Source organism: Schistocerca serialis, chromosome 5, assembly GCF_023864345.2.
Source record: "Schistocerca serialis cubense isolate TAMUIC-IGC-003099 chromosome 5, iqSchSeri2.2, whole genome shotgun sequence".
NCBI lineage: Eukaryota > Metazoa > Arthropoda > Insecta > Orthoptera > Acrididae > Schistocerca > Schistocerca serialis.
The window spans coordinates 222,257,212-222,329,300 of record NC_064642.1 but is presented as its reverse complement, the minus strand read 5'-3'; positions in this window follow the sequence as shown (position 1 = coordinate 222,329,300).

Below are 72,089 nucleotides of genomic sequence, written 5' to 3'. Positions count from 1 at the left end.
AACCCACTGCCATTTGCTCTTCGGAACTCTATGAGATGTGCTGAACCCCAGTGACGCCGTGCGTAGTTTAAATGAGTATACTGTCGTGAGAATAGACAGTTGTTACGACGTAACACCTAAAACTGTTGCCTTCGGCTGAAATAATGCCTGCCCGAGTTTGACTGTGTGTTTAAGAACAGTTACACGGCGTTCTTTCTTACCTTCATAACCTTTAACATTGCCAATTTTACCCTGATCTCAGGCATACATTACTGAAAGAATTCCGCCTCGGTGGCTTTATCTTAGAATTACAAGCAGGATTCCTCCTTCTTTACTTCCTCCCGCCTCCCACACCCTCTTCCAGAAGGAGGCCCTATCACAAATGCTTACAAATCTGCCGCCACAAGAAAAAAATGTTACTGTACTTCTTCATCATTCACAGAATTTGCAACAAGACAAGCGCGATCATTATCTCCCTGTGCATTCACTCAGGGATCTACTATAGAATCACTGATGGCAGTTCCACTCCGCTCGACACAAAAATCAGTGTCACATGTGAACCTTGTGCATCTGGCTGAGGTTTCATGGCCTCAAAACAGCAACCATTACCATCCAGTGGCGTAGAAACTCCATCATCTAAATCAGTGTCATCCACGTTGCTGCTCACACGCCCATTTTCTTCAATATATCCCTCACTTACTTTGTTCTTCAGCACAGCAGCTACTTGAGACTCATCGTTTTTACAAGATAATGGAGCTGGTACTATTGCATTATTCTTTCAACTTTAACAGTTTCAACACTTCGCACAACAATTAAGTACACATTACCAACTTCGTTCTTCCAACTTCCTGCTTCCTTGCGAGTAATATGCCGTTGTAACATTCTAATAATCAAGAAATCCTCCTGCCGGTCACCTAATTTTCTTTTACCCCTTACAGGGTCGGCGGGTTTAACTTGGTCAGCAGAAGTTTGACGTGCCGCTGGAGCAGGTAAAATAGACACAGACGTGTTTCTTCCCACAGTCCTCTCAAGCTTCTTTTTATTTGGTATAGCTGCTCGATCTGCTTCATACCCTGTACTTGCTTAGCTATATTGGAGTTGCTCAGCTACTTCAGCTGTTAATATTTCCAATGTTTCTTCCATGATTGCCCCTTATGGTACAGAAAACAACATAGCTGATCCTCTAACAGTTGCTTAAAACTCAACTAACAATAAGGTAAGAAACAAAGATGCAGACATTTAAGTACAAGTGCGCTACTAGCACACACTTATTGTAACATAGCTTTCCCCTGAATTACTTCTCGTAGACGTGATTATCACATCTCTAAATTCAATTAATGATATTTCTTGTCCAAAAGAAATGCATTGCGTATTCCAAACGGTTCCAATTAACACACATACTCAGAATATTATCTGCGCTCACTTCCTTCACCTTGTACGTACAGATACAACTAGATATCTGGAAAAATACTTATTGTTTCACAGTGTTTCTTTCGGTCAAGAAAATAAATAAATAACTAGAAATTTAAAAATTAAACACTGTGGACGCCATACTGCATCTCAAAGAAACTACAACCTTGTAGTAGTAGAACTTTCTTCTTCAGGGATGGCTGCGACCGTGGTTCCTCTGTTATCGAAAAACAGGTGTGCTTCCTCTACGAGTGATCGACAGTTCTGACACCAAATGTACAGGCAATGGTTGAGACCTGTACTGTTGTAGATTGCAGAGGTGCAATGTGGATTGGGATGATTCCCATTGGACACCCAAAAGGCGGCAGTGAAACTTTATCGTACAACTCTACTGATAAAAGCTACTCAGTTGTCTTGAGTATCAGGCTGCTTCCAACAACGAAGTAGGGCTGTGGTGCACGATGCAAGCAACGCACTGTTACCAACACTTGGCAAGTTGTTTCATGCGAGTGAAATCACAGGGTCACTGGCAATGCTGTCCTCTACAACCGCGGCTGCTAGCAACTCTGTAAAGTGAGCGACCAGGGAATTCCTTACTGTACCATGGATTGTATGCGAGGGACCACCAGCTCTGCATGAAGAGCAAGTTGTAGAGAGTCACGTTGCAGCCTGACCCCAGCAGAATGGATGACACTATTGACGTCTGTTCTTCTAGGGAAGATGATGATCTCCTCCCTGGATCCTTTGTTAGGCTACCAGACGCAGCTCCAAGTTCCTCCCCTCCCCCTCCACCCCGTCCTCTCGAATCAGCCTTGTCTCAGCTAGTCGCAGGTATGTCAATGGCAGCTATGTCCACTAGGTGGAGGTTGCTGCACAATTAAGGACTATGAGCAGCTGGACAAGCAGCGAATAGACTGACCTGGATCTAACCAGCAGGTGAGGTGGTTACAAACTGTGAAGAGACCTCCACAGAAGCAGACAGAGGCAGGATCAGTATTTACATAGAACTCTTCCATATGCTTTGCTACTGTGAGGATCCAATGACATTACTTGGTCTGCTTTTCTTGTCTGGTCATCTCCTCCGCTTGTCCTCGTTGTAGGTGAAAAGTGTCTCTACTCTGATTCAAGGATTGTCGTTTGTGAATTTTGCAGAATAAAGGTTCTGAATAGTTACTCTTGCATCGGAATTATCCTTTCTTACTCCATTCTGCGTAGTCATCACAGTGATGGCATCAGTCTCTGCATATAATGTCATTCTGCTGCATTGGTGCTTTGGACACCCAGCTTTTATCGTGTGCAGCATTTGACTCTGCATCGCGGCCACTTCACATGCAACATCAGCAGTTCTTCCCTGTTAGCATTTCGCTCACCTGTTACGCACTGACCAGTTTTGCTAGCGTCTTGAGGTGCCACAGGAAGATTTCATAATTTTCTTCACTATAAAAAGCCCATTATCCCACGGAGCTTCAATATTCGAATACAAATGTAATGTATCACTGCAATTCGTTTCCTGCTGTAGTCAGTTAATTGTTGTTACTTTTTGCCTTTAATAAGCAACACAGGTGAAAAGACTGGAAAACTCTGGAAACCTTTATGAGGTGGATAAATATCTGATGAGCTGATAGAAAAAGAAATTGCAGTTCATAAGGCAGAGACAGAATTTAAAAGGGCTATGGAAGACTTAAAATCAATTAACCTAGGAGGTACAGCTAATATTCCATCGAAATTTCTAAAATAATTGAGGGAAATGGTACCAAACGACTATTCAAGTTGGTGTGTAGAATCTATAATACTGCCAACATAGCATCAGGCTTTCAGAAAAACATCACCCACACAATCCCGAATATACCAAGGAGAGAATTATTGAACAATCAGCTTAACAGTTCAGGCATCTAAGATTCTGACAAGAATAGAATGCAGAGGAATGGAATATAAAATTGAGGTTCCGCTAGATAACGATCAGTTTGGTTTTAGGAAGATTAAGTGTACCAGATAGTAAGTTCCGACGTAGCGCTTGACACTGGGAAAAAAGACTGAAGAAAAATCAAAACACGTTTATAGCAGTTGTCGACCCGAAGAAAACCTGCAAATTACTTGAAATTCTGAGAAAAATAAGTAAGCTATGGAGGAACGTGTAAAAGTTGAGAGTGAACTGTAGCGAAAGACGTGTATATTCAGTATCCAAGTGGGAAACAATAAGATTGGAAGACTGTGCACAGATTACAAAGGTCATAGGACAGGAATTTCAGTCTGCTGTAGTTCAGTCTACACGTTGAGATGACGGATATAAAAGGAAGAATCACACGTGGGATTAAAATTCCAGGTGACAGGGTATCGATGATAATACTTGCTAATAACGTTGGTATCCTCACTGGAAGTGAAGAATAATTACAGGATTTGTTGAAGGCAATGAACAGTGTAACGTGTACAAGATAGGGACTGATATTAAACCAGAGGAAGACGAAAGTAATGAGTAGCAGCAGAAATGAAAATGCTTCCATGGATGCAGAGTAAGCCTTGATGGACGGATCAAGGAGGACATGAAAAGCAGACTAGCACAGGCAGAAAGGACATCCCTGGCCAAGAGAAGTATGCTAGCATTAAAAGTAGGTCATCATTTGAGTAAGAAATTTCTGAGACTGTGCGTTTGGAGCACGGCGTTGTATGTCAGTGGAACGTGGACTGTGGGAAAACCGGAACAAAAGAGAACAGGAGCATCTGAGATGTGTGCTACAGAAATTGAAAATTGAATGGATTGATGAAGTAGGGAATGAGGAAGTTCTCCGAAGAATCGGCGAGGAAAGGGACACATGGAAAACACTGACAAGAAGAAGGGACATAATGAAATGACATCTGTTAAGACATTAAGGAGTAATTTCCATAGTACTAGTGTGAGCTGTAGAGCGTGAAAACTGTAGATGAAGGCAACGACTGGAACACATACAAGAAGTTATCGACGACGTAGGAAGAAATTTCTACTCTGAGGTGGCAAAGGAGGGGAATTAGTGGTGAGCCGCATCTAACCAGTAAGGACACTAATTACACTCCTTCACAAACACACACAAATTGCTTGGATGCTAATAAAGTTCAGTAATAATACAATAATATTTACTTTTTGTCCTGCAAGACACTCTGACAGTAATGGGATTGATATGTTGACCCTATTTTCGGTTTCGAGAGATAGCCCGTTGGCCAATATTTTGTGTAGTTCACTCTTAACCTTTTACTTGTGGGGGGGGGGGGGGGGGGCTGATGGGCGAGGCAAAAGGACGACTGACTGTGGGTACGATGTTACAAATGGTGAGCCATAACATCATTCTGCTTGGCTTCACCAATCCAGCCAACTGCCTAAATGAACAGAAGGTAGCCTCAGAATAGAGGCAGGAAGCGTCGTTCGTGACGACATTACCTACTACCAGCAGCCTGTTGCATGAACTGCATTCGACAGCCGCCAGCAGGGTCTGTTCTACATCTCGGATAAGACTTCTCGGCAAACAAACCGAGTGCACACTGGCATTCTTTCCCGTCATGGCTCCCATTTTCCTTAGGGGCTGCATTATCTGCCTTACGTTGGAGTTCTCGGCGATCAATAAAGCCACCCTCTGTTTTCCAAGGCAGCTCGCACTCGCTCAGATGTGTTATCAACGTAGGGCATCGCCTCGTATTCACCTCTAAAATATACGGGGGCATCCGTGCATCCAGTTTCCGTTTTCAGCTTCCGCCCAGATATATGTGATACCTATAACAGTCCGCCGCTTACCCTCGAGTGAGGACAAGCGATTCAGACGATTTGCTCATGACGACGCAGGGAAATCGGAGTTTCCAGTGGATTCACCGGCAGTAGAGAAGTTGTAAGTTTCGCCACTGGTGCCACGACCTCGCCGCAGCTTAGTTCAGCAGCCTGAAGCATGGCGACCGTTATCAACATAGCTTTTAGCTGTTCCCGACCCAACGGAGTCCTTGACCCATGTCACATAGTGTAAAAATCTACAGGGTAATGTGAAAAGCTTGCAAGGATAGGTCGTGCTGAGAACAATTGTTATGAAGAAAATCTCGTACGTTGCGCCGTTTCCGAGATAAATGAGCACTGAAGTTATCAAATCAGGCCATTGCGCTTGCAAATTCAAGCGGCTCAGCGGGTACAATCAGTGTCGGTTGTTCTCACATCTTAGATGATAGCGCACGACACTGCGCAACCTTTGAACCGGGTTCGAACCTTACTTAAGTCCCATGTCCAATATTTGTATGGCTCTCTATTTCGGTTTTAGGAAACCAAACGAAGAGGACGTTTGGCGACACCGCCTCTGGCGGACGGCTTGAATTTACACGCGCTTCGGCCTGATTGGCTAACTTGAATGCTAATTAACTCGGAAACGGCTCAACGAATAATTTTTTTTTTCTCATCAGTTCTTTCTCGGCGCAACCTAGCCTACTGTATAGACTTACGTAATACGTCGAGCAGAAATGATTGGCATCGTAGGTAGAACAAACACCGACCGGCGCTGACTAACTGAATGCATACTTGGCCCCAAACAATGTGTAGTTTCAATTCCCATCTACATGAATCTCTGTACACGAGAATCATATCTGGGGATTTTATCGCAACTTGAAGTGACGCCAGTCTTTCCGTAAACCATACTTTATTCTATTTTTGTTGTCTTAAGGAATTTGAAGTTGTTCAGGAAACTATCAGCGAGAAAATGCACTTTGATCAGCCACACTTTTTATTCAGGTAACATTTTGTTTTTACGTAACAGCTTCACGCCTAAGTTTACGGTCTATATCATTATATTATACACAAGAAATTTATGTTGCACTCTCAAAACGAACTGAAAATCGTAATCAATTACACAGAACCACCACTGCAAACAAATAGCGACGTACAGCTTTTATGTTCTCTGTAGGTAAAAGATTAGGAAGTATTCTAGATTTTGCCCAGTACTGTTTCCTATGGACACATGCAATGACAAATCGTAAGCTACACTAAAGAGCCAAAGAAACTGGTACACTCGCCTAACATCGCGCAGGGACATTGCGAACACGCTGAAGTGCCGCAACACGACGTGGCATGGACTCGACTAATGTGTGAAGTAATGCTGAAGGGAGCTGACACAATAAATCCGTAAGAGTGCGAGAGGATGGAGATTTCTTCTGAGCAGCACGTTGCAAGTCCTCCCAGATATCTTGAATAGTGTTCGTGTCTGGGGAGTTGAAAGTATTGAAACTCGGAAGAGTGTTCCTGGAGCCAGTTATGGACGTCTGGGGTGTCGCATTGTCCTGCTGGAATATCCCAAGTCCGTCGGAATGCACAATGGACAGGAATAGATGCAGGTGATCAGACAAGATGCTTACGTACGTGGCACCTGTGGGAGTCTTAACTAGACGTTCCAGGGGTCCAACATCACTCCAACTGTACACGCCCCACATAATTACAGAGCCTCCACCAGCAGGAACAGTCCCCTGCTGACATGCCGTGTCCATGGATTCATATGGTTGTCTCCATAACCGTAAACGTCCATCCACACGATACAATTTGAAACGAGACTAGTCGGACCAGGCAACATGTTTCCAGTCACCAACAGTGCAATGCCGACGTTGACGGGCCCAAGCGAGACGTAGAGCTTTGCGTCGTGCAGTCATCAAGTGTACACCAGTGGGCCTTCGGCTCCGAAAGCCCATATCGATGATGTTTCGTGGAATGGTTCGCACACTTACAATTGTTGACGGCCCAGCATTGGAATCTGCACCAATTTGTGAAAGGGTTGCACTTCCGTCACGCTGAACGATTCTCTTCCGTCGTCGTTGGTCCCTTTCTTGCAGCTTCTTTTTCCGCCGCGACGACGTCGGAGATTTTATGTTTTATTCGATTCCTGTTATTCATGGTATACTCGTGAAGTGGTCGTACGAGAAAATCCCCACTACATCGCTACTTCGGAGATGCTGTGCCCCATCGCTCGTGCGCCGACTGTAACATCACGTTAAAACGCACTTAAATCTTGATAACCTGCCACTGTAGCAGCTGCAACCGATCTAACAACTGGCTTACATAGGCAACGCCGTATTCTGCCTGTTTACATGGCTCTGTGTGTAAATACGCATAGGCATACCAGTTTCTTTGGCTGTTCAGTATATAAGAGAGGAATGATGAATAATAATATGACAATTTTACAAGCTCGTAACTCATGGCCTCCGGTTTTCTGTTTTCACAGCAAAATTAGCGTATAAGTGGGAAAATAGCATGCCTTTGTTCCTGACCACGTCTTTTCTCTCTCTATCTCTTTCTCTCTCTCTCTCTCTCTCTCTCTCTGTGTGTGTGTGTGTGTGTGTGTGTGTGTGTGCGTGCGTGTGTGTGTGTGTTCTCGCGCGCGCTGTCGGTACACATGACCTCGCGTGTCGACGTACATGACGTCCGTAATGTTATTCTAAATACCGTATCATGTTTACAGGATCTCCTGTGTGGGGAACGTCAATCTAGGCAATATGAAACGCCGTTCACCGCTCATAAAACGAGTAATCAGTTGTGTTTTACCCGTGCCACTGACAGTATGTACTAACAGCTGTGAACAGGGGATAGGGGTGTGTACGATACCAGAAAAGAGACGTGACGAACTTTAATTTTACTGTTACCGATCTGAACGTAGATGCTTTAAAAGTAATATTTCGAGAAGTAATAGATGTATAGAACACTTAAACCACTAAAACGTTACGTCGTTCTGTAACTAGAACGTGGAACGATGCATCAGCTAAACTAGAGCAATTTTCCAGTTAGCAAAGGGCCTATAACACATTACGCTTTGCCTAGAGGAAAGAACGAGAATCACATCTCAGCTGATTCAAAGAGAGGGGAGCAGCGTGGGAGGGCCTTCCAGCAGCACAAATATTTTTCTCGTCAGCCTACGAACGGGGTTTTAAATACAAATAGCTGAAAAGTATAATTAAAATGGTGAAGCATTTACGCACAGTATTATAATTATTAAAACTGCGAATTTCATTGGTGGTATTAAAGATTTTCCTTTTTTAATTTCAAAGTAGTAAGAAAATAAATTTGACGAGTGATAGACCTTCAAAAGTGCAGCGATAGGATAACGTGAGGCAATGGTATGTTATTTGTAGGTAGGCAGGTGGTTAGTGTTTCACGTCCCGTCGAGAACGAGGTCATTAGAGACGGAGCCCAAGCTCGGATTAGGGAAGGATTGGGAAGGAAATCGGCCGTGCCCTTTCAAAGGAACCATCCCGGCATTTGCCTGAAACGATTTAGGGAAATCACGGAAAACCTAAATCGGGATGGTTGGAGACGGGATTTAACCGTCGTCCTCCCGATTGCAAGTCCAGTGTGCTAACCACTGCGCCACCTCACTCGGTGTTATTTGTTCTCTGGGCTCATAAGATATGAGAAGAAACAGATGCGTCTAAAACGTAACATTGTGGAGGAGAAGGACAGATGGGAATTTATGGCTGTAGACAAAAATGTGGTAATTTGGCCTTTTCTCAACTATTTAAGTCAATAAAAATTTAAATTCTGAGTTCCCTTTCAAGTGAGGGCATATACGCAACGTAAGGTTTTCATTTATAACAAAAACTTAATTAAACTGGCTGCAGTCCATTCCGCGAGTCTGGTCCCAGACTTCAGTTGTGCTACGCACTATGTGCCATTTACAGACTAATAAGTCAAAACTTGTTATATAAGCACTGTTGACGATACAAATTCACAATAACAACAGCCATCAGCCCTATTTCCCACTGTTGCCAACCTACTTTTGGAATACGCTCATAAAAATAAAGTGTTGGTGGTATCAGCTACATCTCTCAATCAATTTACTGAGAACTGCCTTTTGGCGAATCTCAAAAATCTATGAAGACACTTTCAAAAAACGGTTCAAATGGCTCCGAGCACTATGGGACTTAACATCTGAGTTCATCAGTCCCCCAGAACTTAGAACTACTTAAATCTAACCTAAGGACATCATACACATCCATGCCCGAGGCAGGATTCGAACCTGCGACCGTAGCAGTCACGCGATTCCGGACTAACGCGCCTAGAACCGCTCGGCCACCGCGGCCGGCGAAGACACTTTCATCTCCCACCAGTTTAGTAGGTGTGAGGTTACTAAAATTAGTGTAAATATGTACTTCTTAGTAGAATTAAGCTGCTTGATGCCTTACACTATTTTAGTTAATATTAGTTTTAACTGAAAAGAATTCTTCCTTTGCATATAACATTAGTCGTAATGTGTGTTAATGTTGTAGCACGTTGTCTGAGACAACTATTCTTACAACAATCTGTACTGCCACTTATTTTTTTCGAAATTCAAAATGACTGCAAAATGATATCTGAAAGCCTCTTGCTAATTGTAAAAGGTAAAAGTGGTCTAAAATTTTGCGAGTCTGTAACATTTCGGAAGTTACGACTTGTTATTCATTAACATTAATTTAACCGATCCGGTTATGTTACAGGTGTAAAACATTATCTTTTCCTGTCTAACTTTAGTTGAATTAACGTTACTACCGAACACCGTCGTTTAATTGAATTTTAGTATTGCATCGTAACTTCATTCGTTAATACGTGAGAGAGATTTGCAGTAGTCTAAAGAACAAATCCACGTGGAACCTATTGTCCCAATAGAAATTTGTTACCGATTCAAAATTCATGATAGCGTAATAAGAGGTTATAAGTTTAACTGGTTTCTGAATATCCTAAAATACAGTTTCACAAATACTTTTCAATACAGGGTGACAGTTATTCAACTATACGCAAAATAAACGTATCATAGAAACTAGGGCGTGTACACACTTTATTCAACATGGAAACGTCGCTAAAGATACCCGGATTTACGTTATGACATGTCCGATTTGCCTGTCATCACGGGCGATTATGTGGCGCAAACGAATAGCGTATTTCTGCGTGACCCGCTGAAGTGTCGGAACATCGATGCTGTCGATGGCTGTTTTTAGACCATTATGGTTTTGGGGTTATTGCCTTATACCTAGTCTTTAGTATAGCCCAACGAAAAGGAGTCGCATGTGTTGAGATTCGGAGAATATGGCGGTCAATTGAGGTCCATGACAGTGACCTCTGCGTACCCCAGAGCCAGAATGCAGTCCCGAAAGTGTTCCTCCAGGACATCACAGACTCTCCTGCTTTGATGGGGTCGAGATCCGTCTTGCATGAAACACATCTCGTCAAAATCAGGTCACTTTGGATAATGGGGTTTAAATCTTCTTAAAAAATCTTGACGTACCGTTCGGTATTTTAGGAATAACGCACAAATTATTCCGTGACTGGATATTGCACATCCGCTGAGGATGAAGAGACTTCTCGATAGCCAAATGCGGATTCTCAGTCCCTCATGCTACAATTTCGCTTATTGACGAACCCATGCAAATAAAAGTGGGCTTCGTTGCTAAACGAAACCATGCATGCGCATACTAGTTCCCATCATGACCCGCGGCCAACCATGCAGTTTGAACGTCCTGACGCAAACCGTTCAGAAATTATGACGATTACATTCCATATAATTCAATAATTGTCAGCTTATATCTATATATCTTGAACCAACAAAAAATAAGCAGTGTTGTGCTCTTCTTTTAAGCATTTCTTTAGTGTAAAAGAAATAGAACTTATATAATTAGCATCATATCGGTTCAGGTCACAGAGACCGCTGCTGGGTGTCTCGATCGACTTTGTTTCGGCAGTCAATAATCAATTTTGGAATCGTTTCACAATGATCATGTTAAGTAATGCTGGACGTACCCTCATACGGCTAGAGGTAGGAAGACGTAATGCACTCAGGAAAACTGTGAACACGATCGTTTTTGGGTGCATTATGCCCTGATTTCGTATTTAGGGATGAAAATCTACGACCGCATCGAATAGTAGAGGTGGAGAATGTTCGGCGAACTGACTGACCTGCCCGTCCTCCCGACTTGTTTCCCATCAAACAGGTGTGGCATGCGTTGCTCAGACTTGTTACAGCACACGCACAAGCACTTATGACTATCCAGCAGTTACCAACCGTACTGATGTGGGAACGGAACGCCCTACCATAAGAACCCATCATGAGAGCGCGTTGCAGAAGATGCATCGCCGTTCGTGGTGATCACTAGGGGCTGGGATTCTAGGATCTTATGAAATGGATTTCAGCCCTTTACTTTCTTGGAATACCTCCTTTAGATTTAATCGAACTATTTTAGACTTTTTGAAAGTTAATAACATTGATATTAATATCAAAATTTTATTATAATTTTGGCTAATCTATTCCATTTCTGTGAGGGAATAAACAGTTAATTATTCCTTATATTGTCAATCGAAAAAATGCACTAACAGTTGAAATGTTTACCCGTGACCAACAATTATTTTCCCTTTTCATGATATGTTGATGAAATTCGTGACTTAACAGTAAAAATTAACAAAGACTTTTATATTATATTTTGGTGTTGCACCACTCAACATATCTGAAGTTGGTAAGATAAAACATTTTCTGTTGTCAATCACTTCATTTTTTTCTAGGTTGAGGAAGGTGAGTGGCGCACATTTTAATGACGTAATTTTCACATTGGCCCCACTGCATTCCACTGTCGAATTTCTCCCCCTAAATAACGGCACACACTTTCTTCATTCCCTCATACACGATTAGCACGAAGAACATTCCTGATTTTAGTGATGCATGCTCTACTCGCTGAACCAGGTATTTCTTTAAAATAGCTCTGCACCTCGGAGGCCATGTCTACAGTATTTTTGAATGATAGGCATTTGGACTCTAGGCGTTGAAATGCAACAGGTAGATGTCGGAAGTAAGCTCTTAAAATTGTCAAGGATGCAAACATTCCTCTTATTCTTCGGGCCATTTTGGCTTTTCTCAATAAAAGCTGATTCATTAGAATCGTTGTAAGTAGGCTGTTTAGGTTTTTATGTTGGTAACGTCACGTAGCGCTCTGTATGAAAATCACTGGCTGTGCTGCGTGCAGTCTGTGGCTGGTTGGCATTGTTGGAACATTCGCCACTGTAGTGTTGTGCAGTTGGATGTGAACAGCGTGTAGCGTTGCGCAGTTGGAGGTGAGGCGCCAGCAGTGGTGGACGTGGGGAGAGGATGGCAGAATTTTGAGAGCGGTCGATTTGGACGTGCGTCCATCAGAAAGAGTAAATTGGTAATACTGTATACTATGAACTGATATATATATATGATGACTTTTGAATATTATTAAGGTAAATACATTGTTTGTTCTCTATCAAAATCGTTCCTTTCCTAACTATGCCTATCAATAGTTAGTGCCTTCAGTAGTTAGAATCCTTTACTTAGCTAGCAGTTTGGCGCTCGCTGTATTGCAGTAGTTCGTTTAACGAAGATTTTTGTGTATAGGTTATTGTTAGTCACGGACATTCTTTTGTAGGGATTAATGAAAGTCAGATTGCGTTGCGCTAAAAATATTGTGTGTCAGTTTAGTGATGATCAGAATAAGTAAAGAGAGAAATGTTTGAGTACGTTAAGTTTTGCTCAGCTGTTTGAAAATCAAATAACATAAGGGGTTTACCAGTACAGTAATTCATTAATTTTTCAAAGGAGAGGTTTCACCCTTTGTGTCTAAAAGAAACATCACTTACGCCAATAGCAAAGTAAAAGTTTTATAATCAATAGTTCGGAGAATGCTGAGTAAACGCCTGCAAAATTACCCATATCAGACGCAGTAGCTAGAAACCCTCAGCCGCGCGGGGTAGCCACGCGGTCAAGGCGTCTTGCCACGGTTCGCGTCGTTCCCCCCGTCAGAGTTTCGAGTCTCCCTCGGGCGTGGGTGTGTGTGTTGTCCTTAGTGTAACTTAGTTTAAGTTATATCAGGTCGTGTTTAAGCCTAGGACCGATGGCCGCAGCAGTTTGGTCCCATAGGAACTTATCAGAAATATCCAAAAGTTTCCAAACCTTTTCACATGGCGAGAAACGTTTGCAGGACCAGTTTTGCAGTGACATGCAGCACAAATGGTAGAGGACAATTTCCCCCCACGTTGATTTTCAGTTGTGAGACTACCATCAGCTGAATGGTGCAGTATACCAGCATAACATGCGAATATGGTGTGGGAGCGGGGGGGGGGGGGGGGGGGGGCAGGGAATCCCAACAGTGTTGCAGTGTTGTCGAACATGTCCGTGGAGCCGAAAAGTTTAGTGTGTTTTGTGCTTTGTCAAGGTACGTCGATTATCAGCACTCCTTCTTGCAGAGGACAGTCTTACTTGGGTATTCTGCAGCAATGGCTCATTCTGCAATGGCAAAATGACTGGTAATTTTATTTTTCATCGCGGGAGTGATCCACCACACATCCACTACGTTATTCCTAAAATGCTAAAAGACATCTTTCTTGATCAGTCTCCAGACTGGTTTGATGCAGACCGCCACGAATTCCTCTACTGTGCCAACTTCTGTGTCTCCGAGTAGCATTTGTAACTTACGTCGTCAATTTTTTGCTGGATGTATTCCAATGTCTGTCTTCCTGTATAAATTTTACCCTCTACAGCTCCATCTACCACTACGGAAGTTACTCCCTAATGTTTTAAAAGATGTCCAATCATCCAATCTCTTCTTCTTATCAATGTTTACCATAAGTTCCTTTCTCCGCCTTTCTGCGGAGTATCTCCTCTTTCCTTATCTTATGAGTTCACCTAATTTCCAACATTCGTCTCTCGCACGACATCTCAAATGTGCTGGCCACACGCTCATCCATATCCAAATCCTGTGACGCTTATAGGCTGAGGATGACACGACGGTCGGTCAGTACCGGGTGGTCCTTCGAGACCTTTTCGGACAGAGAGAAAGAAAGACAAGCAACATTGTGAAATAAGCTTTCTTATTTTCAGAGCAGTCCACAAATTTATGTATTGCGTCTTTTCTTAAAAAGTGCAAAAGCATTTTATTGATTTTTCCTCGATATTAATTCTAAAAATCAGTTAGGAAACCACGTTTTTCTGGAAAAGTCGTTTTTAGCCCATACTTTTCCTGTGAGAGTCCTGTTTATCCGCTTTGTCCAGTAAGTACGATTTAGCCGCTTTTATACACTGTAACGTTGAAATTTTGAAATTCGGTCGCTGGCGATAACACAACCTATTAAGAATAATGTACAGCACTTTTTAATGTCCAGGGTACGATCAAAAATATCGATGGCTTAAGTGTAATAACAGTCTTTGAGTGAAAGTCGTTTCTGTTGGTCCCACTTCGTATTTTGTTCAGTTACCTCCTGTACTACGTAGTCGTTCTTTGTATGTTTGGTACAAGTTACATCGAGTTATGTTGCTTGGTAGTGACACATATCATGTGAAAGTTACTTTTGCCCTTAAGTTTTGCACACCAGCGCAGAATGTTGCAGTATCCTCAATTCTGCACTTAGATTTAGCAACGCAGTCTGCAACATCTGTTTGTTCCCTGTGGATAACGTACGATATGACCGAAGCTAGAAACAGTCTCTTGTCACTTGGCTAAAGGAAACGTTTACTAGCATTGATCGGAGAATATCAAAAACCATATATATCATTGTAAGAGAAGAGGAATCGAGCAAATATTCGCATGAGCTGGAAGCTGAGCAGCGACCAGCTGATTAGGTGTCACGAGGTACACCCTAACACACATAAATATTTCGTTTCCGAAACACTCCTAAGAAAATGATCAGCTGTTTTTTGGTTACAGTGGTCATGTATCGGTTAATGCTGAATTTTATTCAACAATTTGTTCATCACAATGCAACTATGAAATCAGGAAAACAAGCGAAACTGTGACATGGTTTTTCGTCATAATAGTGCCAGGTGTGATACAAAATGTCAAACAACAGATCGTTGTGTGCATTAAAACAACGAATTAATGTCTCAGTGCCCGTTTTCAAATGCTTTATCGCCTAATGGTTTCCTATAGGTCACTTATGCCCAACAGACAATTCGAGGACAGTGATCTTCGTCACCTCAAGAAACTACGGGTTCCTTCAAAATCATAATTTTCTGGTACCAACATCTGATTGAACAGAGTGTTTCCAGAACTTTTTGGATCCCATGCAAAAGTGTATTAAGCTTAAAAAGGAAACAATGAGAAATAATAAAGTGCTCTGTACAGAATGTTTTATTTCTTTTAATTGTCTATTTAAAAACTCCAAAGGTAGTCCTCACATTAGATATACCACGTCAGTCCAAAATGTTTCGATACTGGATTAACACAAAATTGAGAAAATTTAAAATAATGGTTTTAATGGTTCAGGTGTTGTAAATAGTCTCCCCTTACCTGAATACAAAGTACAGAACGTTCTTACAAGCCTGTAAAACTGTCAAAGATGTCCTTCTTTGGCATATTCAACTTGGCCGTCACATTAGTTTCAATGCTAGTTATATCACCAAAGTGTTGACCCTCTATGTGAATTTCTGCACCTCCCCTTATAATGGTAGGTTCATACTGATAACACCAAGTCTCGCCATCGGTAATGAGTTTTTCAGAAAAGAAAAGTCCACGTTTTTCATTTCAAACAATACGCAACAGGCGTCCACACGTCATGGTTTCCGTTCGGGAGTAAAGGAGTACGGGACAAATTTTGCCCACACATTGCTCTTTCTCAAAACATTCTGGAAAATGTCTTGAACATTTAATTTAGAGGTACTGTTCCATCGCGATATGTGGCACAGCAATGTTGAAGCACTATTGCGCGCCTGCCCGCTACTTAACTGTTTCCTCACAATGACGGGCCGAATGCATATCTACTGCATACATATGTTAGTTCGGCTTGTAACTTTCCCCTTCCTAATCGACGTACTGGATTGTGATATAACTGACCGTGATCGATTGTGCGTAATGAAATTTTAAAATGAGTAAGGCTATCGTTACGGGAGGAAAATAGTACCGCTCAGTTGGAGGAAGAGTGTAACAGACCCTTCTGAAGGATGAATCTATCGTAAACCTAACCTAAATACTGAAGATAATTTGAAATGAGTGGCCCACGAATCCTACAGTGGGAAAAAGGGACGTAATATTTAACACAAAAGATATTGATAATACAAAGAAAATAATGATTAGCTAAAAAGGGAGTAATTAAACGGTCGCCAGCCCGTTAGGGCAATGAATCTCCAGAATCTTTAATTAAGGTAATAGCAAAGACATTCAAGCACGTAATCACTGGCTTGGCAACAGAAAGCACAACAGTTCACGAGAAAATAAATGAATCAGATAGCTGTAAGTTTGTAGTTACTTATTCCAAAATACTAAGTTTTGAAACTAAAGTTAAATGGAGCTACTGGTTAAATAAATGACTGGCTTAACTTGAACTTTGTTATGTAAAAAACCTCAGTGCAGCGTAACGCAAAATTTAGAAAATTGCAAACAATTTACTTTGGATTATTGAAAGATTGAATTGAATTCAGTTCAACCAAAAGAGCAACTGATTACACTTTTAATATAACAGCAATAAGATACATACCAAGCAAGCAGAAATCACTCGATAAGCTAAATACAGAATAATTTAGATATGCACCCTTAATTTATGCTGTATCTTTAGTTATTAGTTTTGCCAGTGAAACTGTACGTTTCTTTAAGTGAATGAAGTTAGTACTCCAAATTGCAAGTTAGTTAAGCCTGTGTTACGCAATACAAGAATGAACAGTTACTGAGGCAGAAAATTTAGCCTGAAAGTGGTCATCAGCAAACATACAAAACTGGCAATAAATAGTTAGTCTTCATATTCTTACGACATTCGGTGACTGCATGGAAAGGAAAGGGACCCTTCATGGTAATGCCTGATGATAAATACAACCTAATTGCCCTACGAGTTTTAACTATTGCAAGATATTATTCAACTTAGTGATACATTGTGAAAGAAATGTCAGTCGGTAATGCCTTCGTAAGTTTACAATTTTTCACTTATAGTCCTACGATGTTGTAGCTGTGCAGACGACGTAGAATGTAGCCGACGATAATGCTTAGCTGCCGCTCGAGCTGCTGCTACTGCTGCTGCAGGATGAGAACACTGAGTCGCCTCCAGAGCCATGGATAATTATGGGATAGGCAATAGAATGGCAGCTTCCTCCGCCTGTCCACTTCTGCTGTTCTCTCAATACTCGCAGATTAACGAATTAGGTGCACCTATACTGGCGCGATCATAGCTGCACCCCGCGTCTGCGGGAGAGCCCAACAAACACTTTCGCACTCCATCATGATTCAAGCTGCTCTGCCTCCTCTCTGCTAGCAACGTGACACTCTCCACACGCAAAGACAGAAAATGGCATATCTACTGCCGTTTCGTCTATTACCGAACAATTTACAATATTTTCATTAGATTTACGGTCAATTATATATAGAAGGAAATAAATATACTAATACATTGATTACGTTATTAAATATAGTCTGTGTAATAAAGCTTACGTTCGCCTTCGTGGTCTCGCGGTAGCGTTCTCGCTTCCCGAGCACGGGGTCCCGGGTTCGATTCCCGGCGGGGCCAGTGATTTTTCCTGCCTCGAGATGACTGGGTGTTGTGTCGTCTTCATCATCATCATTTATGCCCATTACGGTCGGAGGAAGGCAACGGCAAACCACCTCCATTAGGACCTTGCCTAGTAAGGCGGTGCGGGTCTCCCGCATCGTTCCCCTACGCTCTGTAAAGAAGCATGGGACTTCATTTCATTCACAATAAAGCTTACAGATTCAAAATCAAAAGTACAGTACAAGTTATCAACGGAAATTAAACGGTGTACAATTTTGAATGGTGCAGTAGGTATTTTACCCGCATTTTCGGTGTTAATAAGTTCCGACAGCAGTTATTGCGTTAACATTGGATATACACTAGGAATGAAATCAGTGTCACAGTATTTTGAACAGACGGTGTATGCAGGTGAACACGTAGGCACAATATACGGTAAGATGGTGAGGTCCACCAAACAAGCCGAACGGTTTATACGAGTAGCTTACGAGGTAAGAGCCAAATGAATATGCCTCATAAATAGACGTCTTAAGAAGTGCAAACCAAGTACGTTCTTGTCAGTATACAGGGCGTTACAGAACGACACCGACAAACTTTGAGATTTTATAGAGTACGTTTTCAGTAACGAACTAAGGACAGGAAAGCGTGTATGGAAACTTAATCCAACCTCACTGTAGAGCGTGGGAGATGTAGGCGACGGCGCCTGCTGCTACACCACCCCTTCGGCAGCAAGCGTCACGTTGTGTACTGACGAACTGCAAGTTGAGGGTCTCGCAATGGACCTGACATCATACTGGGCCTTAAATAGCACCGATCGCGTCCACGCACTTTACAACGATACTGCAGAGACCGGTCATAGCAGTGCTGGCGGAGGAGAGGGACAAACATACGTTCCGGAAACACAGCGCTTTTTCGCTGTTTGTCCATTGCTGTTATAACGCACCATTTAGAACTTCACTTGGACTAAGTATCGAGATAAGCAATTCAGTCTTGTTGAGGCGAGACGGAAGGAGCACACAGTTTTACGCGCCTGCAGGTAAGGATATCCATATGGGGATCGGCTGCACCATTCCACGTTTGCCGTTATTCATCAGCGTCTGGGTGAAACGGGTGCTTTAAAAGGGTATCAAAAAGGGGGAGGTCATGTGCGAAGCATATGCACGCTATGATTTGAAGAGGACGCGATAGAGAGATTCAGCGCAGACCCAATCACAAGCACTGGCACTGCGACTCACGCAGTGCAAAGCAACCACATAGCAGTTGGAGAGTGATGCGTGTGGAGGGAAAGCGTCCATTCCATGTTTCGATGATTTTGTATCGCGTATGGCCAGTGGTTTTCCAAGCGTTGCGTCATGTGGCCATACTACGATGCGTACATTTTGTTCACAGGTGAGGCGTCCTTCAACCTAGAGGTTGTGTTGAATACAGTTGTCATATTTGGGCGGAAGAGAACACCCAAGCCATCCATGAAATAGCTTATCAAGAAATGTATACTAAAATTTATGGGCTGGCGTAGCACATAGTTACTTGATTGGCGCCTACATGCTTCTCCCTCAACTCATACGCTATAGCTATGCACCGATCGTTCGAGAAGTGCTGCCGGAATTAATGGAGGAGCTGTCATTTGAATTCCGTCTCGTTCCAGTACGATGTGGCTTTCACACACTTCCGTCTAGCTGCCACAACCCGGATCGGACAGATGATTTAGAGATTGCTGGATTGTTCGAGGTAGCCCTGTAACTTGGCCCACTTGGTCGCCTCACCTCAAAATGGTTCAAATGGGTCTGAGCACTATGGGACTTAACTTCAGAGGTCATCAATCCCCTAGAAGTTAGAACTACTTAAACCCGACTAACCTAAGGAGACCACACACATCCATGCCCGAGGATTCGAACCTGCGACTGTAGCGGTCGCGCGGTTCCAGACTGAAGTGCCTAGAACCGCTCGGCCACTCCGGTAGCACCTGACCTTAACTGATTGGACTTTACTTTGCGGGGTCATGTGAAGAATGTGGTGTATCAAACCTTGGTGAAGGTAGCGGAAGAGTTGCAAGGGTACAAGCAACGTTTGAAGATGTTCACATCATTCCCGATGTCTCTGAGCGTGCGCAGATATCAGACATGATGCAAGCTGGAAGCAGGCATTTAGAACAGATTCTCTAATTTTAGTTGATTTACCTTATAGCAGCAAAATAAACAGTAATGTTCACTCCTTGCAAAGTGTTTTCTTTTGTCTGCCATAGTGAATATGCTTCTGTTTCCACGTCTTTTCTTTGCACTCATATTTCCTTTCCTATAAATTAAATAAATGCCTTGAATCCTATAAAAAAAAGCCCTTATTCTTTGAACACAGCTGATCGCCGCAAGATCCAGTGAACTAGACAGCGATAGCGGACGTGTAGGCAGAGGTTTGTCCCTGTACTTTAGGCGGTATCTTTCTGTAGCATCCTGTCAACCAGTAAACATTGGAATTTTTAGAAGGATCTAGGAGAAGAATAAAATTCGGATGGAACCTCATGTCCAAAACTGTCATCCACGCAAGCAAGAGAGCATCACATCCATAGGAGCAAGGCCTTCTACGCCGCGCCTAGCTCCATCTTTTCCATTGGCGATCGCGACCATCAGTCGCGACCTCTGAATAACAAACAACGCATTTCTATTGCAAAACATACAGCCTGCGGTCCGTCAGCGTAAGAGATTGCGTTTGTGCAAAAGGGGTGGCCTATCTGCAGGCGCCTTCGCCTGTAACTTCGAAGCTCTGTAGTGTGGTTGGATGATGTTTCCTTACACTAGTTCCTATCCACATTTATTTCCTCGTTTTCTTCCTCAGGACACGTTCAACAATCCCTGGAAACTAGTCGGTATCGTTTTGTAACATCAGTCGTTCGCGTCCTGAAGATAGGTTTTCGGTTAAGTTCGGAAGAAGGCCTGTCCGTTGTGTGCACTCCTGCTGTGTTTGCCCTCTGTCTGCAGCGAGCTGTGCGGAATCGATGTCTGCGGCAGTGGCGCCGAACGCGAAATGTTGACACAAGCGACATCGCCTCTGCCTCTGCGGCAATCGGAGACGCGTCTCACACGACAACTGCAGGCCATGAAGCCAACACTCGCCTAGCAGGTAGCTATAGGACTCATTAATTCACACCGTGACACATGAATTACTTGAAGAGTTTGGTCTCAAAACATCCACGTTAATGCCAAACAGCCGAGAGTATTTTAGAATAAGTAACGAAACTTCGGGAAAGAATGTTCCAGATTATACGAGATATTGAATGAGCAATTTGCCTGCAAAGCATTTTTCAGTTATTTTCTTTCTTATTTAAGTCATTAACCTTTCAACAGTTTTGTTAATTGTCCTCAATCTTTCTCCGTCTTATGCTGATCTCCATGCTCTATATGATCATTACAAAGAACAAAGAAATGACACGAGTGAATGTGTACGACAATAGAAGCAGTAACATTCCAGCGAATATAGGTGTTCGGTTGCGAATCACCACTAATTTCCGTATGTAATTCTGTAGCAATTAGTAAACTGTATTTTAAATGTGTACTCCTCCGTCATGTATCCATCTACTTTGGCTCAAATTTCGCCCTTGACCTACCTTAACAGGAAATACAATACTACTTCTGCACAGTGCATGTTATCATTCACTGTGCACTCGTACTTCTATAATGAGATGTTCCTCGTAACATCATTTGATTTGGATGCATTAATGCATTCGTCCCTTCGGTAAGATGCAAATTCTTTCAGAGATGCTCGAATAATTTCGTGACAGTACTCCACTACTAGCTGCTGAACTTCTTGAATCGTATCAACGGGAGTGCTGTACTCTTTACTTTTGACGTGACAATGACTGAGAAGTCCACATTATTATGGTCAGATGATTCTGGAGGCTAAAGAAAAGGTCCTGTTCGACCTATCCACATTGGACCTTATCGGAGTGTTGGATATCGTCTTACATCAACAGCAAAATATAGCAGCTCCGTCCATGTGTACGCTGTATTCCTCAAACACAACTGAGCCCAATTACGTGGGGACTTTAGAAATTTATATTTTGAGCTTCTCAAAACGAAATTTCGTACTAGGCGTACCCTGTAACGACACTCTCATCTTCATAGTTGCAATCGGTTAACTCCCACAAATACTCAGGTAGTACCATTTGTACGGGTATGAAATGGAACGATCTGTTTCAGCCTTAGTCGTAGGTAAAACAGGGGAAGACTTCGATTCATTCGTACAATGCCAGGAAAATGCAGTTAGTCCACAAACAAAATTGCTTGCGCAACCGTATGAAAGTGCACTAACAGAGGATACTGAAATTTTACAAAGAAGGGCAGCGCGAATAATCAGACTTGTTTGTCCTATGAGAGCACATCACGGAGGTGTAGAAAAAACTGAACCAATAGACGCTTGAAGATAGACGCAAACCTTCCCATTAAAGCCTACTTAGTAAGCTCCACCAACCAATTAATAAGACACGAATCTAGGAACAGACTACAGCCCAACGCGTCGCTCCCATATGAAACGCATGGTTGTACTAGTTATAGAACACCCAGATGTATTCAACCAGTCTTTGTTAAACTGGAAGAAGCCGTAATAGTAGATACAGTTAAAAGTACCATCCAACATCACTTCACAGTGGTTTGCAAATGATGGATGTCGATTTTGAAATAGAAAATTTTATAGTTGAGATTTGTCTTACGTAGGATTTGTTTTAATTCAATGACGTCTCTAAATACAATTTGGCTATTATGAGGCTGACAGCTCGTTTACGGCCTCGTCGTTGCTGAACGTTTCTGCTTCTGATATCGAATACTTTAGGCCATGTCAGTTTTCTGACGCATTCTGTATAATCCGTTTACCATATTATAGCATTTGTAAAATGTAAACTTTCGCGGACCTAAATGTTTCACTTATTAAAATACCCGAGATGTTAAGTAATGAGGGATGGATATCTGTGAGTAACCCAACTCCATATGCGGAATATGTCTTCTATGATTGCCTAATTCGCACTCTGATCGCAGCTAACTGACGTAAAATTTCGTTAGTGCGTGCTCTTGAGCAGTAGCGTGACGTCACATGTTTTCAGGGCTGGAGTAAAATTTGCTATAATCGTTTGTTATCATTCGCTGTTGCTGTAGCTACCTGAATCATATCTGCGTTCGAGCGCTCCGTTGAGATAGGAATTTATGCAATTTGTGTAGCAGTAACGCTGCTAGCCAGTTGTCGCAGGTCATCTGATGACCACATAAACGCCGTCGACAGCTGAATGCCGCCGCTTCAGCATTTCATACCCATCGTGCCTCGTTGGTACGACCACTTTTCAGCAACTAGCGGTGATACCGAATCCACAGCACCAGTTTAGCGTTTCAGCAGAGGTACTATGCTACACCTATAGCGTTTCTACCTCCTATACACCTCTCCCTCCCTCTCCCTCCCTCCCTCCTTCCCTCTCTCTCTCTCTCTCTCTCTTTCTGTGTGTGTGTGTGTGTGTGTGTGTGTGTGTCTGTGGTCACAAACCGACTGAAAACGTTGATAGGTTGTTTGAGAGTAGGCTATGCTGAAGAATAATTGTTAAGAAACCATTCGGTAGATTGTTCCATTTCCGAGTTAATTAGCACTGATGTTGGTCACGTCCTGACAGAGACGGTGTCACTTTCGTTTGATTTCCTAAAACACCGACACAAAAATTGGATATGTGATGTTAGTCGTGAACGTATTATGTATAAATACCAATATTAGTGACTGACTATATGCAGATGACATTCGATAAGAAAAATAAATACTGGAGAGACGTTACTTAACTGTGGGAGACTTTTCAAACTAGGTTTCAAAAAAAGGCGATTATTGTCAGAAAGAAACAGAATGAATAATACCCACTCATGATAAATACAGAGCATTTGTATTGAAACGTGAAACAACCCTGGAATGGCATAAGAGCACGTTACAGAACTATCTCTGCTGCAGTAACTTTTTTTAATTTTTGTTTCTAATCAGTCTGGAAGAAACATAAGAGCTCTTTACGGCAGTATACTACACTTCATGTGTTAAGAAGGTGACACTGACGCACATATCGTCGTTTCAGTACTCGGGGAGCTGGCCGGGGTGGCCGAGGGGTTCAAGGCGCTACAGTTTGGAACCACGCGACCACTACGGTCGCTGGTTAGAATCCTGCCTCGGGCATGGATGTGTGTGATATTCTTAGGTTAGTTCGGTTTAAGTAGTTCTAAGTTCTAGGAGACTGATGACCTCAGAAGTTAAGTCCCATAGTGCTCAGAGCCATTTTAGTACTCGGGGTGAAATTGAATGCTGTACCGGCATGGGGTTAATGTGGTGCTGCGGGTTCTGCCTCATGTGGCGCTGTGGTCTTGGTTGCACAACACTCATAAACATAACTTGAACACACTAGATATGCTCATTAGCATTTCGTTGTTCACGATGACATTTCTGTGGTGATGCTGTGCAGTATAGGAGGGATTCTGCAATTGCCTCTTTTTTTTTAATCTCATTTTGCTCTATATTGTTTGATGAATCTGTTCGTGGCGGACGTCCGATGACAGCCGTTCAGGTTCTTTGTTGATCTCGTTCACTTAGTTTTTTATTACAGAGGGTAGCTAACACTCTGACCGAGCACGCTGAGCTACAGTGCTAGCAACTACATTGTCTATCATTGTCTACCATTCGTCATTTCTTTTATGTTCGTAACTTGGTAAGTTAGTCTCTGGTGGTTCCACAATTTCAAGGGCGCCAGGGTTGAAGATAATGTGGCCAGTGTCACGTCAGTTAATGTACGATCACCTGACGGGGGTTAAATGTCCAAGCGCTAAGCGTTCTCGCATGCACGGTAGTCGTTGATAGATTCTTCGACCCGTTTCACTGTTGTTCTAGTCGTTCTGTCATGTACCCTTTTCGATCTAATTGTTGGGCTTTGTTTGTTAACCTTTGCTCTAAAATTTACTGTACATTCGACAGAGCCCCTTTACGTAAAGCGTAGGAGGCTTCGTGACATTTTACAGTAATGACTAGTGGGTAGATTACGAGGATCACCAGTAAAGCATCTGTTGGCGTGGTGCAAAAGTTCTCTGACACTTGCTGCGTAGCCTACGATGGACGTGAAAAAGGCATCGTTACTGGTTTTCTCTGCATGCAGCGGAAATTTGAAATTTGCTGTCGAGGTGCGGGCAATTTTGTATACTGTTGCTTATTTTGTTTATGATTATCTCAACATGTTATGTGAAGTAACGTTTTTATCCATTTGGATTTCAGGGTATTGCGTAACTGTTTATTTGGTGATACAGATGCTTTCTACTTTAGGTGAACAATTCCTTAATAGTGAAAGTTGACTTTTAAGGAGTATGTTCTTGGTTTTCTGTGGGGCTATGGTTAATTTGTTGTTCACGCACACCCGCTGCATTCGGGAGAGAACCCAATTCGCCATATCCTCCAACGCACCTCTTGAATTACACGACACCAAGATATCGCGGGCATACGCCACCACTCCATCCACTTAGCCACCTTCTGCCAACTGGCACATGAGATGTTTCATTGCTAAATCCAACAATTCTGGTCCACAAATGAGGACTGCTTTTGCAAAGCTCACTTTATACCAAAAAAATAAAGTTTTGTAAGAGACACATTTATTTAATTAAGAAAAAAGTTGAGAGGGAAAAATTTTTTCAGTTTGGAAATTTCGTACAGTTATGAATATGTTTTAAGACAGTTTTTGCATTTACAAAACATAGATTAACAATATCTGGGGGTAGAAAAGCAGTTTTCTTTTTAAAAGCTCACTTTATGCTCAAACTAGGCCAGTGCCTGATTGTTAAATTAAAATTTTAAAATGATATTGATTTTTTCTCTTCTACGCAACTTCACGGGACCCTTCATCCACGTAAATTCTCCGTGAGCTGTCACGATCTTAATACTCCTCGCCACTTGCAGAGAGTATATCACTGCAGAAATTTGCTGAGTCCTTACGGACTGTAAAGAAAAGCACGGGCTTAATTACATCCTTTTCTTTCTTGCACTCACATGATTTATCTTGGGAATAATCGCAGCACGTTTCATGGCTTTGAACGAAGGAATGTCTTTCTAGAAACATCACAACATACTTGTGATACAGATAAATAAGTCGTAGGGAAACCAGTTTTCTCACCACACCAACAACTTTCCAAACTTCGCTAGTATATTTCTGCTGTGTTATCAAGGTGATATGATACCTTTTTTTCCTTCGATACTCCTTCTCAACTTCAGCGAACACATGATTCGGTTGAGTGAAATTTTCTGCGAACACGAAAATGGTGGTGAAGTTTGGAGAACACTTTAGTACGTTCCATAAAATGTGCCAGCATACAGGATATTATAGAGTTCATGTTCTGGTTGGTGCACGAGTCTGAAAAAAGCTGAAGCGTTAGTCTTCTGTTACCAATATCTCTAGGTTTTTCTTCCAAATAATCTAGGAGAAAGAGTTGTAGTGCAGATGCAACTTCTTTTTCAACTCTTCCAGCTTCTGTTTCACGCCACGTGTACAGAAAACTTTAATCAGTATCTTGTTTTGGTTTGTGTATTACCACAATCGGGTTACAGAAACACACCTACCGTGCGTAAAAGACTTCTGCAATACAGAGCTGTGGCAGAGATCGATTTGTTGTATGTCAAAGAGAACTTTTACAGTTTCTTCAGAGTATACGTTCAGGAATAGCTCTGACGACCTCGCAAACTAAATAGCACAAAGTGAGTTCTGAGAATATCCTAGATTTTGTAAAAATCGGCTGTATTCTCTGTTTTGTAAGTATGGAATAAAGCAAATTTTGCTAAAGCCGTCTGCATAGGCTTGTAGGGGCAGCTGGACAGTATGTGTCAAAGGAAAAATGTTTTAAAAATGCATCGGGCGAGTTTTGTGAAAATGGTACTCAAATAGACATCTGTGGGCCAAGTTTGGTAGCTCTATTTATTAATTTTAGTGCATCGGCTGTTCAGTACGGACATTTACCTTTACAGTAATCTATGAAGTTGTAATACGGACACTGGGGGACATGCAGCTCTCGCATCCCGTCAAACAACGTGGGTTATCATAGATTATCAAATGCTTCCGCGATGGCAAGTAATATTTCTGTTGTGTATTTTGTGTTTCATTTGTTTACAAGTTTTGTCGCCTTGTTGCATTCGTCTTCAACAAACTTTCCTATCCTAAAATCAAACAGGTACTGATTAAGACCGCCAATCCCTCTGTGAGCGAGTGGCCTGGTACAGAGTACCCTATCGTGAAACTTTGCTGGTGTTTTAATCAAACACAATGCTCTATAGCTTTTTGGGATTAACCGCATCTTTATCCTCAGACTTTTTTATCATAACAGCTGTAGCTAATTTGTAGCTACCAGACACCCTAACCAACGTTAAGCAATCGTTGAGTACATCTACATCTACATCTACACGGATACTCTGCAAATCAAATTCAAGTGCCTGACAGAGGGTTCATCGAACCACTTGCACATTTCTCTATTATTCCATTCTCGTATAGCGCGCGGAAAGAATGAACACCTTTATCTTTCCGTACGAGCTCTGATATCCCTTATTTCATCTTGATGATCATTCCTCCCTATGTAGGTCGGTGCCAACAAAATATTTTCGCATTCGGAGGAGAAAGTTGGTGATTAACTTTCGTGAGAAGATTCCGTCGCAACGAAAAACACCTTTCTTCTCAAGATTTCCAGCCCAAATCCTGTATCATTTCTGTGACACTCTCTCCCATATTTCGCGATAATACAAAACATGCTGCCTTTCTTTGAACTTTTTCGATGTACTCCGTCAGTCCTCTCTGGTAAGGATCCCACACCGCGCAGCACTATTCTACAAGAGGAGGAACAAGCGTAGTGTAGGTAGTCTCCTTAGTAGATCTGTTACATTTTCTAAGTGTCCTGCTAATAAAATGCAGTCTTTGGTTAGCCCTCCCTATGTGTTCCCTTCCATTAGGTTAACCTTTCTATGTGTTTCTTGCAATTTAAGTTGTTCGTAATTGAAATACCTAGGTATATAGTTAGATTAGACTGATTTATCGTGGAACCGAAGTTTAACGAGTTACTTTCAGCACTCATGTGGATGACCTCACACTTTTCGTTATTTAGGGCCAAGAGATTTTTTTCGCACCATTCAGATATCGTTTCTAAATCGTTTTGGAGTTTGTTTTGATCTTCTGATGACTTTATTAGTCGATAAACGACAGCGTCATCTGCAAACAACCGAAGACTGCTACTCAGATTGTCTCCCAAATCGTTTATATAGATAAGGAACAGCAAGGGGCCTATAACACTACCTTGTGGAACACCAGACATCAGTTCTGTTTTACTCGATGACTTTCCGTCAATTACTACGAACTGTGACCTCTCCGAGAGGAAATCACAAATACAGTCGCATATCTGAGACGATATTCCATAAGTACGCAATTTCACTACGAGCCGCTTGTGTGGTAAAGTGTCAAAAGCCTTCCGGAAATCCAAAAATACGGAATCGATCTGAAATCCATTGTTAATAGCACTCAACACTTCATGTGAGTAAAGAGCTAGTTGTGCTTGGTTTTCTAAACCGATGTTGACTGTGTGTCAATAGACCGTTTTCTTCGAGATAATTCATAATGTTCGAACTCAATATATGTTCTAAAATCCTGCTGCATATCGGCGTTCACCAAACGGGCCTATAATTTAGTGGAGTACTCCTACTACCTTTCTTGAATATTGGTGTGACATGTGCAACTTTCATTCTTTGGATACGGATCTTTCGTCGAGCGAACGGTTATATATGATGTTAAGTATGAAGCTAATGCATCAGCATAGTCCGAAAGGAACCTAATTGGTATACAGTCTTGACCAAAAGACTTGCTTTTGTTAAGTGATTTAAGTTGCTTCGCCGGCCGAAGTGGCCGTGCGGTTAAAGGCGCTGCAGTCTGGAACCGCAAGACCGCTACGGTCGCAGGTTCGAATCCTGCCTCGGGCATGGATGTTTGTGATGTCCTTAGGTTAGTTAGGTTTAACTAGTTCTAAGTTCTAGGGGACTAATGACCTCAGCAGTTGAGTCCCATAGTGCTCAGAGCCATTTGAACCATTTTTTTAAGTTGCTTCACTACTCCGAGGATATTTACTTCTACGTTACTCATGTTGGCAGCTGTTCTCGATTCTAATTCTGGAATATTTACTTCGTCTTCTTTTGTGAAGGCATTTCGGAAGGCTGTGTTTAGTAACTGAGCAGTGTCTTCGATAGTATCTCCATTGCTATCGCGCAGAGAAGGCATTGATAGCTTCTTGCCGCTAACATACTTCACATACGACCATAATCTCCTAGGATTTTCTGCCAGGTTTCGAGACAAAATTTCATTGTGGAAACTGTTCTAGCGTCTCGCATTGAACTCCACGCTAAGTTTAGAGCTTATGTAGAGGATCTTCAATCTTGGGGATTTTGCGTCTGTTTACATCTGGCATGTTTGTTTCGTTGTTTCTGCAACAGTGTTCTAACCCGTTTTGTGCACTGAGGAGGATCAGCTCCTTCGTTTCTAAGTTTATTTGGTTTAAATCTCTCAATTGCTGCCGATACTAATTCTTTGTATTTAAGCCACATCCGGCCTACACTTATATTATTAATTTGGAATGAGTGGAGATTGTCTCAAAGGAAGGCGTCAAGTGAATTTTTATCTGCTTTTCTGAATATGTATACTTTTCGCTTATTTTTCGAGGATTTGAGGATTACAACATTCAGTCTCGCTACAACTCTGTGCTCACTAATAACTGAATCGGTTTTGATGCTCGTTATTAACTCAGGGTGATTTATTGCTAAGAGGTCAATTGCGTTTTCACAACCGTTTACTATTCGCGTGGCTTCATGAACTAACTGCTCGAAATAATTTTCAGAGAATGAGTTTAGCACAATTTCGGATGATATTTTATGCGTACCTCCGGAATTAACATGTATTTTCGCCAACACATCGAAGGTAAATTAAAGTCGCCACCAACTATTATCGTATGAGTCGGGTACGTGTTTGAAATCAAACTCAGGTTTTCTTTGAACCTTTCAGCAACTGTATCATCTGAATTGGGAGGTCGGTAAAACGATCCAATAATTATTTTATTCCGGTTTCCAACAATGACCTCTGCCCATACTAACTCACAGGAAGTATCTACTTCAACTCCGCGGACAAGATAAACTACTTCTGACTGCAGCAAACACGCCACCGCCAACCGTGTTAGGTATCCTTTCGAAACACCGTTATGTTCTTCACAAAAATTTCAGCTGAGGTTATATCCGGCTTTAGCCAGCTTTCAGTGCCTATAACGATTTGAGCATCAGTGCTTTCCATTATCGCCTGGAGCTCTGGTACTTTCCCAACACAGCTACGACAATTTACAACTGTTATAACAATGGTTCCTGTATCTACTTTCTTCCTGCGTTCAGCCTGCACCAGCCTGCACCCTGTAGAATCGGTAGGAATGGAGCAGTTTTTTCATCCATTTGTTTGAGGAATTCGGCCTGAGTATTATTTGATCCTGGGGCATTTTTGGTCTGCCGTTTCGTTGTGGCTGCTGCTACTTCTTCTTCTGCGAACGGTGTAGTTATTAAAGAATTATTGTAACTGTTATTTAGCGCATATCTAAGTTGCTTGTTGAGTTGGTTTTCCTGCTGTTCGTCGTCCGGGGGGAGGGGGGGGGGGGGAGTTCGCCGAGCAGGTATTTTGCTGACTGTCTTCATCTACAGGTCACAGATCCATATTCGATTCTCATTGTGAATAAGATAACTCTATTTTTAATTTGGCCTGTTAGTATTTTGTACGGTTTGCCCCACACATCGGTCTTCAGTTGATTTCCAAGGTAACTTTCTCATTGCAAATGGTTGTCCTGATCAAGCAGCTCTTGGCATTGTAACATATCTACAGAGTGGGGCAATAAAAGTAGCCTGGGCGAGTGTGTGCATTTAACCATATCTCTTGAGCCACACACCAACTATACACCCGGTTCAGAGAGTAATGTAGGCTGTGTCAGTGTGAGTGTAACAGTGCAAAGGGGACGGTGGTACTCCAAAGTGAAGCAGCGGGTGTCTGTCATGCAAAGATACGTAATAATAAAGTGGTGCAAAGGGTATGGTCAGTTGTTTGCTAAGAAGTTTAATGGTGTCAGAGCGCCAGCAAAGAGTGCCGTGAAACCCTTAGTCCGAGAATAGCGTGGTTCCACTCACAAGCCGGCCGCTGTGGCCGATAGGTTCTAGGCGCTTCAGTCCGGAACCGCGCTGCTGCTACGGTCACAGGTTCGAATCCTGCCTCCGCCATGGATGTGTGTGATGTCCTTAGGTTAGTTAGGTTTAAGTAGTTCTAATTTCTAGAGAACTGATGATCTCACATGTTAAGCCTAATGGTGCTTAGTGCCATTTGAAACATTTTGTCCCCGTTTCTCCGAAAACGTGTATATCATTGTAAGCTATTCCGATGCGGTTTAAGTTTACCTGCTATGGCCCGTGGTCGGTCAGGAAATGGACCGTCCTCGGCTTGGGTGGTCATGTTTTAGCTATAAGCTTCCACGTACGTCAGGGAGGAAAGAGCATTCTCGGCAACACATGTCGGATGCCTCCCACTTTCTCTGCCATGTCTGAAACAGCCTTTGTTTCCTTTGTGTTTTGTTTATACCGTTGGTACCTATAATCTCGGTGATTTTATCGAGCCCGTCCCTCCCAGCCCAGTAAAGTGCGGCTTCATATCTTATTGTTATCTCTATAGGACAAGACCCCATCACAACGCAAAGCGCCTCTTGTGGAGTGGAGTTAGAGGCTCTGCTCATTCTCAGGAATACACCACGCTGACCTCGTCTTGCAATTGTCTTTTTAGTCTGTATGTTTAGACTGTGAGCCCAAGCACTTCAGGCAAGCATACGATGGATTCCAATATCGCAATCTGATAGATCGTTATCGTCTTTAAAAGTAATTTGTACCGCATTGTATTGAGCCTTGCTCATTTGTGCGTAATTCTGGAGGCTTTGTCAAATGTTTGACATGTTCGTTGAATGTCTGTTTTCCGGCAACATACAGTTCTCGATAGCGTGGGGCCTGCTTCTTCTGTATGCTAGTATTGTCTAGATTTAGAGCTAGGTTCCTCTGTAGTCTCTCTCTGAGCTGTAAATACACAGTTAGTGGGTGCTATTTTTAGTTTATTTTATTTGCAACAGTTATTCATTTTCTGAACCAGTTGTGTGTCCTTTGTCTCTATTGCTGTTCTCGTGTTGGCTGACGCCACTACGAGAAGGTCATCTGCGTACACCGGCTCGATTACGATGTCCCAAAATATTTGTCCACAGATCGAGCCTTGCGGACATCCCTTTGTTACTCTCATGACAACCTCGCGTGTACCAGCCTTTCGCCACACTGCCTCTACATTAGTCTAGGATATTATTGTAGAGCGAAGCTGATATCCGCATTTCCCTTAAACTGGGACGGCCACCACAGGATGTGAAAAGCCCCGGCTATATCGATTATTATGGCGGCCACGTATTTGTCTGTGTTTTGTTGTTGGTGTCTTCTAATGGTCTACTTTCCCTGACACTGAATATTGAGGTGTTAGGCGGAAGAGGTGTCTATGAGGATGTTGGCCGTCACTCAAGAGCTTTCCCTGTACCTTGGCGAGAGTGTTTTAAGCAGGTCGGTGTGTACGTTTTTGGGTCTGTTGGGTCTTTCTCTTTCGATTTCCTGATTATTACATAATCAGTTTTCCAGAGGTTTGCAGTCCTGCCTGTTCGCAGTGCCTCGTTCAACGTGTTCATAAGAAAAGGTGTAATTTGTGTCGATTCATCCTGTCTCTTAGGTCAGTGTGGTGTCGCTCTTGTTACCTGAGGTCGTGGCCCGAGGGAGCCTGTTAAGAAGATTTTCTGCTGTGACTCTCCATTTTTTGCTTATTGTGACGGCAGCTTGTTTTAGTGTCGACAGAACTGTCGGTGGCGTAACTCATTCTGTTTCTGTCTTGGATGGTTGTCCCTAGACGTTGTTGTCTCTCGGTGTCCGTGGTATTTCGGTTTAGCGTCACGATACAGGTCGACTCTTATCTGCCTGTCAAGAGCTATCTTTGGTTGTTGGTAATTACTTTGTCCCGTGAATTCGTCTTTAATCTTGACGGTTCTGTTGACCACGGTTGTTTCTGTCTCCACCCGGTTTTTGCACGTGATATAGCTGCTTCCTTTGCTCTTTGTATGACCTGTGTGAGGACATGCATTTTGTAATCTATACTGCCTTTCACAGTGTGTAGCAAGGACGCCTCAACAAAGTCTGCAACTTTTTGCCAGTTGGCTCTTCCTATGAGTAGATGCCACTGGTGTTCATGGTCCACCTTATGCGTATAGACGTAGACGACTGTTTTTTGGTTGCTGTGTTTGACTCTATCTACTACCCCATATGTGTTGACTAGTGGAAAAGATTTTGTATTCCCTAGAGAAAGATCTGTGTTACTTACGCCAGTGACGTCTCCGAGTAGGTAGACGGCTGTCCTTCACTTTCAGTATGAAGAGATTGCACTCATCCACCACGTCAAGCACCAGTTGTCTTCTGTCGTCAGCTCTCCATTCTACAAGGATGATTTTGCTTTGATGTCGATAGTGTATTTCCTTTCCTCTGCTGTTTTTCTTTGTACTCTTGAACTCTGCTCTCACCCTGAATAATATGCCAGCCAGGCTGCTTTGATGGCTGCAGTTGGGGACCTCTGGTAGTCTTTTCTAGCTCACCTTGTCCGTCGTCTGTGTCCGTCAGCTCTGATGACTAAGGCATCTCCTTAATTGATATGATGGTAGATTTAGGGGTACATTCAAGTTGTGCTATTATATTGTTGCTTCGAATATTTGCGTCCTCAGGCCTACACTTCCTAATACTCTATTGACATTGGATACGGTTTCTCATACGCTGCTCCAATTTGCTTTCTTAAAAATTAAATCTTTCTGATCTTCTGTTTGTTAATGTAATGTCTACGTTAGTAGCCACACCAGCTCTGTTGTGTTAGGTCTCAGGCTGTTCATAAACAATCTCCGCTAACTGTTAAGTTCTTGAATAATGTCGAAAGCTTCTCTCCTCTATCATCTGTATGTATTCTGAACAAGAGGGCTCTTTCCGCATTTATATCAGGTCTTATCAATAAGTTTCTACCACGAGCGCCAGTCAGCACCATTAAATGGCATCGCTTACCGTATCGCCCTTACTTAACAGAACTAGGACTTAACTAGCTCGTCTCCGATCAGCGACTGCCGTTATCAGCTCCCGCCAGCCAGACGTGGTAGGGCCGGAGTTGGCTGCCTGCATAACACCGCCTTCAGCGCAATCCTCTGCAGGGCTGGTCAGCATCTCTAGACCACCTTTAGGCATAGCTGAATAGCGCGCTCTGCCTCAGCGGCATGACACCGGGCGACAGCCCAGCAGGAACACTCCGTTCCGAGTCACGATATGCCGTTTACTGCCGTTGACACTTTCCTGCTCCCACGTCGCCTCAGAGCTTCTGTAGCGTCTGGTGAAGTCCTGTCCAGGCAGCGGCCAGAGTCCACAAACTCCTAGCACAATGCATGCGCAGGACCAATCACGCGACGAATTGTTCCATGGAGTTCCTCAGAAAATATACCACTATTCAGTGTCCTGAAGCCATCTGCCTATCTTCAAAAGCTCCCACATCTCACCACAGGAATGGACAACAAACAATTACTGCAACGTCTCCCGTATCTTCTGTAAACAAGCCAGGAGCAAAGTCTAGAGCAGTGGTCATCAAACATCTTTGCTTAAGAGCCAGTATTTTCACTGTAGGGTGACACAATTGGCCACATAGGAAAGCATGGGTGTCAGGGGCGGGACAGTAAAGTGGCCACTCAGAGACAAATACAGTTTTCACCAAACCATGATTATTGAATACATATACTATAAGGAATCACACCAAGTATTTTTAGCTGTTCTGTTGCTTTTCGGGTCTTCAGTCCATATCTTTAATGAAAAGCAAAATAATATACTGGAACTACACCCATTTTTCTAAAGGCTTACATAATGACCAGTTTTCCGTATCTAAGCGGGTACAATGGCCAAGATGCCGTGATTGATTTATCTATTTCTAACACATTTTCTAGGTTCCTTGCCGTCTGAAAGGATACCAAGCGGCTGAAGAAGTATAATTTCAATCTAACTTTTCTCTTTGGCGATATACAACAGAGCAGAGGCGATTTTAGATAGTATAAATTTGTTAATTAAAGACGTCACACAGGGATAGAACGGTGGATGATAGCTCTGAATATAAAAGGATATGGAAGTCAGTTTTATCTCTTGTATTGTACGTGTTGTGGAAGTAACTAACTTTTATTGGATTGTACACTTTGGCCACTTTTTGGAACTTTGTACCATGTCGGCATCAGTGATCCACAGAAAGAACTATGAAACTGAAATAAATAACAAGGAACTACATTTGTAGGTGAAAATACATTCTTTAAAGATTGGTACTATACAAAAATGGCTCTGAGCACTATGGGTCTTAACATCTGTGGTCTTCAGTCCCCTAGAACTTAGAACTACTTAAACCCAACTAACCTAAGGACATCACACACATCCATGCCCGAGGCAGGATTCGAACCTGCGACCGTAGCTGTCGCGCGGTTCCGGACTGCGCGCCTAGAACCGCTAGACCACCGCGGCCGGCAATACTATACAAATTTACTACTCTTTGTACAAGTGAGGTAACTAGAATAATACAAATGACTTGTCTTACATCAAAGGAGTCAAAAACAAAAAGATTTTGCAGAAAAATAATGGAACTCGCTGTCTGTGTCAGTCTCACTGACAACTGTACCGCTTCTTGCCCTACAGATTTTACTGTCAATTATTAATGTAGATTATGAGTTTACCTTAGTTAATAACAATAATTGCAGTATGAGACGCGATCACAAATATTTAATAAATGTTTTGTAAACCATTTTTCTTATACTCATTGCATTGTGTTACAACAGCCATAATTTGATGTTACATTACTTGGTACAAACATGTTCCACATTTGAAGACAGTCGTCTCAGTAATGCGCGTTCACATATCCACGTTAGTTCCGTTTGACATTTATACCATAGCAGCTAATAAGTGCTAATTGCTCACGCTCGTGAGTTGTCATCATTGGGAGACAAACAATAAAATATTCTGCCTCTCATCCCTATTAACCCAGCATGGCAGCGGTGTAAAACCACTCTGCCCTGACGTAAGCGGTGAACTTTACTTAGTTCACCGAATAATTCACTGACGTCAGTTGAAATTAAACACGTCTAAACTACGGCTGAGAACCGCGGATCGCCGAAACACTTCAGGGCGTGCCGCATGCGGCCCGTGGGCAGCAATTTGACGACTGATGGTCTAGAGTGAAAGAGGATAACGACATACATGAAAAATCCACACTTCAAATTTATATTGGAGCGAAACTAGATTTATTCTTCTTCCAATAACCCTCTTCAAGTCCACTTCATTTGTTACACAACGCCTCCAGCCAGCCAGTTTCTCTTCACTCTTTTAGCCGGCCTCTTACTTAACAATCCGTCTACGCTCGCTAACATCAACACCCACCTCGCAAACCAGCAATAAATTAAGACATTTCCCACGCACTTCCGAACACTTCTGAACTCTCCACATCTAGAGAACAACCTTAAGGGACACTGACTACAAACTTCCGTAATACGCCTCCACACCACCTCCGCACAGCGGGCTTAAAATCTTATCCTGCATATTACCAAGGGCACCGGCCAATCCCTCGATTTTTGAGGCGGCACTCCTTTGATATGGTGAAGCTCCGGCTAGACTAACGCCTAGAACCGCTCGGCCACCTGGGCCGGCACCGCAGACAAGGACCTTGGGTTCGACACTCGTCCTACTCACCAGCTGGAATGGTCTGTTAGCACAAATACTATAAATTTGCTGGTTTTGCTCCTCCTCCCCACTAAATAAACCATGCTCATGGTGTGAGGAGGTCAGCACGGCCACTTCGACAAGACTACACCTGCTTCCCTCCCCTCCACCAAGGCTGACACTATCCCAGTGGATTCCATTACTTTACATTTAACATGTTTACAGTACCCGCATTAGCTAACACTAAGGCAAGCTCTTTGTGACCAGTTATTATAACCTAAAAATAAAATCATAAGCATACCTCAGCAGTGCTGACAACAGAAATTAACAAATGGATACTAACAACAGGGCAAATAAAACAAACTATACAGTGAATAATAGAGATCTAATTTTTTTGTTCCAAATGAACAACAGCCTTCAGAGAAATCCTCATCAGAGGTGAGCCGTGGCGCCCTTTTCGCTGTCGGTAACTGTTAGATGACGTCTCACCAGGGGGCACCGATTACTATGTTGTGCGGCTGTCGCAGCCTCGCCTAGTCTTCAAAAGGGGCCGCTAGAGTCGCGTCTGGGGAGAGAGAGGACTCCTAAAAGTGCGGCGCACGGTAGTTATCGCACAGTGTGGAGCCGAGGGCAGCATCAGTGCCTGGAACAAAGGACACGTGGAGCGGATCGACAGTATGACTGTTCCGGGTCGTCGTCACTCTTCTTCCCCAGGACTGGGGAGAAGGTAGAGGTCAAAGACCTGGTTCGCTTATGTTGTGCTCAGCTAGTTTTTTCAGCTCAGTGCATCAATTCCGCGCTCCGCAAGCTGTTTGAACGGGTGTTCCTGTTTATGTTCACTGAGACGTCATGCATGTCTTCTTACTTCGCACTGTGATTTTGGGGAATAGTGTATTGGCCTGTCAGCTCTGTGTGATTCTGAAGTAACTTTAATCTGCTGGCAATCGTTCTCTCTCAAAAAGTTTGCAATGGTTAATATTGCTACGGTTATATAATGTGCCCATTTGTCACGCAGAGCTATAACAGGGGTCTATTCCTTATCTAGTGTTTTTCCTTTTTTTTAAACTGTTGGTTTTAAAATATATATTGCAGCTGTGTTTCAGAGTTAAATATTTGTTTTCACGAAGTTTTAGAAGCTACTGGGCTCTGTTATCACTAATTTCCAGCCCTTTGAAGTATGTTTTGAGCTAAAGTTAATGGTAAGACCCGAGAGAGTATTGTATAACTTCCTGGAAGAAATTACAGCTTACTTTCTGTAGTTTTCTGTTAGCAAAGCTTATTTTCTAGGGCGTATGAACTTAATGGAAACGTTCTATAGATGTAATCTTGGTTGAGCCATAATTTTACTTGTGGTATAATTGAGTCACCTATTTTTCTTATTGTTAACAACAGTTACTAAGTTACTGGGAGACTGCTTCGTGTCGACAACTTCTGGCAGCGAAGACGTGGCTTACTTCCAGCCGTGTGCACGGATCTCGAGCATTTCATAGCGCGGCCTGCATTTTGTTTGCAGTTGCTCGTCCTGGCGGTCAGTGCTCAAGCTGAGTATCTTATATTATCTGATTTGCACTGTAAATGAAATTTTGCTGTCGGCGTTTGATTAGCTGGCTTCGTAAAAGTTTTTCCTATAATGTTTAACACATATTGTAACATTGTTCCAAGTTTATTGTAAATCTGTTGATGTTATTCTTTTGCGGACCGGCTTCATGTTTGGAAGGGATGTATCTAGAGCTGGTTTAATTATTTTAATTGGCTGGTGTATGTAAAATTATTTAATTCAAAAATTTTAAAAAGGCCAATATTATTAACGTCTCATATCTTGAATCGGTTTGAGATTATTATCGTTGTAATTCAACGGCTGTCTTAATCACAATATTGAATACCTTCATCCTCGTAATACCAAATCAACATTAATTTTCTGAACTGTTCTTCAAATGGGACCTGTTATTATACTACTGGACATTAAAATTGCTGCACCAAGAAGAAATGCATATGATAAACGGATATTCATTGGACAAATATATTATACTAGAACTGACATGTGATTACATTTTCACGCAACTTGGGTGCATTGATCCTGAGAAATCAGTACCCTGAACAACCACCTCTGGCCGTAATAACGGCCCTGATACGCCTCCTCATTGAGTCAAACATAGCTTGGATGACGTATGACGTGTACAGGTACAGCTGCCCATGCAGCTCCAACACGATACCACAGTTCATCAAGAGAAGTGACTGGCGTATTGTGACGAGCCAGTTACTCGGCCACCATTGACCAGACGTTTTCAATTGGTGAGAGATCTGGAGATTGGTCTGGCCAGGGCAGCAGTCGAAAATTTTCTGTATCCAGAAAGGCCCGTACAGTACCTGCAACATGCGATCGTGCTTTATCCTGCTGAAATGTAGGGTTTCGCAACGATCGAATGTAGGGTAGAGCCACGGGTCGTAACACATATGTAATGTAACGTCAACTGTTCAATGTGCCGTCAATGCGAACAAGAGGTGATCGAGACGAGTAACCAATGGCACCCCTTACCATTACGGGTGATACGCCAGTATGGCGATGACGAATACACGCTTCCAATCTGCATTCACCACTATTTCGATAAACACGGATGCGACCATCATGATGCTGTAAACAAAACCTGGGTTCATCCGAAAAAAATGACGTTTTGCTATTCGTGCACGCAGGCTCGTCGTTGAGTACACCATCGCAGACGCTCCTGTCTGTGATGCAGCGTCAAGGGTAACCGCAGCCATGGTTTCCGAGCTGATAGTTCGGATAAAATGCCTACAATCTCGACTGCTTAGTGATACGAGGTCGTTGTGATCCAGCACGGCGTTCCGTATTACCCTTCTGAACCCACCGATTCCATATTCTGCAGTCATTGGATCTCGACCAACGGGAGCAGCAATGTCGCGATACGATAAACGGCAGTTGCGATAGGCTACAATCCGACCTCTATCAAAGTCGGAAACGTGATGGTACGCATTTCTCCTCCTTACACGAGGCATCACAACAACGTTTCACCAGAAAAACCCGGTCAACTGCTGTTTGTGTATGAGAAATCGGTTGTATACTTTCCTCATGTCAGCACGTTGCAGGTGTTGCCACCTGCGCCAACCTTGTGGGAATGCTCTGAAAAGCTAATCATTTGCATATCACAGCATCTTCTTGCTGTCGGTTAAATTTCGCGTCTGTAGCACGTCATCTTCGTGGTGTAGCAATTTTAATGGCCGGTGGTGTACCAAAAAGTTATTTAAATGTATATGTTTGTCTTCTGTGATAAATGAGATCAGTTAAAATGGGCCTAGTCCTTTCAAGTAATTGTCCTGATCCTGGTTAAACAAGATTTGAAGTTGTGCATGAAAAACAGCGCTGAAGTATGAACTGTTCTGTAGAAGACACACAGCGACATGATCAATAGCAAGCAGTGTTAAGAACCTTGCAGAGTAAATAGACTCAGATTCGAAAAGTACATGTATTCTCGTCTAACATTTACTTTTCTGTGAAAGAAAAAAAAAAGGAATTCATAGAAAAAGATGGAACTTACATGGGTGAAACATAGATTGGGGCAAATAGAAGTGGTCCCGACGACTGAGTTCCAGGGTACACAAACACAGCAGAGGTAAGGAAATGCAATACTTACCTAATTATAGCAAATATTGAAAGTGACCATCATTCATCGTTTGCCGCTTTGGGCCCTGGTGAGCAAGTACTTTATGATGAAACGAAGCTGGATTGCAGGAATTTCCTGACGATCGTTGCGGTCCACCCTAGATTTGAGGGCTTCCTACACAAAATAATCGCACACTTACAGATCAGGCGACTTAAGTGGCAATCTAGGGCCGCGAACATACAGATCTCTGCTAACAACTCTGCCAGTCGTGAAGTTTGTGAGAATGTGCTCTAAGGTAAGGCCAGCTGTGTGAACGTATTTATAGTTACAACAAACAGTAACCCCAGAGGCTAGCTTTAAGAAAGGAAGGATGAATTATGTGGCATAATCATGGAAGAACAGGTTATTACGCAAGCAAAATGTAACACCAATACATTTGTTAACGAGAAATATGTCCGTATTAAGCGCTAGACGACAGGCGATGAAATACTTTGCTGAAGGCGAATTACTTACTGTGTAATATTTCAGACACACTCCCGCTCACAATCTACAAGAAAAGGCCTCAAGGCGTCCCGTGAAAGGTGTCAATGAAACCAATCCTTTCCCTTGGGCGTTGATTTCCACACGTTCCGCTGTCGAAAACGACAGTCTGCTGTGCAAAGAGCACCAAGATGATGTTCTTGACACACTTTGACGCCAATGACCCCAATGACGTTTCAACCTTTCTCTAATGAGATCGTGGGGCTGCATCCCCGCCGATATGATAGCATCCCTTTGGAATCCAGGACGACCACAACTTTTGCTCTCGTGAACAGGTTGGAACCAATGCAGTAAATGGTACTTATGCTTTTTCAGTCCTCCTGTTTTCCATCCTCCTGTGGCGTGATTAACAGTGGTACAGCTTCGTCCAGTTGATATTTGGAACCATGAAAATGATAACTTTTGTACAGTGGTGCACTCTTTCTGTACCATGCACTGTGTGGTAACTTGCCAAGTATATACACTGCGCAGCATAATCATAGGTTCACTTTTCCGAGACCCCACGTGTGTGAACAAAACGATGAAGAGTCCTTTTTGAACACCTCAGTTAGGTGACACACTTGGTGCAGCCCATGCACCGATGTTGAATACGTTAGAAATGTATACGTCAGAAATGAGGCTGTCGGTTGCCCTAGCGCTTCAGGGTCAGCTACCTCTTCGACACCTATGGCCTGAGCAGCGGCCAGGCCGAATTTGTGTCGAAATTTCTGACAGGTAAATTTGTAACGCACTGAATAAAGTTGCGTGGATGGCACCGAGAATGTTGCCGAACTGGGGGTGGAAGTCTTAGAGGGACCCTCTGCAGTTTTGTTCAAGCAGAGGTTAATGTTGCACTCCTGCGTGATGTTGCCACAAAAGGGCGAAAACAGTAGGGTTGAAAAAGAGTAAGTATGTTTTACAGTTTCAGATCAAGTTCAAATTTCGTACCTTTCCATAATGCCACCTAGAGCTCGTTCCCTGTGGGTTCGCTAAATGTATCCGGGCATAAGTAGTTCGTTGAACAACGGTATTGTGTATTTCCTACTCGCTTACTTGCCTAGAAAGCTAGTGTACCAGGCGTAGCGACTTTCGACAGGTCACTTAAATCCTAACACTCCTTTGGGAGTATAGAGCTCCTTCTTCATCCAACGCTCTTGTTTCAAGAGGCAGTTTGCTAAGCATTGGCTTAGTGAACGGTATGGAATGGAGTACTCTGCTAAACCAAGACAGACAGCCCACCCGCCGTGTTTTTACGTTTCTCAGAGTCGGGAGCTGGCACAGGGTTATGGATCCACGAGCAGCGTCTCCGACAATAGAATTCACTACTGCCGTTCCCCCCTTTGTCGTACACTCGTCTGAATTTCTGTTCACGTTTAGAAATGTCTGTTTTAGTCAGATTATTTTACGTGTCTTAATTAAGTGTTCTCTCTTATTAAGGCCTTCCCCCCGTTCGCGTTCCCCCTGGCCAGAGTTTCAGTACCAGTAATTATCTCCGTTTCCTCGCCTTCTCTTAAACCTGATGCCTCCAATTATTTACGCTTCTTCGTTGCTCACAGTCCGATTTTGAGAGGGATCGTTTCATTATACACTCGTGAGATGTATACGTGGCTTTTCGCAGCCAGACAGACTAATTAAATTCCTTTATATTCCGTCTCCAATATATGTGGTTACAGTTGCTACTTATCTTTCACTCGAGCTACCTCAGCTGTACTGCAGGAGATTAGGCATAATTCATGTGTTCAGAAATATACAATTCCGTAATTTTGTACAGAATTTTCATAGTTCTTCTTTCCACTTTTACGTATCACAAGACGTGAGTAACGCACCTTTTTTTCTCCATCGCCTATTTATTTTCATTATTCCGCCAACAACAGTTACTTGACACTCCCACTGCTTTGCTCTCTTACTTGCTGTTCGAGGCCGAAATAGAAACGTACATATAACATTTTGTTTTTGAATTAAGCCTTTCTGCTTTAGCCTGTCCAAATATTATTTATTGCGCTTGTAATTTCAGCACATGGTCATTGTCAAGCATTGTGGGATATTGAGACACACGCGACATCTTTAAGTTCCTCCGTGTTGGGACAGAGTTCCCAGCAGTCTAAGAATAAATGCTTAAGGTGGCACAAATTTACCCACGGTTCCACACACCATGTGATCATATGTGAAGAAGCAGATATAATAACGGCAAACAGCTAACATGATAATAAAATCAGCATCCGCTATGAACACTAATGTCAAAATCTCAAGTAGCATATGTGGTCAAATTATCACAATGGCGGTCAAATTCATATTTTTCCTCGATGTCCTTTTATAATCTCATACATCTTTCCTGTAACAGTTATTATTATGAAACCTCCTGGCAGATTAAAACTGTGTTCCGGACCGAGACTCGAACTCGGGACCTTTGCCTTTCGCGGGAAAGCTGTGAGGACGTGGCGTGAGTCGTGCTCGGTTAGTTCAATTGGTAGATCACTTGCCCGCGAAAGGCAAAGGTCCAGAGTTCGAGTCTCGGTACGGCACACAGTTTTAATCTGCCAGGAAGTTTCATATCAGGGCACACTCCGATGCAGAGAGAAAATCTCATTCAGTTATTATTATGTTCATTCCCTCTTCAACGTACAGAAAGTTGAGAATTTTTTTTTTCACCGGTAAAGCAACAGCGTTACTACAGTTGATAATTTGAATATATAATCCATTTTTATATTTGTGTTTCTATACAGGCATAAACACTTCGGTTTCCCTTATTCCTTTTCCCGCTTCCTGCTGTTAAAAGCTATTCTCTCTTAAATTATGTTCCGTTTTCTCGATGACGTTTATCGCAAAGTGCTACGTCATGTGTTTCTGTGTACTGCGTTCAGTTGACTCTTGCAACCAGGAAAATTACAACTTTTCGACAGTTGTGTACTGTTTTTTATCTTATTCTACCTGTTGTAGATCTCCTGAAAGGATTTATACTCTTATTTGTAAGTAAATTGCAGCTAGTCTAGTGTACCGTATTTTGACTTATTAAAAAAATGGTTCAAATGGCTCTGAGCACTATGGGACTCAACATCTTGGGTCATAAGTCCCCTAGATCTTAGAACTACTTAAACCTAACTAACCTAAGGACATCACACACACCCATGCCCGAGGCAGGATTCGAACCTGCGACCGTAGCAGTCCCGCGGTTCCGGACTGCAGCGCCAGAACCGCTAAACCACCGCGGCCGGCTGGACTTATTAAAACGGATTAAATTATGTTTCAAATACGGATCGTATTTAGTAATGACAAATTGGTGTTGGAAGAATTCTGAATTTATGAAATCTTTTTGAATTACCTTCTCTAGTAACAATTTTAATTTTTGTTAATACAGTCTTCTTTTTTTCCAGAGTATATGTTTGCTTCACTGGGTGATTATCACGAGGACATGTCTCGTACTTAATGAATAATTAATTATAAATAATAAAGTCAAACTTTCGGTTCTAGTGACAAACTTGCTTACATCTTCCCGTCGATTTTAAACTATTTCTCAATATTCAAAAGCAACGATCTGTGTAGACGTACGCTAAACATTATTCGCGTTGTAGTAACAATCAACAGATTGTGTACATGGTGCAAAAAAGCAAAATAAAGTCAAATTATTGGTGAAGATGAAGAGAAATCTGCACGAGAATGTCTACAGTGGCAGCAACAGATTTGTGGCATTTGGGGCGCATACGGAAGTAGTTTACCAGTGCTGCTGCATTCAGCATGTCTGGATTTTTTACGAAGAAAATTTAGAAATGTATTATGCAGACCAAAAAGGTAGTTTGTGTCACATCATGCACAAATAGCGTGCAATCCACCAATCTTCGTCAACAAAAGATAGTCCTGTAGCAAATATGCTCTCTCTCACCTTGGTTTTCGTTCTAGATCGCACCAAATATCCTGTCTCAGTATAGAAAGCAGCATCCAGACTCTGAATACCGAGAATTATGTTCTCAAATTTTGGAAGACCCTGCGCAAATATATACATAAAATAAACAAAATCGATACTTCTTATTACACTGAAGTGACAAAAGTCATGGGTCACCGCCAGTAGATGACGGTAGTATAGCGTACACAAGGTATAAGAGCGCATTGCATTGGTGGAGCTGTCATCTGTACTCAGGTGGTTCATTTGCCAAGGTTTCGACGTTATTACGGCCGTACAATGGGATTAACACAGACTGAAAGAATAGTGACAGTTGAGCTACTCAGATGGCACATTTTAATCGTTAGAGAATGCAGTATCCCAAGAGCCACAGTATCAGGAGTGTACTGAGAGTATCAAATTTCAGGCATTACCTCTGAACGCAGACAATACCGTAGCCGATGACTTTCGCTCAACGACATATAGCAGCGGTGTTTGGTTGTGTTATCAGTGCTAACAGACAGGTAACATTGCGAAGTCACCAGAGAAACCACCGTTCGGACCTGGCGGTGCAACTGGGCGTTAATGGGCTGTAGCAAAAGACGACACACGCGAGGGCCTATGCTAACAGCACAGCATCGCCTGCAGCTTCTCTCCTGGGCTCATGACCGTATCGATTGGTCCCTAGACGACTGGAAAACTGCCGCCTGCTCAGATCGTAAGAGCTGATGATAAAGTACGAGTGTGTCGCAGACCCCACGAAGCCATGGACCCAGCCGGCCGCTGTGGCCGAGCGGTTCTAGGCGCTTCAGTCCGGAACCACGCCACTGCTGCGGTCGCAGGCTCGAATCTGCCTCAGGCGTGGATATCTGTAGTGTCCTTAGGTTAGTTAGGTGTAAGTAGTTCTACGTCAAGGGGGCTGATGACCTCAGATGTTAAGTCCCACAGTGCTCAGAACTATTCCATTTATTTGAACCATGGACCCAAGTTGTCAACAAGGCATGTGCAAGCTGGTGGTGTCTCAATAATGGCATAGGTTGCGTTTACATGGAACGGACTCCGTCGTCTGGTCGAACTGAGTCCATCATTGCCTTGAAAAGGATCTGTTTAGCTACTTGTTGCCAAAGAACGATGAAATTTGTATGGTTGACAGTGTGCCATGTCATCGGGCCACAACTGCTCGCCATTGGTTTGTAGAACATTCTGAACAATTCGAGGGAGTGATTTGGCCACACAAATGGTCGGACACAAATCCCATCGGACGAATTTGAAAGATCAATTAGTGTATAAAATCCTGTATGGTCAACAATTTACGCAATTATGGGCGACTCAACAATATTCTGCGGACTTTGAGGGACATTTTGAACTCAATTCACGTCGAACTGCTCCACTATACCTGGGAAATGGAGTCCCGACACGGTACTAGGAAGTCCCTGATTACATTTGTCACCACATTGTACATTCACGTGTTTACGTGCACTTGCCGTCTAGGTAACTGAAACTTAGGTGAAAGGAACATAACGAGCTACAGACTGTCTGTGTTACAAAACCAGGCTCCACAGTTTAAAAAGTTAAGAAATGTTTTAAAAAGTCATTCATCGGAACTTTGACCTTTCGACATATGATTCAGTATCAACATTAAAATCTATATCTAATTTTGGCGTCGAATAACAACTGGTTCAGAAATTATACGAATGTGTAAGTTCCAACCGACAGGTGGCGCTATTGTGGAGACATTGCTATCAAATTCTTATTTTATATCTTTTTATTCTAGTTCTTCTCGTTCCATTTATACTTATAAAAAGACAGACAATATTTAAATAATACACAGACGTATCATAAAACACAGTTGAAATTGCATGTATTTGACATTAATATTTCACATGACGATAATTAGTCCATGTTTTGTAAAACTAAATGTGACAACGAGTATTCATTGTCTATATTAACAATATCGACACAACAGCCGTATGAAGTTTAATGTTACATGAATTTTGTATTAGAAGAAAGTTGCGAGTATACTATGTTGTTTGCTGTTTAATTTGCTTGTGTCCTGTAACGAAAAGATGGTGTCCTGTGAATTGAAACTTAGCCAAACATGACAAAAACCAATATGGTCTTGTACAAGACATAATAAAAAATAAAACAATTTGGTTATTTAATGCAAATGGTTTGGAACTTACATTACGGAAGAACCAATAACTTACTGCCCAAGGCAAACAACCTTCCTCAGGAATCAAATTGACATAACATCGGTGTTCATGTGGCTGGATGATATCCAAACCTGAGTCTCATAATTCTATGCCGTGTGGATGAAAAGGAGTTACCAGATTGTTTACAGTAGAAATGTTCTCCCACATACATTGTTGTGGTACTTCTTTAAGGCAAATGACAGCGTGAGGGATTCCTTTCCAATTTGCGACTATCCGTGCTGTGCCGTATTTAAGATTCTCAATACAAATGCAGTGGGATTGACTGCTGTTCTCACCCTGTGGGAAAACATTGCTCCGAAATCTATTTCTGAGCATCCACGGCCACAATTAATGGTTTCCTTGGACCATGAGGGACTTAGCACTTGGAGTCCGGTAAGATCCCTCTCAGTTGCTCAAACAGTTGTTGAAATTCTACAGATCAAACCTAGAGGTTGCCCTTCCTGAGCAATTTGTGAGAGACTCTTCTTTGTTGCCGCCGCTGGAAGTAACTTCCTGTAATATCCTACTTGGCCCAGGACGGATTGTACACGTTTTACATTGTGGGAGTTAAGGAATGGCTTCAACCTGTTTGGTTGCGGCTGAAAGGCTTCCACTTAAAGAGTTTGTCCCAGATACTTGATGCCATTCTGGAGGAAAGAACTTTTACACAAGTTAACCGAAGTCCCACCCAGTGCGAACTGTATAACAACCGCCTCAAGTTGCGGGCATTATCATCTACAGATTCCCCAGCGAAAATGATGACGCCGAGGTGACTGGCTGTGCCTCAAACTTACGGAATAATATGTTGAAGATTCTCTGAAAAAATCCAGGGCTTAATTGATGCCAAGAGGGGGTGTCTTTTACTTGTAGAGCCTAAGGAGCGTGTTTACTTTTACGACCTATTGAATCTCTGCCTTGAGGGGAAGCCGCAAGTGTGCATCAATAATACCGATGTGGGAGAAGAACCGTTCGAGACCCAACTTCCTCATGATTTCTGTGCAGTTCTCAAGGATCGACGGCACACCGACCAGCGCAGCGCTGCGAAACGGCATCAAGAAGGCAGTGACACTCGTGCCAGTGGAAGGAGCGGTAGCTCCAAACCTCCAAGAAGACAGAGCTCAGTGTGCCCTGTCAAAGTTGGCTTAACCAGCCACCCATCGCTGGTCGGCCCCAGTTCCGTTGCAGGCTTGGAGAGCACGGGTGCTGAGCAGTAGGAAAGCAATACTTAGAGACTGCGTTCTGCGAGCAGTGATAGTGTGTAATGTAATTGCATGTAGGAGGCACAGCAGGCACAGGAAGCCTTTTTAGAAATACATTATTCTATCTGTCTACAACTGTTACGTAAAGATCATTTTGGATTGCTGCCACTAGCAATCGCCACTTCTCTTCTTCCTTGTTTGCATCCGTTCTGACTCCCACAGTAAGTGACAAAAATCTCTTCTACCCTAGGACCAGAAGCTGGATGCCGTTGCTTTGAGATCTCCACAGTGGCACGGCTTCCTATCGTTTTTCTTTCTTTTTTAATTACCAATGGGATGGCCCAAAGGCTGCTGGAGAATGTTTCAATGATGTCACCCATATCAAGAACGTCCAGTTCCTGTTTAACTTTCTCCCACAAGGCATAAAGAATGGGGTGAGCCTACTAAATCTGGGGATTGCGTCAGGGTGGATGCCGTCATTTCATCCTGAAAACAAGCGTTTTCTATTTGGTATAGCGTTGCTCACTTGCAATCGCGCCAGTTGTGCGTTAGCAAACCAAGAACCGTGAAGCTAAAAACTAAACTCCGCCCCAACAGGCCTTGGAAGGCTCAATAGTACAGACCGGCCGCTGTGTCATCCTCATCCCACAGGCATCACTAGATGCGGATATGGAGGAGCATATGGTCCGCACATTGCTCTCCCAGGCGTATGTCAGTTTACGCGGTCCGCACATCGCTCTCCCAGGCGTATGTCGGTTTACGAGAGCTACTTCTCACTAGGACTGTGCGCATCCCGCTTCCCATAAGCGCTTGGCAGACCAGATGGTCACCCATCCAAGTGCTAGCCCAACCCGATAATGCTTAACTTCGGTGATCTGACGGGAACCCGTATTGGTTAACTTCAGTGATCTGACGGGAACCCGTGTTACACTGCAGCAAAGGCGTTGGTATCACCAAGATAAGCAGTAGAAAATTACCCAATGCTATCAGATTTGCAAGTGTATGTGAGTGCGTCGCGAGAAGTGGAGACTGCAACTCTTTGTTTCTATAGCTGGTATTCACTATATAACAACATTTGATTTTAATTGTCTCATCGTTATAATAAATTACCTTGCTCTGAAATTTACATAGTCAATAAAAGCATATGTAACACCGCTTCCGATAATTTTCAAGGAAGCACTGTAAAGTTGAAACTGGATACTACGTCCATCTAACGCAACGTAAACTAAATTTAGTTCATCAACTTTGGAAAGAACACTGTAGATATTATACTCAAATTCATGAACATTCGATTAAAACTCATCCACCATGTATTCAGAGTCAGCGGTGAAAGGAGAGTACTTGACGGCGCGACATTTGTTTCTGTAGATAAATCTCTGCCTTATAGCTTTATGTTGGATGGGATAGGCACATCATCGTTATATAGGCATATATTAGGTATGAAGCACTGAGGAAAAAGTTTACGTTAGAAGATCTATGTCCAACGAATTTTGCCTCTTTTTTGAGAGGCGGAACTGAACCCTATAGCGAGTTAAACCGTCCACTTGACCCTGGCGTCCGAAATACGTGTTGTCACTGCGAATGCGTCTCTGAAAAACGTCGGTTCCACTGCGTTCTAGAGCTAGCTCCTTCCGCTTAGTCTGTTCAAAGGCTTGAATAACGGATGAATTATTCAAACATATCAGATTATTACACGGCCCTTCGTCTGGAGCATGAACGCTAAACATATTCTTACATTCGTATCAGAATGATTACAGTCCTGGTTTTGAATTTATAATTCCCAGAGAGACATTGCAACACAGCATTCCATTTCCTCAGTGACTGGAGTGGTTTCTTAAATGGGCTATACAGCTTACGGCGTGCCATCGCGACTAGGATCTATATCACAAAATATTCACCTGATGTTTCCATTGCTTCCGTACATCCTAACTCACATAGGTTCTCATCCAGAAAGATTTTCTGCACCAAACTATAAACCTGAGCATCAATCTTTGATAATGAGACAGCACAGTTGGTTACATCGCCTGAAGTTCTTGATGATGTAAAGTGGTTCTCTAGCGCTTCAGTCAATCATTTAGTTCGTTATTCGGTCAGTTAGACAGTTACGTTGTCAATAGACCATTTGGTCGATTCTTTCATGGAAATGACGTGTACAGGAAAGTTATACAAGTTTAGTGTTAACATTAATAAACATTAATTTTTAGTCCTGTTCATGCAACTACACTTACAAACCACATTTTATTTATGTATTTATTTATTATTTTTTAAAATTTGTACAGGGTACCAGTTTTTACGTAGAAATAAGGAGTTGTTCAGATAAAAAAAGTTTGGTTGGATTTAAAACACATTTTATGTTATTGGGTAAATGACAAAAACTTTTGTTGCTGCATATTGAACTTCTCAGCCACTGGCATTACTAATGCGTAATAAAGGTCATTTTTCCACAAAATTTGCAGGTGTGGACGCTACTACTCTTTTGCATGTGTGAATGATGATTTATGACGTATTTCGTTAGCGAATATACGTACCGTGCTGGGGTAGTTAAATTCCTAGCACCTTGAACAGGAACCTACTTAACGACCATGGGTGAACACCTCATATTATTCTTACTACTCGCATTTTTGCAGTCAGTACTTTTTTTAAGTGATGAGTTACACTGAAAATTATTCCATAAGACATTATTGAGTGGAAATAAGCAAAATGTCAGGAAGTTGATTCCTTTGTTCCAACTAGCAATTATGCGAACGTCAGAAGTAGCTGAAGATGTAAACCGGAGGAAGCATATTACCGAACCTTCGGTAATTTGCTTCTTCCGTTTTAGGTCGTCATTGATATGTACACCGAAAGATATGGAGCATTCTACTCAATTTTCTGACCCCTGTTCTTTTGGAACATCAATTCTTGGTATGGCTGCGATTGATGTACAGGAATAAAAATAGCGTGTTTTCTCAAAACTTATGGAGAGTCCGTTTTCAGAGAACCATCTATTGATTCTTTGAAAACATAATTAACAATCTCCTCTGGAATATATTGTAGCACTAGTATCATCTACAGAAGTACCAGCTCCATCAAATAGGCGGAACGCTGGTGGCGTCCACTTCATGTCATCTTGGCGTAGTTATTGTTTGTCCAATCCGTTGTAACAATTTTTCTGTAGTATTATTAATATACTCAAACAGATTCAATACACGCAATGTTAAATCGGTCAGTTCCACCATCTGAAATGTTTTACCAACATATCATTGTTCTCGGATAACGTAATGGCTGATCGAAATAAGGAACCAATGAAATTTTCAGCAAGAATACGACCAACAACGAAGTTCAAAGAGAAGGCTTTAAAAATTCTAGAGCTCTGAATGAGAACGATCTCAAGGTCCACAAGACTACTGACTGTGTGAGGTCAACATCGTGACTCAGCAAACCTACAAAATTCCCTGCTCCATGTACCCTCGAGCATTGAAATACTTCGGTGTGGTATACTGAATTTCCTCTAAGGTACGTACTCTACAGTGACTACCTATAAATGCCATTTCGAGTTACAAGTTGACGATCGACTGCGGGTGTTGTGTAGGTCCGTTAATCTGTACGCTTGTGCCTCTGTTGTGTAGGCATTGCAACACCGATACGCACAAATAACTAGTGGAAGAACATTTGCTTATGGCAACACAATCACAAACGTAGTATATCCACTTCGGATTAAGCAATACTAAACTGTCCGACCTGAGAAATAAGACTCACAAACGGCCACCTCCAGTAGTAATCAAACATACACGGATATGTCAGTTATGGCGTTACTGCAGGGCTCCGGTGGCTCCTAAGCCCTTGGGCTGTTCATTCGTGGGCAGCAGATTCCAGGTAACTTGTAACCTCACTTCCGGCAGCCGTTAAAAGCAAACCTGCAAAGAAGATGCTCTCTGATCTAGTTGTAGACAGACTCCTCAGTACTAATGATAACTTGATGGGAGTCGAGGAATTCTGAACTCTTGGCTCTGTTGATGATAAACTTTGGTGGAAGCATGTGAACTGACTTCCGGCTTGCTGAGCCTCACATTACTATGTTGAATAGGCTACTACAATAGTTCCATGCTACTGGCTGATGTGGCGATAACGGTTGCCCCAATTTGTCGGATCTTCAAGCAGGGTGTGTCACCATTGTGCATCATTGACCCACGTGACGAGGTATGGTAAAGTATTGCAGTCGCTGCTGGCAGCATATGGGACGACAGTCAAAGCATCTCGCCACTCTGCAAAAATGTTTAAATGTGTGTGAAATCTTATGGGACTTAACTGCTAAGGTCATCAGTCTCGAAGCTTACACACTACTTATCCTAAATTATCCTAAGAACAGGATTCGAACCTCCGCCGGGACCAGCCGCACAATCCATGACTGCAGCGCCTGAGACCGCTCGGCTAATCCCGCGCGGCTTGCCACTCTTGGCCTCATCTCAAAGTAAACACACTGACATGCTGCTAGGAGAGAAGGGTGGACTACACTCCAGGAGTAGCAACGAGAGATAAAATGGTGTGCGAGAGCTTTTACCACTCTAGGAGGTAATAAGTACAGCAGTTCAGAAATTTACCAAACTTACAGAACATAAGATCCCTGTCAAGCTTACAGTTTACCTGATGTAGTAAATATATCAGCATTTACGTATCTTTTCCCAATTAGTTATGAATAAGTATGATTCTTTTAAATTAAAAAAAGGAAATTATCTCTTTACTTCTTTACACTTCTTTTCCTTCAATCGACACAAAATACTTTTTACGAAAAGAGCAACATTTTAAAAATCACGTATCAGCCTGACTACCTAATCAGCCGAAATCCGTTAACTGAACGCTCAATTTGAGTATTATGATTGCGAATTTTTACATGACCAATCAGCAGCTCACTTTGTTCCTGGGAGAAATGGTGTGCTGCATCGATTTTGTGAATTGTCAGTGTCTTACCAGGAACCGGCAATATAAGCTTCTACAGCAGTCTGTCCGTGTAGCAAATGCGATTTAATGTTCGACAACAGTGGTTGCTGTCGATAGAGGAGAGCGCCAGATCCCCTGGTAGCCACCATCTATTTATCAGACTGAACAATACATCAAGTTTTAAGTAACGTTGCAGTGTGACATGCTTTGCACTATACAGATAAAACAGTTTCAGCAGCAGTCATTTGTTTATTTTGCCTCTACGCGTTACGATGGTTCATAACACCATCTTTAGGTGACTCCCTTTTTATTTAGACAGCTTGTGTTGGTGAAGAGTGCAACGTTTTTTCACAGTAACCGACCAAGGCAGTATAGGTTTCGTTGTGTCTTTTGAGGGGTGATAGAGTCGTTGAAAGTCTGCATACTGCTGTTTGATGTATGTTCTCTCCATGTACATTATGCTTAAACGTAATGCTCCTCACTTGCGTACTTTGTCACAAGAAGCAAGCAGCAAACCAAAATCCTATTTTGGTTGGCCTTAGACTATGAAACCCTGTAGTCCATCTCAACTGAATTACACCGGACGTTTTTGGGAACGAATTGGGTAATTCTCAGGGACGACCAGACAAACTATCCTCATATCATTACGATGAATAGTACAGTGATATCCCAAACTATCTGTGCTGTAAAACAGGTTTTCGCTGCAGAGGGTCTTTCTACAACCATTGTAATGGATAGTAACAGCCGGTTCACGAGTCAAGAATATGAGGCATTCTTCATGGTATATGGGAGGCAACGTGAGCCTTGCAGTCCGCTCCACCTGTATTGTGCTAGACCTTCTCTGGGGGCGACTAGGTATTTTTCATGAATGCCCATACACGATATCCTCACATCGTCTGGATTAACAGTATGGGGATGTCCCATACAGTCTGAGTCCTGGAAAAAGATTTTCGCAACAGAGTGCATTCCTACAGCTATTGTCACTCATAGTAACAGCCAGTTCACTAGTCAATATCTTTAGGCATTCTTCATGGTACATGTCTTCTATGACACAGCACCTTCCTAATGCACTATTTCGTCCGGAGTCACATACAGTCACAGAACTCATCTTTCGGACATTCAAAAGGTGCAAGAAACTAGTGGCTGACTACGCCTTAGAGGATGCTTTACTAATGTTCCTTTCTTCAAACACCAGCTCGCTCCTCAAGGGCGCATCTCCAGCTAAGACGCTGCACGGTCAGAAGATGAAGACCTCTCTGTCTCTCACAGGGGAAACTCCATCACCAGACGATTCAGTAGCAGAAAAGTGCATTTTGAAGCCGATGCGAAGGCCTCATATTCAAAGGTACAACGTAGAAGAAAGGAAAAGTATACGGGAACGGTGGTTTGTCATCTGCATTGCGCCATGTAAATCATATGTTGCGTACAGTGATGTACAATAGAAACATGTCGATCGGCTCCAACTGCTTGTCGATATATTCACCACTTCCAGGCACGATAGTCGTATTTCAGTAGTGTCTATCCTGGAAAGGGAAAGAGGAGCCTCAGCAACATAGCAGCGTACAAACGCGTACGCTCTGCTATAACTAAAGTAGATAGACACAGAGCCCAGTAGAATCGACAAGGCGGCTGTTTGTGGTAGATATCGTCCAAGAGGCCACAGTAGCAGCCAAAGAAGAAGAAGAAGATGTTGAAAATGACGCTTCGCCTCTCTCCCTAGCGCGCGGAAGGACGTTGAATTCCGCTCCTCTACCCCCCCCCCCCCCCCCCCCTACATAAAGATGAGGCCAAGTGCGGTGAGAACTTCGGCAGTTGCTAACAGATGCTGCCAGCGACGATTACAGTATTTTGCCATGTTTTCTCACAAGCGCCAATGACGCACTACGTCACCGCCCTTGCGCATTGCCCACGTAGTCAGGGCAACATCAGCCAATAGCGTGGGTTCAATGTGGTAGTCAACACCACTTCGTAACTTGCGGTGCAGAGAATCAGAAGTATTTCACCGGGAATTCAGTAGAGTTAATCATCGATGGATCGCCGGCCGGGGTGGCCGACCGGTTCTAGGCGCTACAGTCTGGAACCGCGCGACCGCTACGGTCGCAGGTTCGAATCCTGCTTCGGGCATGAGTGTGTGTGATGTTCTTAGGTTAGTTAGGTTTAAGTAGTTCTAAGTTCTAGGGTACTGATGACCTCAGATGCTAAGTCCCATAGTGCTCAGAGCCATTTGAACCATTTGAACTCTTTGTAAACCGGTTTGGAATTCCATCCGGAACTGGTGACTTCATTTCTTTCAAATCTTTCAGTTGCTTCTTTATGCCAGGTTTTCATATTACTATGTCGTCCATACGGGAATCTATCCGATGTTCAAACTACGGTATGTTTGTACGATGCTCTTGCATGAACGATTACTGAACGCGAAATTTGAAACTTCGGCTTTCGGTTTGCTATCTTGGACTGCGACACGAGACTGGTCAACAAGGAACTGAATAGAAGTCTTAGATCTGCTTAGGAAATTTATGTGGGATCAGAATTTTCTCGGGCTCTCTGCCAGATCTTTTACTAGGGTATGACGGTGGTAGTTGTTGTATGCTTCGCGTTCAGGTGTTTTCACAGACGCAGGAATTCTTACTATCCTTTTCTTGCAGTCATTTGTACGTTTTGTTTTGAAATGAGGCTGCAACAACCTCTTCCTCCTGAGCACCTTCCGAATTTTGTTGTTAAACCATGGTGGGTCTTTTCCACTCTTTATCCTCTTACTAGGCACATAACTCTCCAGACCACGATTTACAGTCTGCTTGAACTTTGCCCATAATCCTGATACGTCCGTCCTACTGCAAGTAAGTGACGCCAGTTTACTCTCTAAGTGAGATGCTTATCTGCCGTTTATTCCAGAAACACTCTTCTAGCTTTCTAGACTGATTCACTAACATTCATAACCATAAATGCTATAAAGATATCATAATCGCTAATCCTCGATTTTAAACAGACGTTGTCAATAAGATAATGTCTAAGTTATTTCCACTGTATTGTGGCTACCGAGCTAGCTGCTCAAGACGGTTTTCAGAGGACATGTCTAGAAACATTTCGCACGACTATCTGTCTGTATACCCCGCGATGAATCCAAATAGATTCCAGTCTATACTTGGTAGGTTGAAGTCGCCTCCAATTATTACTACGTGATCTGGGTGTTTCCTCGCTACAGAGCGTGGACTCTCTTTGAGTGGCTCTAGAACTGTTTCAGCATAAACGGTAAAAACATCCAAGAATTAACTTGGTTTTACCCTACATCTAATGCACGCGACCACATAATTTCACTGTCGCACTCCACTTAGACCTCAATACGGACAAAATTTTTGTCAACTGTAGTGAACACTTCCCTCCAATGGCCTTTAATCTGTCTTTCCTGTGTACGTTACACGACTTGCTAAATATCTAAGACCTTTCCATTTCGGTTTTCAGCTAGCTCTCGGTCCCAAGAATAATCTGACCGCGAGAGCATTCCTGGAGGGCAGTAAGTTTAGGAACTTTGTTAGAATTGCTTCCACAATTTATTGATAAAATTTTGACACTCGACGTGTCTTTACTCTGAATGTGGTCAGACTTCTCTTGCTGTGTATCTACTAGCGACTGTTCATCGATTCCCAAAACTTTCGTTAGCCTAATAACTGTCCATTTGAATTTCGCTGTTATTTGGCCCGCTCCAAATTCTGTGACTCGCTTGCTAAGAGCTCAGCAATGTTCATTACGATTTTAAGCTCCTCATCTTTAGGAATAGTTTCTCTCAGTTTTATTTACTCTTACATTTTAGGACTTCACTTAGCAATCATTATGGCGACGAATTGGGTAGTCATTTAATCTGGAAAAAAAAATTCTATGCACTCCACGAACATCCAGTTACCTAGGCACTAACATCTCACCTATAGGTCTCCGTGAGCCATTTGGAAGAACCAGTTCCCTTCCCTACGGTGCAAGTAGCCCAGCTTGTCAAAGAACCTTCCAAACTGTGTGATCAAGTCCTTCTCTCGGGCCAGACACTTTTTGTTCAGGGGACAATGCTGTGCCGGCCGATGTGACCGAGCGGTTCTAAGCACTTCAGTCCGGAACCGCGCGACCGCTACGGTCGCAGGTTCAAATCCTACCTCGGGAATGGATGTGTGTGATGTCTTTAGGTTAGCTAGGTTTCAATAGTTCTAAGTTGTAGGTGACTGACGACCTCAGATGTTAAGTCCTATAGTGTTCAGAGCCATTTGAACCATTTTACAATGCTGTATTGTTTGTGCTAGCAGAGTACCTTGCCGCAAACCATTTTTCTCATTTCTCCATTGGCTTTTTTTTGTCATCAAATAATACTGAATCATTACTTGGGAATCATAGATTCAATTATTGAAGTTTAGTAACAGAATTAATGAGTCTGATCGCATTATTGTTAGTACTATTTTCATGCAAACAACATGATGGTTCAGAATTTTGTACTGGACAATGAAATTTAATGCTACTTCCATATCTTTGCCCTTTATTCACTCGTGGTTCTGTACTTAATCCGTAGCCCGTTATTGTTGATTTTACCTGTTCGATGACATTCTTGCTTTCAGCTGAAGCCACACTGAAAACAATACCACCCGATTTTTCTTCTCTTCTGCTCTTTCCAGCACTTTATTAACTGTTAACTATGCCTAAATGCCTTAATGATATGTCCCACTATCACGTTCCTCCATCCTCTAGCGGTCTTCCACAGACATTTTTGCTTATTTGTTATATTTCATTCTTCATTTTTACTGTGTAGGCCCCCAGAATTTTTAATAATGCACGACAGCACCTCTTTTCAGATAGTTACAGTTAGCTGTTTTCCAGATTTTAGTAGGCCCACTTTTCACTTCAGGAGAATAATGTGCTCCAGAACATTCTCTCGGTGAAGGTTATTAGCATTATGACAGAAGATCTGTTTTCTAGAAGAATGCTTTCTTTGCTTTCGCCAATCTCCTGGTGATATCTAGAATGAATATTTCAATACGCAGTAAATACACGTAAACTTGCAACTTCCTGGCACACTGAGACTGTTTGTCCGATTGGGACGGTAACGCTGAATTTTAGTGTAAATTTGGAAATTTCTGGTAAGTTCCTATGGGGCCAAACTGCTGAGGACATCCGTCCGTAGGCCTACACACTAAATAATCTAATTTAAAGTAAATTACGCTCAAGACAACACTCACACCGATGCCCAAGGGAGGACTCGAACCTCCGTCGGGGAGATCCCCGCGAACCGTGGCAATGCACCTAAGACCACGCGGCTATCCCGCGCGGCTGAATTTTAGTGGACGATGCACATACCGAATGAGCAACACAAGCTTCCTTAAATAGTAGAACTGTTTCAGTTTTCCCAGTACTGTGTTGTTTCCAATTCTGATGATAATCGGGCTGATTTTGTAAGTATATTGTGACGGTGCCAGTGTGGCTTCATCATATCAGGACGTGTAAAAACAGGTATGCCTCGTCAAATTTTAAGTGCATATTCCCACATCTATTAAGGTAATGCTTTTCATTATGGCATATTTCATTGTATTGTTTTAAGATGTAAGAACCTACCAGTTGTATTAAATTTTCCCATGTTTCGCTGCAGTTCTGAAGATGTTCATTGTTGACCGAAACCGGTATTGTAAGGACCAAAAGTTTTGTGATCGTTAACGGAAATGAAAAAACAAGTTCTACACTTCCTGGATCATTGTTTTAATCCGGACTATGTAGCAGCTTGTGAGATGAGCAAGTCGTTATTCCGCTTAAGACTATACCCTCTGCAGAACCTTCGAACACAAGAACTAACGTTTACGATCAATAACGATACCTTTTTGGTTTGTTTCTTTGCTATTAATGCCACACTATGGTTCATAGTAAGGCATAATACACTGCGTGTCATGAGACACCGCTAAATCTATTCATAATGAAATTCTATATTATGTGTCCTCATTTCGGAAATCAGTTCTTTAATGTTCTGTTCAGAAGACGTTTTTACTCGACTACACAGCACTAAAAGTCATAAAAAGTATTACAGAAGCTGGTGTGATTAATACTGGCTCGCGATATCCATTTGTTGGAAATTAGCGATATACTTCTCATATTATTGCTGCATCTACATATTATTTCGCCTGCTACCGCATACTTACCATCGATAAGCAAATTCCATATAAAAGAATATGAGAAACACAATTTAATAATTTTTCTTGAAAATCTGAAAATAAGGAAACGTATCATGAAAGGTTTCGTTTGGAGTGTGGCCCTATACGGATGTAAAACTTAGTCAATTGGAAGAGAAGAGAGAAGACGGCTAGAGGCCCTGGAGATGTGGTGCTATAGAAGGATGATGAAGATCCGCTAGAGAGACAAAGTAACGAATGGTGCTAACAGAGTACAGGAAACCAGATCTCTGTGGAGGCACATCCAAACAAGAAGAGACAAACTGGTAGGGCACATCCTACGACACAACAACATCATTGGAACAATAGCAGAAGGAGCTATTGAGGGAATGAATAGGCGGGGCGACCAAGGATATCGTACATGCAACAGATCACGAATGGAGTTGGATGTAACACATACATGGAAAAGAAGAGGAACGCAGACAGAAAAGAGGAATGGCGCTCTGCTGCAAACCAACCTCAGGGTTGAACACTAAAAGAAGAAGAAGACTTGAAAATACTATCATTATGTGTATGAATACACGGCATTTGCAGTTTCTTACTGTTTTTAATCACTTTCATCTTTGATTTGTTTATGCACAGGTGTCCATTATTTACAATAGGTGTAATGCGTTTTTAGGTCTTCTTGCTCACTGAAGATGGTGTGGTCATCGATGATGTTTAGGGGGAAACTAATCTGATTTTCAAGTTTTTTCCATTTTCTTTGCTGATCTTTCAGTGCTTCATCCAAAAATATTTTAAAGAGGCTAGAAGATACGCAACATCCTTGACGCAGTCCCTTGCTAACCTTAAGTTTCTGTGACAATAACTTCCCAATTTCAACACAACAAGTACTATACGAGTGTGAATAAATCTTTCTAACGGCTTGTACATAACATGCATGTCCTGGTTTTCTATTGCTTCCCACATCCTACGAAGTAGTACACTGCCATAGGTTTTCTGTAAGTCTATAAAAACCATTTGTGTCTCCGAGTTATGGGTCTTTCTCTTGCCAGTCACCTGAATTATGCGTCAGATATTATCGATACAAGACCTTCTTTTCTGAAAGCCACTTTGTTTTTCATCTGACTCAAATTCTCTCAATGCTATTTCTATGAATCTTTCCATATAGTCTCAATATAGAACTAAGAACTGTGATGCCTTGATAATTTATACACTCATCCTTGTTCCCCTTTTTAAATGTATTTTTGATGAGACCTTTATAATCGACAGAGATTTCTTCTCCTTTAAGAGAGAGGTTAAATAGCTTTGCTAGATGTTCAAATACGTTTTGACCGCCCTTCAACAACTCTATAATCACAGCTCCAGGTCCTGGTGCTTTCCCATTTTGATTTTCTTAACTGTATCCTGTTCGTCTTCTGTTGTTATCTCCTGGATTTCTGTGATATGATCCTTGCCTGCAAAGGAGCTTATATCCGGAAATACGGATCTTTCTTCTTAAAACAGTTTTTCATTGTATGTCTTCCATATTTAAAAAATCTGTGACTTTACAAAGCTCTTCCCACAGCAAGTCCATGTTACCTTTCACGTCTCATGGCAGGGCAGCATAAGTGGCCGAGGACGCGCCGGTGTGGCTGCCGAAGGTCAGGACAGCGCACCTTTCAGCACCCCACGGGACACGGCCGCAGCCGGGACCTGCGTCTGTGAATTGGTAGCCACATTCGTTAGGAGGAAAGTCCGCGTTAGCCACGGTCGATAAGGCTCCAGTGGCCGTCCGGGGCCGCCAGGGCGCCGATCTAAATCAGATAAGACGGATGGCAACCCCGCCAGGAGGTGCCCGCAGGGCACAATTCACGGCCACCGTCCCGGGGGGTATCTGCCTGCTGCCCCACAGCTTCCCACAGGGAAACCCACGGCCTCCCTCCCCATATAGTACGTTTTCACTTTGCTGGGATCCAGCGGCCGAGTCGTTAAAACACAGCGTTAGTCCCAGCCAACCAGAATAAGTGTTCTGGTGGCAAGAGCCTCAGGGACTTCTCGCCTCCGTTGATGGAGAGGGCTGTGGGGTCTTCCACAGAGGGTTCATGGCCTACCTCTGTGAGCAACAAAGTTGCAGAACATCCCTGAAGGAAGAAAACAAACTGTTAACGGTGTAATTTACGTGAAGCACACAGAATATTTAGAGACGGGGATAGTACACCAACAGATGGCTTTTAAAGAAAGGAGTTCCTATAGAGTTCACTAAGTCATTATTTGATGTTCAAAAACGATATCATGATATTCATTCATCTGACATCCACTGTTGGACAAAGACATTCTCTAGGCTGCTCCATCTTCAGCTATGCGCATCCAAATCACTCATGATTTGCTGATTCACCTGCATGCATTCCCTAGGCACCTCCATTCTATTCTAGTCTGCCCCCTGATCAATTTGCTTGTATGTCTGTCCGTCTTAGCAATTCGCAACTCTCAATAGCTCGTTAATTGAACCTTAGTTTGTAATGCTCTTCACATTATGCACCAATGTCTTACTGGCATAAAACTAAACTTGTAATGCACACTGACTGTAAGCTTTTGTTTTTACACGCATGGTAAGCTTGGTTTTGATGTCCCCATTTACTTCACCAGAAGCACTGATTCCCATTTCATTCTTCGAAAATAAAAAGACTAATCAGTCATAATTTCTATGACAGCATGATTAATTCATACAACTTCATTTCAAGTATGCTAAACATAACTTGTTTCGTATATTTGTAACTAATAATAAAGAAAACAAGATTTACTGTGTCAAATATTCCTGATGCTTATTCATAACCGAAAAATGTGACTGATAATTGTTTTTAATATGTAAACCTTGGCCTTGTTCTTATTACATGCATGCATAGTGCAACGAATAGTGGGAAGTAAAACACCGCTTTCTTTGTCAATTTGATTCTGGAATTTAGTTTCCTGGGTTCAGTATTCCTGTATGTGTCACGCACATTTTGTTCACCAAAAGCTGCTTAAGGCTTACGGTTACAGGCTCCCTATGTTTTTAGTGATAAAATCGGGGTAAATTTTATTACAATTCTTGTATTAGTGTTTGTCTTACATCCATCACAGTTTCAGAAAATCTCTATTTTAAGAATGAAGATGATAACAGTTAAAACTTATTTGCGAAATGGTGTGTAAAATAGCTAGAAGGATTATGTACATGACCTTGGGCTTGTAAAAATTGAAGCATCCACAATACATTGTGTAGTTCAGCCCAAAATCCTAGAATATGTACTCTAGTGTGACAAGCCCAAATGGATAGGTTATGGTATACTGTCTTGCGTCATCATAAAAACTATGAACGCGGTGGCGCAGATTTTTACTGTTTACAGTAGCCATTAATATTGTGCAATACAGCAGAATACGATTGGGGACCCAGAAATACAATGTCATTTAAAACTAATATTTTACTGATGGCCGAGGTGTTTGTTTCCTAATCGTTGCAGTTGTTAAATAATTAAGAGACATACACTAAATGTCTTCTGCATAGAGCTATAAACAAATCAAGATTGGAGAGAAATGCATCGTAGAATTTTGGACAACACATAGATCTCTTTTTTACTGTCATACAATGATATCGAACTGCCACATTTCGGCTGAGATAGCAGACCCAAGGTCAAAAATGGTTGAAATGGCTCTGAGCACTATGGGACTTTACTTCTGCGGTCATCAGTCCCCTAGAACTTAGAACTACAAAAACTTAACGAACCTAAGGACATCACACACATCCATGTCGGTGTCTGGTTTCGAACCTGCGACCGTAGCGGTCGCGCGGTTCCAGACTGTAGCGCCTAGAACCGCTGGGCCACACTGGTCGGCACCCAAAGTCAATGCTTCCCTTACGTGAAAATGAAACTCAAAGTCATACGTTCGAAACATTTGACACGTAATCCTTGTTCTCGATTGCAAAGTAACCAAGATTTTCAATGAATAACTGTATAGCAACATAAAAATTGACAACTGCACGAAAGTTTTCTACGAATAACTTCGAAGTAACCGAATTTCCAAATGCTTCTGGACTATTGGGGTATACATTGGCCTGTATATTCAGTTTTCGTATTCACCTGTTTTTGCTAAACGTTCACTAAGTAAAAATTATAACAAATAATGCGAATGTAATGCTTCGATCTGTTGAAAGAGTTCTGGGGAAAGTATGGCAGAAGGGAATGACCTTCTAGACGCTACTGCGGCAGATTCTAGGTTATTGGTGCTGCGTTTGGAGCCCTTCTGAAGTCTTCATCACACCAGACATCTTATCAATTCAGCGGCAAGCTGCTAAACTCGTAATACTTAGGTATACACCGTAGGAAAGTATAACAAATATGTTCGAGGAACTTCAGTGGGAATCATTGGATAAAAAGTGATGTTGTTTTGCAAAATTAGTTTATTCAACTGGCACTGGAGGATAGTGCTGCCGTTCTGTTGCCACCATCGTATATTTCATTTAGGCATCGCTAATGAAAGAAAATTTTGAAACAGTGATTAGATTGTGTGCAAAGGTACAGTAACGTTTCCTTAGCTCAGTCCGCGATCAGAAGTAGAAGGGGAAATGGTTAATGGATACACATCTCCTGCCATACACTTTGCAGATTATGTGTACATTTAGAAGTTATTGAGTAGTTAATACTCCTCTCTGTTTATATTCGTTAACTGATTATAGGCATTTTCAACTGATGAACATTATCGTCTTACAACATTTCACAGTGGTTCAGAACTTCCGTTTTTGACACTGCATTAGTATCACCAGTGTTCATATGTGTTCACTTTATAGGTTGGATTTGTCGTATTTATTGTCGTCACTGCAGCGTGCCAGAATATCTGGAGTTCTATTCACGTCAGTACCGATAACGTGCTACACAGTTCCATTATTTCTGAAATTTTCCAGTAATATGAGAGTATTCAATAGCAATTTCCTGAAAGCAGTTTCGTTTTAATCATGACTCCAGTAAACCTTATTATTCCCCACTCAGTTCGTTACAAAGCCCTGTTTTTCTAGATAACCTTCTGTCAATTTGACGGCCTTACGCCACCTTCCTGGACGGGCCTGTATGTCCACTTAGTACCACTGCATTGGTCGACGTCGGAGCCAACGTCCTTCTGTATCAATAACCTTGCCTCCTTCCACGCACTGCTCCCGCAGCGTGTGTCCTTCATTGGGCCAACCAGGTTAGAAGCGGAAAGTACGAGATCCAGGCTGTTGGGTGGATGAAGAACAACGGACCAATTAAGTTTTATGAGTTCCTCTCTGGTGAGCAGACTTGTAGAACACCCAGCGCTGTCATGGAGAAGGAGAAGTTCGTTTGCATTTTTGTGGTAAATAAGAAAGTCGTTTCTTCAGTTTCCTCAGGGCAGCACAAAACACTTCAGAGCTGATCGTTGCACTGTTGAGGACGATATCAAACAGAACAATTCCATCAGCGTCCAAGAAGACTGTCACCATGACTTTATGTCTAATGTTGCGGCTTCGAAATTTTCTTCGGGGGAGAGGTGGTGTTGCGCTACTCAATGGATTTCTGTTTCGTTTCCGCTTCGAAGTGATGAACTGGTGTTTTATCACCTGTGACTGTGTAGGACAAAAGTTGAGAGGCGCAAGTAATTCTGCACAGACGGTCCTTCGTTGCTCTTCATGGTATTCTGTTGGGCGTCGAGAACCGCAGGAGGCACACACCTTTGAGTATCCTAACTGGTGGTGGGTGTGTCAGCACTACCAACAGAGACATCCAACTGTGAAGCGAGATGTTTGATTGAGATCCGCCGATCACCTTGAATAAGTGCCCACTCCTTCCAACAATGCAGGAGTCAGAGCAGTGTGCGGCCATACGGCGTGCACGAGATCGGATAGGCCTGCGCGATCTCGCCCAATAACTCAATGTGCTTTTGTTCACTGACAGGCCTCCGCAGATACTTAGCGCCTTTGAATATCTGTGATGACCTGGTTTTCCGTCAAAAAGAAATTCATTCACCACATTCTTTTCGGAACGCACCTCCGTTGCAGACTCCGTTTTGAAAGCTATGTATTACGCCGACCCCTACAGGTACTTCATGAGACTAAAGGAACTGAAGAGGGCGTACTCCACAGTGTCCCACAACACATTCCGCATCTTTCCATCCGAAAATGACAGAGAAATAAGTGTGTGACACAAATATAGAACACCCTTGTATTAATATTTCACGTATGTCCTAGTACTGCTTATATACAGGGTGGTCCATTGATCGTGACCGGGCCAAATATCTCACTAAATAAGCGTCAATCGAAAAAACTACAAAGAACAAAACTTGTCTAGCTCGAAGGGGGAAACCAGATGGCGCTAGGGTTGGCCCGCTAGATGGCGCTGCCATAGGTCAAACAGATATCAACTGCGTTTTTTAAAATGGAACCCCCATTTTTTATTACATATTCGTGTAGTACGTAAAGAAATATAAATATTTTAATTGGACCACTTTTTTCGCTTTGTGATGGATGACGCTGTAATAGTCACAAACAAATGGATCACAATTTTAGACGAACAGTTGGTAACAGGTATGTTTTTTAAATTAAAATACAGAACGTAGGTACATTTGAGCATTTTATTTCGGTTGTTCTAATGTGATACATCTACCTTTGTGAACTTATCATTTCTGAGAACGCATGCTGTTACAGCGTGATTACCTGTAAGTACCACATTCATGCAATAAATCCTCGAAATGATGTCCGTCAACCTCAATGCATTTGGCAATACGTGTGACGAAATTCCTGTCAACAGCGCGTAGTTCGCCTTCCGTAATGTTCGCACATGAATTGACAATGCGCTGACTCATGTTGTCAGGCGTTCTCGGTGGATCACGATAGCAAATATCCTTCAACTTTCTCCACAGAAAGAAATCCAGGGACGTCAGATCCGGTGAACGTGCGGGGCCATGGTATGGTGCTTCGACGACCAATTCACCTGTCATGAAATATGCTATTCAATACCGCTTCAACCGCACGCGAGCTATGTGCCGAACATCCATCATGTTGGAAGTACATCGCCATTCTGTCATGCTGTGAAACATCGTGTAGTAACATCGGTAGAACATTAGGTAGGAAATCAGCATACATTGCACCATTTAGATTGCCATCGATAAAATGGGGGCCAATTATCCATCCTCCAATACTGCCGCACCATACATTAACCCAATAAGGTCGCTGATGTTCCACTTGTCGCAGCCGTCGTCGATTTTCCGTTGCCCAATAGTGCATATTATGCCAATTTGCGTTACCGCTGTTGGTGAATGACGGTTCGTCGCTAAATAAAACGCGTGCAAAAACTCTGTCATTGTCCCGTAATTTCTTTTGTGCCCAGTGAAAGAACTGTACACGACGTTCAATGTCGTCGCCATGCAATTCCTGGTGCATAGAAGTATGGTACGGGTGCAATCGATGTTGATGTAGCATTCTCAAAGCGACGTTTTTGAGATTCCCGATTCTGGTGCAATTTGTCTACTCCTGATGTGCGAATTAGCCGCGACAGCGTCATTTGTTGCAGGTCGTGGTTGACGTTTCACATGTGGCTGAACTCTTCCTGTTTCCTTAAATATCGTAACTATCTGGTGAAAGGTCCAGACACTTGGATGGTGTCGTCCAGGATACCGAGCAGCATACATAGCACATGCCCGTTTGGAACTTTGATCACAATAGCCATACATCAATACGATATCGGCCTTTTCTGCAGTTGGTAAACAGTCCATTTTAACACGGGTAATGTATCACGAGGCAAATACCGTCTGCACTGGCGGAATGTTGCGTGATATTACGTTCTTATACGGTTTTGACTATTACAGCGCCATCTGTCACAAAGCGAAAAAGTGAAGCAACTAAGACATTCATATTTCTTTACGTGCTACACGAATATGTAATTAAAAGTGGAGGTTCCTATTTTTTTTAAAAACGCAGTTGATATCCGTTTGACCTATGGCAGCGCCATCTAGCGGGCCAACCAGCAACCAGCCGCTCTGGCCACTCGAGTACGAGGGCGAGCAATACATATAACAGTTAAAACTTTCACTGCGCAATATCTTTACCTGCAATTTTAATAGGGTGACTCAATTTGTCTGCATACGTTACAGTGCCTGAGTCTGGTCGAACACTACATAATTTTGCGTTTTATTTAACACCAATATTTTCGTGTTCTGTATTAACACAATAGCCGGTCTGTATTTGCAATCATTACGATACACAACATATAATATTTACTGTCCTCTTTGTACTTCAATATTCTTTCACACATCAAATGAATAACCTCCCGTATTGACATTCACAGCCCATCATAAAATCAGTCTCGTACTTACTAAGTGACAGTGGTACCTGCTACTTCATTAGACTTGGTTTCCCTCTATAACAACATCTATCCTTTATGCATTCACGGGGGGTTACTCGTTTGTGTAGTTTTATTTTTCCGCTAGATTTAAATAAAGTCTTATATCACTGACAACATTTATTTCTAAGCATAACAACGGACGTAATTTAGTCAGCGGTTGACGCGGTCGACTGTGCCAGACTTCCGTTAACGGCTTGTAGACGAATATTCAACTCACCCCTGAACCAAATAATATTTATGATTTCATCATCAGTAACGTATGGGACAGATGCACCATAGTGTGTAAGCGACGACTTGTCACAATCATCTAGAGGAGGTGAGCCGGGGGTCTTCCAATGTGAAGGTGGTCTCAATTTACTAGCAAATATTGAGCTTATGCGCTGCCTTGAAAGATACACTACTGGGCATTAAAACTGCTTCACCAAGAAGAAATGCAGATGATAAACGGGTATTCATTGGAGAGATATATTATACTAGAGGAGACAGTTTGATTGCGTAGATCCTGAGAAATCAGTACCCAGAACAACCAGCTCTGGCCGTAATAACGTCCTTGATACGCCTGGGCATTGAGTCAAACAGAGCTTCAACACGATACCACAGTTCATCAAGAGTAGTAACTGGCGTATTGTCACGGGCCAGTTGCTCGGCCACCATTGACTAGACGTTTTCAATTGGTGAGAGATTTGGAGAATGTGCTCGCCAGGGCAGCGGTAGAACATTTTCTGTATCCAGAAAGACCCGTACAGGACCTGCAACATGCGGTCGTGCATCATCCTGCTGAAATGTAGGGTTTATAGAATGGCTCTGAGCACTACGGGACTTAACATCTGTGGTCATCAGCCCCCTAGAACTTAGAACTACTTAAACCTAACTAACCTAAGGGCATCACAAACATCCATGCCCGAGGCAGGATTCGAACCTGCCACCGTAGCAATCGCGCGGATCCGGACTGAGCGCCTAGAACCGCTAGACCACCGCGGCCGGCAAAATGTAGGGTTTCGCTGCGATCGAATGAAGGGTACAGCCACGGGTCGTAACACACGTGAAATGTAACATCCACAGTTCAAAGTGCCGTCAATGCAAACAAGAGGTGACCGAGACGTGTAACCAATGGCACCCCATACCATCACGCCGGGTGCTACGCCAGTATGGCGATGACGAATACACGCGTTCACCGCGATGTCGCCAAACACGAATGCGACCATCATGACGCTGTAAACAGAACCTGGATTCATCCGAAAAAATGACGTTTTGCCATTCGTGCACCCAGGTTCGTCGTTGAGTACACCATCGCAGGTGCTCCTGTCGTTGATGCAGCGTCAAGGGTAACCGCAGCCATGGTCTCCGAGCTGATAGTCCATGGTGCTGCGAACGTCGTCGAACTGTTCGTGCAGATGGTTGTTGTCTTGCAAACATCCCTATCTGTTCACTCAGGGATCGGGACGTGGCTGCACGATCCGTTACAGCCATGTGGATACGATGCCTGTCATCTCGACTGCTAGTGGTACGATGCCGCTGGGACCCTGCACGGCGTTCGGTACTACCCTCCTGAACACACCGATTCCATATTCCGCTAACAGTCACTGGACCTCGACCAACGCGAGCAGCAATGTCGCGATACGATAAACCGCAATAGCGATAGGCTGCATTCCGACCTTTATCAAAGTCGGAAATGGGATGGTACGCATTTCTCCTCCTTACACGAGGCATCACAACAATGTTTCACCAGTCAACGTCGGTCAACTGAAGTTTGTGTATGAGAAATTGGTTGGAAACTTTCCTCATGTCAGCACGTTGTAGGTGTCGCCACCGGCGCCAACCGTGTGGAATGCTCTGAAAAGCTAATCATTTGCATATCACATCATCTTCTTCCTGTCGGTTAATTTTCACGTCTGTAGCACGTCATCTTCGTGGTTTAGCAGTTTTAATGGCCAGTAGTGTAGAAAGAAGTGTGTCAGAGCAGTTTCTAAGAAATTAAACATCACTCACGAAGTGCACGTACAAAGATAATTCTAAACCAGAAAGAATTTGCCTCACAGGAATGTATACGACTGCACCAAAGGAGTAGCGAGTGCAACACGAGACCCCACCAGCATTTTAAATACTTTCGATCGTTTATGAAGACTGCAGGAAGCTGTGAAACAGAGTAGAACGCAGCATCCAGCAGGCAATCAAGGTGTTTAATGGTGTTTCGCGGAGCAGGGTGATATCAAAAGAAACAAACAAGAGAATTCGGCAAACAGTAAATGAAAGTATACTAACATACAGCGCAGATGGATAGACCTTGTGAGGGAGCAGCAGAAAACCAGTCTACACGCAACACAGATAGATGGACTAAGGAGAAAGTTAAAGAGATAGTGGATAAGGTACAAACAACAGAGCAAAGAATAGAGGAAAGGGCTCTTCAATGACATGGCCAAGTACGGCGAATGGAGCAAGGACGATGATCGAAAGCGATACTGAGCTGGTCGCCGTAGGGATGGAGAAAGCGCGGACGGCCGAGAATAAAATGTAGAGCGGGGAGAACTGGAATGATTAGGGAGAGGGGACCGAAGGAGGACGACTGCAATGATCGTGAATTCTGACAAACTAGGAACGCATGGCAACTGCTGGAGGCTGGAGAAACATTTAAAAGCAAGAGTAAGTGGGACTGTAATACTGCCACATTTCTCAATAAGTCTTCTTCCGACACTATACATTGTTGACGAATACTTTTAATGTGTGATTCACACATGAAATAGTGTTAATTTCATTACTGACGCATGCATTGGGTTTATCTATCGATATAAATATAATTTTGGCTAAGGAGAAGCTAGAGCGCTGTCCCTTTGTGTTTACGAGGAAGCCAGAGCATCAAGGTAAAAAGCATGCCAAACGAGAAACGTCCGCAGCCTTTAGGCTATCAACACTTTGTAATGGAAACGAGGCTAAATTATCAGCTATTTCACTGGAAACTAGTTTATTGCAACGTGGAAAATTGGTGGAATGCTCTATGATGTTCTGATACGAAAAGAAGAATTACATCAGAGCAGTTCATATGCACGGCCGACCGCATTTGCGGAACAGTAATCAGTACCATCACAGCTGCAAAAAATGGTTCAAATGGGTCTGAGCACTATGGGACTTAACATCTGAGGTCATCAGCCCCCTAGAACTTAGAATTACTTAAACCTAACTAACCTGAGGACATCACACACATCCATGCCCGAGGCAGGATTCGAACCTGCGGCCGTAGCGGTCGCGCGGTTCCAGACTGAAGCGCCTAGAGCCGCTCGGCCACATCGGCTGGCATCACAGCTGCAGCTCAACGGTTAGTCATCTCTACGAAATGTACTGTTTCATTAGATCTGCAAAACTTCCTGAATCAGTAGCTTCTTTATTATGATCTAAAGCACTTGTGGAATGTAATCTTCGTGTTTTCCAAGACCGTTATTGACCTTAGGTACGTAAGGTTAGCAGGATGCTATTCATTAAGCTTGAAGATGCCTGAGTGTCCATAAAGTTGAATCTAATTTTAAAAATGATTGGATAATTTTTGTGATAGAAGTGCTTATTCACTTGAGTAAAATCGCTAGCCAAGTTTAAGAAAGGCCGTACTTCTTACATAGCATAAATAGGACAAAATTTACTTGTTGCACAACATTATAATCTTCCTCTTTCATTCGGCTTTCAAGCAGAGCTTCAGTTATTAACCGCTACGAAAGTTGAACATTGTGTTATACATTTGTCTTGTGTGTTCCATAGATTTGTTGCTATGTGTTATCGTCATTATAGAAGTAACTTTGTTCATAACTTGAATAAATATCGTAAGAGAAGCATTCTTCCGAAATAAGTTAGCAAACCCTATTGTGAGGGAGAGGTCTGTCAGTCTGTTGATACATTGTAAATAGCTACACTCCTGGAAATTGAAATAAGAACACCGTGAATTCATTGTCCCAGGAAGGGGAAACTTTATTGACACATTCCTGGGGTCAGATACATCACATGATCACACTGACAGAACCACAGGCACATAGACACAGGCAACAGAGCATGCACAATGTCGGCACTAGTACAGTGTATATCCACCTTTCGCAGCAATGCAGGCTGCTATTCTCCCATGGAGACGATCGTAGAGATGCTGGATGTAGTCCTGTGGAGCGGCTTGCCATGCCATTTCCACCTGGCGCCTCAGTTGGACCAGCGTTCGTGCTGGACGTGCAGACCGAGTGAGACGACGCTTCATCCAGTCCCAAACATGCTCAATGGGGGACAGATCCGGAGATCTTGCTGGCCAGGGTAGTTGACTTACACCTTCTAGAGCACGTTGGGTGGCACGGGATACATGCGGACGTGCATTGTCCTGTTGGAACAGCAAGTTCCCTTGCCGGTCTAGGAATGGTAGAACGATGGGTTCGATGACGGTTTGGATGTACCGTGCACTATTCAGTGTCCCCTCGACGATCACCAGTGGTGTACGGCCAGTGTAGGAGATCGCTCCCCACACCATGATGTCGGGTGTTGGCCCTGTGTGCCTCGGTCGTATGCAGTCCTGATTGTGGCGCTCACCTGCACGGCGCCAAACACGCATACGACCATCATTGGCACCAAGGCAGAAGCGACTC